General features: G+C 41.5%; 1 protein-coding gene across 1 annotated transcript; it reads right to left on the bottom strand.

The window, feature by feature from the left end:
* Positions 1–20,755: 20,755 nt before the first annotated feature.
* NSUN7 (NOP2/Sun RNA methyltransferase family member 7) lies at positions 20,756–60,624 on the bottom strand. The gene is made up of 11 exons (XM_018564449.1): positions 60,375–60,624; positions 50,927–50,985; positions 50,059–50,189; positions 42,162–42,314; positions 40,678–40,861; positions 35,871–36,081; positions 32,827–32,970; positions 31,208–31,309; positions 28,272–28,389; positions 24,634–24,757; positions 20,756–21,385 (listed from the first exon to the last, which is right to left on the bottom strand). Exons 1-11 carry the CDS (start codon positions 60,622–60,624, stop codon positions 20,756–20,758), a joined length of 2,106 nt encoding a protein of 701 aa, XP_018419951.1.
* Between the last annotated feature and the right edge of the window lie 11,465 nt (positions 60,625–72,089).

Raw genomic sequence — 72,089 nt, 5'->3', positions numbered from 1 at the left:
GTGTCCTGTCCGATGCTTCATTAGAAAAGAAAATAATCTCAAAGTATGTCTTCATAATTAATACATACAAAGTCTGCCTAGGTGTGTTGCAGATGCTGTGAATGTTCTCGGATCTAGTACAGTTATTTCAAGTCTATTTCCAATTTCAATACAATATAAAATATTTTCTAAAGTACCAGCATAGTTTACATTGCCATACTAATTAGGAATGTGAAGGACCCTTAGGAATTACCCTTTAAAGAGCCAGTCCAGCCAAATCTGATGTCTCATCTATGGATGCATACTGCCTGGCTGATTCACCCATCGGTTTCCTTGGATAGCTTGAATTTACTTCATAGAGTTCCCAGCGTTATGCTCTGTGCCATGGAGTCTTGTGCATCCTTTTGCATTACGTTATCTGTAATGTAAAAATTGAGACCCCCCCTCTCCATAGCAGCAGTAGGTTGGGGGAGTTGGGAACATCTGCACAGAAGCTTAACCTTCTGAATCTACAAAAAAATAAGATGCCACAACAATGTAATCATGCAAAATGAAATGGTTTTAGTTTACCTGACCCTTATTTCTTGCTTCCATTTTACGGCTGCAGTATGACTGTGGTATACCACAGCCTAACTGCAAAGTAATGAAAAGTGAGTTCTGCTAACACCTGTTACAGACACATCTAGATGAATGATAATACAGTAACATTCATAGCATTTCATAACTTCTCCTGGGAAGAGGTCTTTATTGTGTAGACCTGTACATGAAAATGATGTGCACACCTCGATAATTCTGCCATATTCCACTATCAGGTAGTGTGCACATCTACCCACTCTCTACTGTGCCCCACATTCATGTCACCACACACACCAAACATGGTAGAAGATGCAGTGATCTATGGGGAAATGCCAATCCTTTGCAGATATTTTGTTTTAAAAATAGCTTTGCATATTTTAACTTAAAAGATTATTTTGTAAAACAAATTGTAATTAAAAGTCACTTTTTTTTACGGCCAAAAAGTATGTATGTGGTGTGTATGTATGACTAAATGCCAATGTGTTAGTAAGAGTCCATTTATCTATGCATTCTTTGTATGCACTGGCTCTATAAACAGCCATGTTCACTATGCCTTGTATGTCCTGTGTTTTTTTTTTTTTATTATTCACATGTCACAAATATTTATTTGATTTATAAATGAATAGCTTACATTGCATTTTGTGCTAGTGCTTCTCATTCTCTGATTTCTTACAATGTTGTGGTTGTATAGTTATATAGTGTTTAGTAGCTGGAGTATAAATAAGGCCCAACCTGGAAATCTTGGGTTTGTGTTCTGTACGTACTAGTGTTGGTCTGGGTCCAAGACAAATTTGAGAGCAGGGAAGGACAATCCATGACATAGGTAGTGTGCGCTCAATACTATATGAAGACAAAGGCCAGGATTGTCAAAAGTTTACCTTGAAGAACATTTGAAGCTTGCACCTATTGTAATAGTTGTCCAGCATACAAGCATGGTAAATATTGAGCCCATTTATTAATAAGAACTATTCTGTCACATCTTCTACTGAAACCCTTGTTATCTTTTTTGAAGGAGAAACAACTTCCAATAGATTTTGTGTCATTAAAGTGGACCTTCTAAGTTAAATGGAAGGTCCACTATATCGCTACTCCCTTTCCCCCTTCCCAACACAAATGGCTCAAATGCTGGCAGAGTTTTTCTTTAATTGGTCTTGGGTGTCTAGGAAACAATATTTTCATTTGATAGTGTCTTAGACTTAGTACACAAGGACAAGAGATAGAGATAATACTGAGATCATCTAAATGTGATATTACACCTAACATACAGGCATACAGCTTAGTACACAATTGACTACATATCCAGTAGCCTGCCTCACCTGTCAATGGACATGTAAAAGGACTTGTAATCCTGTTCAACTTGTTCTGTGGTGGCAAATCAGTGCCAGATAGCTCAGTTGATCACTGCACGCCCTGAGACCTCTCTACTTACTACAGCTCAATTCAGCAATATAGGCTGGTCTAGGACCTCTCTCATACTGTGGGGAAGAAATTACGTCATCCTTCTGATCCCCTTTTCCTGTCTGGATGCTTCCAGACCTGAACAAACAGCTGCAAGCAATGCAGTAGAGTCTGATTTCCTTACAATCGTGTCTGATAGTTGCTATTCAGGGCATTACAGAAGACTGATATCAAAAGAGATTTGGGTAAAATTGTCAGTCGTATATAGAAATATATGTTATTAATTTTTAATGAACAGAACATACACTTGTATTAAAAGTTCAAAGTATTTTATTATATACCATTTTAATAAGATTCAATTAAAAGTTTCTACCAATGTCCATCTACTTTACATGAAGAAAACCATGCATATAAGTACACAATTCTATGAAACCCCCTCCGAGTCACCTATCTTTAAATATATCACTGATCAGTATGATTAAGTATTGTATATAAATGAAGAAATAAATGTGTGGTCAGTGATATGCTTAAGGATGGAGTACTCTGAGGTGGTTTAATAGATTAATCTATAGATGAATCTTAAAACTAAGCCCCCGGCAGACATATGAAAAAAAAATCTGTCCAGTCATGGCTCAATTGAAAATTACTTCTAATTTATTTATTTTCCTTGGGCCACTATACCATAAATCATTGTGTACAAAATTTTAAAGGCAATTTGTCAGACTTTTAAGGTACACAAACATATACATGTAAATTGTGTATTTACAGACCTGGTTTTCTCTACAGAAATCAGATGGACATCGGTAGAAATGGGAAAATGTACACTGCAATTTTTTTAATTTTATTTTATTGAAATTGTGTGTAATAAAATACTTCTTATTTTAAAAAGCATCTGAACAGGGACACCTGGTATTCCTGCCACAAGAATCCAAAGGTGCACTCTAGGCTGGAAGCATACTAGGAGAATATGGCGGCAATGGACTGATGAGGGGGATCGCAGAACTGTCAGCGCTGGAGACTAGTAGCCTAGTCAGCCATAATAGACAAATATTTTATTAATGCCGAATATTTATTAAGAAATCTGCAGAAATCTGTGTGTAACAGGAAAAAATATTTTTTGTTTGCTTTTTTATTCCAATGGTCACCAAGATAGCACCTGAAAGCCACTAGACATGTGGGCTGGCAAAAAATTTGGTTCGGTTCATTTCGTTTCCGATTTTTCAGTATTCTTGTCGATAAGTTAATTCATGTTTGGATTCTGTCAAATCCAAAATTTTCGTTAATTTCAGATTAGTTATATATTTGCAAACAAAATTTTAATTGCAGCAAAGTGACATTAGAAAAAAAAAATGACATTTTCTTTTTTAACTTTTGACAGTTCATTGAAACAATAAAAAACCTTCAGGCCTGGTAGGAATTTTAGGGGGGACCCCAATGGGAAAAAAATGTGTTGGATCCCCCCCTAAAATCCCTTACTAGACCCTTGATCCAAACTTCAGCCTGGCAGAGCAGGAAAGGGGGGGGGCAAGCGTGTGCCCCCCCGCACCATACCAGGCCACAGGCCATGTCAATGAGGACAAGGGCCTCTTCCCCACAATCCTGGCCCGGTGGTTCTGGGGGTCTGTGGGCAGGGGGGCTTATAGAATCTGGGTGCCCCCTTTCATAAAGGGGGCACTTAGATGCCACCCTCCCTCGTGAATGAGTAAGGGGTAGTTGTAACCCCTACTCACTCACCAATTAAATATTCAAAATGTAAATAAACATACAACTCCGTATACAAAGTATTGTCGACGGCCGCAGACCCGCGAAAGAAAAAATACCTGACGCTCGCCGACACGACCAATCCCGACGAACACCACCGCAAAATGACAGCTCTGACCCGAATGTCAACAAAGAGGCGGAAGGAGTCATGACAGCACAGGATTTGTTCCACCCATTTGTTGACATTCAGGAGCAGAGCTGCTAATCATAGTAGCTCAATTCTGCTCCCGAATGCTATTTGGGACAAAAGTAATTGATAGCTACCGTGTTTCCCCGAAAGTAAGACCTACCCCGAAAATAAGACACTGTCTTATTTTCGGGGAAACACGGTATGCTTCTGTTGGCTATTTTTTCTTTCCGTGAGTCTTCGGCCATCATCCATCTTAATTGACGCTGATCTACATTGCTGGACAAGGTGATTGACGTGTGATTTTTTTTTTTTAATAAAAGAATTGGCAAAAACCTTTGTTGTGTTTTTTGTTCAAATAAAGGGTGTTGTATACAAAGTTGTGTGTTTATATACCATTTTACTCTTTTACTGTTTGGTGAATGAGTTGGGGGTAACAACTACCCTTTACTCATTCACAAGGGGGGGTGGGGCGACTCCTGTAAGCTCCTCTGCCCACAGACCCCCACAAACACTGGGCCAGGGTTGTGGGGAAGAGGCCCCTAGTCCTCATCAACATGGTGACAAGGTGCTTTTCCAGGGGGTCCCCCCCGGCAAGCACCCTCCCATATTGAGGGCAAGTGACCTTGGTAGGGCATTTTCTTGGGGGGTGTTGGGTCCCCCATAAGATTCCTACCAGGACTAAAGGTTCTGGTATGAAGTGATGAATTGGAGGTGGGATTCCACGCTGTTTTTTTACATTTGAATTCATTATTGTTTTATTCCCAAATTCGGATGCATCCAAATTTCCGAAAATTTGTCTGAATTTCAATGCGGAAGGGAACGAATCGCAAATGTCTAAAAACCACATGCAGCCACTTGGCAACCATTTGTGCACCACTACTATATACTTACCATATCACTATATAACTGAACATAAACTGTAAATAAAATGTATAGAATTCCGCTATAAAAAAAAATCAGATACTTTTTCCCCAATGTCTTTTCAGAATGCTATTTAAATGCCATGTAAATGAAACCTTCAGTTCAAGAACTAAACACAATACATTTCCAATCCATTTCTAATCTAGAGAGGATCAATTTGTATTTCATTTCTAGGCAGCCGTGTTTGTAACATCAGCCTCAAGTCTCAACTATTTCCCTGCACGGCTGCAATGTCAGCTGTAATTGAAAAGTATAACATTTAGAAAGGGGGAAGCTATGAATTAGTGTTTTAATCAGGCAGGGGTATTAATGAAATGCTGTACAGGTCACACACGCTCTGCGAGGGGACTGCTGCCTTTCGGCTGCATTTGGCAAAAGCTTTTTAAATGAAACAGCGATGTTATACCTGGCCAGAGGTTATGGAGGTTAATACGAGAAACAAATTGCCTGCAATATCCACCAGGGGTTGTGTGCAAAGGAAAGGCCAGGAAGGAATAGGAATCAATTATTGATATTTCTGGGAGCACCTCACATATATGCTCAGAAGAAAATACAAATGATCCATGAAACCGAGGAAATAATAAAGGAGACAGCACCATAGTACATGCAGACATAATACACAATTTCACAGTCTAATTATTTAAAGGTTGCATTGTTATACTCCGTATACGGTTATTAGAAGAACCCATAAGTAACATAAGAAATAGAGTTAAAGTGATACCATTTATACTCTATTGCCAAAAGTATTGGGACACACCTCCAAATCATTGGATTCAGGTGTTCCAATCACCTCCATGGCCACAGGTGTATAAAATCAAGCACCTAGGCATGCAGACTTCTTCAAACATTTGTGAAAGAATGGGTCGCTCTCAGGAGCTCAGTGAATTCAAGCGTGGTACCGTGATAGGTTGCCACCTGTGCAATAAGTCCATCCGTGACATTTCCTTGCTACTAAATATTCCAGAGCGGGTCAGCGCATGCTGAATCGCACAGTGCGCAGAAGGCACCAACTGTCTGCAGAGTCAATAGCTACAGACCTCCAAACTTTGTGTGGCCTTCAGATTGGCACAACAGTGCATAGAGCGCTTCATGTAATGGGTTTCCATGGCCGAGCAGCTGCATCCCAGCCTTACATCACCAAGTGCAATGCAAAGCGTCGGATGCAGTGGTGTAAAGCACGCCACCACTGGACTCTAGAGAAGTGGAGACGTGTTCTCTGGAGTGACGAATCACGCTTCTCTGTCTGGCAATCCGATGGACGTGTCTGGGTTTGGCGGGTGCCAGGAGAACAGTACTTGCCTGACTGCATTGTGCCAAGTGTAAAGTTTGGTGGAGGGGGGATTATGGTGGGGGGTTGTTTTTCAGGGGCTGGGCTTGGCCCCTTAGTTCCAGTGAAGGGAACTCATAAGGCATCAGCATAACAACACATTTTGGACAATTTCATGCTCCCAACTTTGTGGGAACAGTTTGGGGATGGCCCCATCCTGTTCCAACATGACTACGCACCAGTGCACAAAGCAAGGTCCATAAAGACATGAATGAGCGAGTTTGGGGTGTAGGAACTTGACTGGCCTTTGGGATGAATTAGACTGGAGACTGCGAGCCAGGCCTTCTCGTCCAACATCAGTACCTGACCTCACACATTCGCTTCTGGAAGAATGGTCAAACATTCCCATAGACACACTCCTAAACCTTGTGGACGCCTTCCCAGAAGAGATGAAGCTGTTATAGCTGCAGAGGGTGGGCCAACTCAATATTGAACCCTACGGACTAAGACTGGGGTGCCATTGAAGTTCATATGCGTGTAAAGGTAGGCGTCCCAATACTTTTGGCAATATGGTGTATGTATTTACCAGTATTGATATATATCTGGATACAAAATATGTTAATGACTGGAGGAATGTTTTACATTTTTGCATACACGTTAAAATCTGAATTTGTGGCTAGAAAACTGCTTAAAACCCCCAAATAATTACGTTTTCTAAAAGAGTAATCGAGTAATACAAGTAATCGAGTGGCTCTACAGCCACAACAGCTTTCACATGCTTTGTGTTAACGTATCACGTTTACTTCAAATTGGCAAATAACAAGTCTCAATGCATGGAAACAGGAACCTGCACTATTTTTTGCAAAGCAGAGCACCACAATACACAGAACATATACTGTATAACAGAAATAAGAATAGGTAATTTTTTTCCTGATGCCCTCATTGGTTGGGTGCTAAGCAAAATGAATGACAATGCACATACAACATACCATGCATTACAGTGCACACAACACAGGAAGGATTGAATGGACCTACTTGAAAAGTAGATTGTAACCAGGGTAGTTGCGCTAGGATATATTTACAGAAATTAACCAGCTGCAGCAATATCTATCAACGTGATCAAGTGTAAGCCGGGGTGCTGCGCTTGGTTGTATGTGATCCACCTTTTAATTGGTCTTTAAGTTGTGTGAAAATATCACAAACTAAATACAGTGCCAGTGATCAAATCCTAATTGCGGCTGTATACTTAAAATACAAGTCGAAAAAAGGAAGGTAAATGTGTTCGTGAATAAAAATTAAATATTATTAAATATTAAGTTAACAATGTAAATATCGCAAAATATGTAATGTAAATATCGCAATTACACAATTTTCAACCAGATTTTATTCATTTATTATTCGCAATATAACTTGTTTTCACACGACAATATTTTATTTATTTACATATGCTACACATATTTTGCGATATTTACATTGTTAACTTAATATTTAATAATATTTAATTTTTATTCACGAACACATTTACCTTCCTTTTTTCGACTTGTATTTTCAGTATACAGCCGCAATTAGGATTTGATCACTGGCACTGTATTTAGTTTGTGATATTTTCACATTTCCACACAACTTAAAGACCAATTAAAAGGTGGATCAAACACAACCAAGCGCAGCACCCCGGCTTACACTACTTGAAAAGTAATTATGAGCTCTCTGTAATTCACAGTAATCAGATTTCACAGGGTTCCTCACATGTGGACTGGGTGGGTCAGCTTCCTGGCATCTATGCAGCTCTCTCTTTCTGGTGGGTGTATCACCAATCAAATTCAAACTTTAAATTTGCATCATCAGATTGTGAGTTCTTAGTCCTCAAACTGCGATACCGCCATTAGGCATGTGAGAAAAAGGAAGGAAGCTATGGTGAGTGTGTTTGGGAACACAATTCTTCTCTCATTGGCTGCTAGATCACTAGTTTACTAACCAACCAAAGTAGGGTGACCTTGTGCTCTATATCTCTGACTACATACAAGGTTTAATGTCATATTTTGAAATATAAAGCGGTATTGACATTCAATATAAAACCTCAAGTGGCCAGACCGTTTTTGCTATTTTTTATTTTTCCCTCATGTTTCACTATTTTCTGCTTACAGCTTTGTAAATTGGTAAAATATCCCCAGCCCCCCACCAACCATATATTTTCTCAAAGTACAAGGCTTGTGGAATACAAAATTGATGCAGTTTCAGGTAGGCAGGATATTCAGGTAGGCAGCTGACCCAATTTTTTGGGCACATACCATTGCTTAAACTAGATTATTTATCCAATGGAAGGCCCTTACCTGTTTGATTAGCTAAATCCAGGTGGTGCATTTTTTGTTTGCCAGGTATTATTATATTTGTTACATGTTCCCATTCACATTGCATAAGCTAAAAAAAAATAAAAATGCTTCTTGCAGTTTAAATTGCTTTTACCTGGGTTAGGGTTTCTTGGCTTCTTAAGAGTTAACATTTCTACTTGCTTTTCCTTCTTTTGTAATGTTAGGAGGGGTTGCGAGTGGTAAGGAATTTGCATTGTATGTTAATGAAGTTAATGAGACAAACACAATCCTTAACTTTCAGTCCTAAGTCTTACTATCACTGTGAAGGTGCTAAGAAAAACCTGGAATCAGCCATGTTGTCTGCTGCAACAAAACATCTAAAAGGTAAATATTTAAAAAAATATTATAAAATGTTTTTCAGCATGTGAATGGGAACATATAAACACATAGAGGGGTTTTCTCAAATTTCACTGCAAAAGGGAAATACACTTTAAAGTATAAAGACCAGTGGTTCTGGGGGTCTGCGGGCAGGGGGGCTTATAATCTGGGTGCCCCCTTGTATAACAGGGGCACTGGATGCTGCCCCCCCCCCCCTTGTGTATGAGTAAGGGGTAATTTTTACCTACTAATTTACCAAATAGTCAAATTGTAAATAAACACATAAACACACCACACTGTTACTGTATTTAATATTTAACACAATGGTCAAACACTCCTACTCACTCTGATGGTAACAAACTAGATCTTGTTTTCTCCCACCTATGCAATACTTGCAACCTCTCCAACGCCCCTTTCCCCCTCTCAGACCACAACCTTATCAGTTTCACCCTCACCCTGTCCCCAACACTGACTCCCCCTACACGTCACACTGTCACCCAGAGAAACCTTCGCCACCTCGACCCTTCTCTTCTCTACTCTGCTACTGACTACCTCTATGACAAAATCTCACCCCTGTCCTGCCCTGACCTGGCTATTTCTGTCTTCAACAGCTCACTTTCATCCTCCCTAGACAATTTGGCTCCCCTCACTACACGCAGACTTAGACCACGTCCACTACAACCGTGGCAAACAAAAGAAACCAGACATCTAAAAAGACATAGTCGCACTTTCGAACGACTGTGCTCAGCCCTCCCCCCATGCCAAGGTCCTAGGTGTCATCCTTGACTCGGACCTCACCTTTCTCCCCCACATCCAATCACTATCCAAATCCTGCCGCCTCTACCTTCGTAACATCTCCAAAATACGCTTCTTCCTCACCAAAGATACCACAAAATTGCTCATCAACTCCATTGTTATCTCTCGTCTTGACTATTGCAACTCCCTCCTCATTGGCCTACCTCTGCACAGGCTATCCCCCCTTCAGTCTATCATGAATGCAGCTGCCAGACTCATCCACCTAACCAACCGCTCAATGTCTGCAACCCCCCTCTGTCAATCCCTGCACCTGCTTCCTATAGCCCAAAGGATAAAATTCAAAATATTAACAACCGCGTACAAAGCCATCCACAACTCTGGCCCCGGCTATATCTCCAACCTGGTCTCAAAGTATTACCCTAACCGTCCCCTCCGCTCTTCACAAGACCTCCTGCTTTCCAGCTCCGTCATCAACTCCTCCCATGCTCGCCTCCAGGACTTCACTAGAGTGTCTCCCATTCTATGGAACTCTCTACCCCAACCTGTCCGTCTATCTCCCACACTGACTGCCTTTAGGCGATCCCTTAAGACTCATCTCTTCAGGGAAGCCTAGCCCACCTCAACCTAACCACTGAACAATCACTTTCTCAAACAATCATCCCCGCACAGCTACCTCCTCATGTATCACTTGCCCCTCCCTTTTAGATTGTAAGCCCTCATTACCATCTTGTCTTAAATTGTATTGTGACTGTAATGTCTTCCTTATATTGTAAAGCGCTGTGCAAACTATTGGAGCTATATAAATCCTGTATAATAATAATAATATTTAAAAAAACACAACACAGTTTTTGACAAGTCAATTTCCATAAGCCCCCCTGCCTGCAGACCCCCACAACCACTGGGCCAGGGTTGCGTGGAAGAGGTCCTTGTCCTCATTGACTTGGGGACAAGATACTTTTCCAGGGGTCCCCCCTGGCTAAGAGCCCCCCCCATGGTTAGTGCATGTGTCCTGGAATGGTGCAGGAGGGGGAGACCCCCCCACCTTTATTATTTTTTTCTTAAGGTGTGGGCTCTTACCCCTTACTCATTCACAAGGGGGGCAGCATCTGGGTTCCCCCTTTATTAAAGGGGGTACCCTGATGCAAATAAGCCCCCCTGCCTGCAAACCCCCACAACCACCGGGACAGGGTTGTGGCGGAAGAGGCCCTTGTCCTCATCGGCATGGGGACAAGGTGTTTTTCCAGGGGGACCCCTGGAAAGGCACCCTCCCAATGCAAAAGGCATGTGGCCTGGTATGGTGCAGGGATTTTTAAGGGGGACACCATTTTTGTTCTACATTTTTAAGGGGATGGGGTTCCTGGTAGGGCCTGGTATGACTTTAGGGGGGTAATCTCATGCACTTCTTTTTTTTTTTACTTTTTAACTTGGGGTCTCTCCTAACTTTCCTACCAGACCGTCTGGCATGGATTGGGAGTGGGACCCCACGCCGGGGTTTTTTTTCTTTCTTTTGTTTACATTTTTCTAAATTCTGCTTGCTACCTCGGAGGTGGTGGTTTTGTTTGGGAGTCCTTTAGTGCTGCAGACACTGTATGGTTAGGGAAAGTTATTTTTGCTTGCTGCTAGTACCAAAATCCCTGCACCAAAAATGTATTGCCTTTACAGTGTATTGTGTTGACAGCATGGTATATGTGCATTGCTAGGACCAGGGCTAGACCAATTCCTTACATTTTATGTTCCTCTGCTAGTCACTGCCATAAAGTAAACTGTACTTAGATTGCACATTTTGAGAAGGTTTTGGTTAGCCAACATCCCCTCCGCTCTTCACAAGACCTCCTGCTTTCCAGCTCCGTCATCAACTCCTCCCATGCTCGCCTCCAGGACTTCACTAGAGTGTCTCCCATTCTATGGAACTCTCTACCCCAACCTGTCCGTCTATCTCCCACACTGACTGCCTTTAGGCGATCCCTTAAGACTCATCTCTTCAGGGAAGCCTAGCCCACCTCAACCTAACCACTGAACAATCACTTTCTCAAACAATCATCCCCGCACAGCTACCTCCTCATGTATCACTTGCCCCTCCCTTTTAGATTGTAAGCCCTCATTACCATCTTGTCTTAAATTGTATTGTGACTGTAATGTCTTCCTTATATTGTAAAGCGCTGTGCAAACTATTGGAGCTATATAAATCCTGTATAATAATAATAATATTTAAAAAAACACAACACAGTTTTTGACAAGTCAATTTCCATAAGCCCCCCTGCCTGCAGACCCCCACAACCACTGGGCCAGGGTTGCGTGGAAGAGGTCCTTGTCCTCATTGACTTGGGGACAAGATACTTTTCCAGGGGTCCCCCCTGGCTAAGAGCCCCCCCCATGGTTAGTGCATGTGTCCTGGAATGGTGCAGGAGGGGGAGACCCCCCCACCTTTATTATTTTTTTCTTAAGGTGTGGGCTCTTACCCCTTACTCATTCACAAGGGGGGCAGCATCTGGGTTCCCCCTTTATTAAAGGGGGTACCCTGATGCAAATAAGCCCCCCTGCCTGCAAACCCCCACAACCACCGGGACAGGGTTGTGGCGGAAGAGGCCCTTGTCCTCATCGGCATGGGGACAAGGTGTTTTTCCAGGGGGACCCCTGGAAAGGCACCCTCCCAATGCAAAAGGCATGTGGCCTGGTATGGTGCAGGGATTTTTAAGGGGGACACCATTTTTGTTCTACATTTTTAAGGGGATGGGGTTCCTGGTAGGGCCTGGTATGACTTTAGGGGGGTAATCTCATGCACTTCTTTTTTTTTTTACTTTTTAACTTGGGGTCTCTCCTAACTTTCCTACCAGACCGTCTGGCATGGATTGGGAGTGGGACCCCACGCCGGGGTTTTTTTTCTTTCTTTTGTTTACATTTTTCTAAATTCTGCTTGCTACCTCGGAGGTGGTGGTTTTGTTTGGGAGTCCTTTAGTGCTGCAGACACTGTATGGTTAGGGAAAGTTATTTTTGCTTGCTGCTAGTACCAAAATCCCTGCACCAAAAATGTATTGCCTTTACAGTGTATTGTGTTGACAGCATGGTATATGTGCATTGCTAGGACCAGGGCTAGACCAATTCCTTACATTTTATGTTCCTCTGCTAGTCACTGCCATAAAGTAAACTGTACTTAGATTGCACATTTTGAGAAGGTTTTGGTTAGCCAACAGTCATTGCAAGCATCGCTTTTGGGATACAAGTGACTCAGATACAGTATGCCGTGTTCAACTGTTCATTCTGAAATAATGTAGATAATGATTATTGCCCGTACTACAGTATAGTGGAAGGAATAACCAGAGCCGGCTAAGATGTGGGCTATTAGCTGCAGTAATAAGATGCTGATTGCCTGTCTGCCTTGAGGAAAGGTTCTAATGAGACCAATAAATTAAACAGGCAAGAAATTGCACACATAGAATATCAACTAATTATATTCCATTTCCCCTTATTCTCACATTTCAGCAAAAATAAATAACGTAAAAGGAACCTCTCGTCACTGTAGAGTAATTGTATGGAAGTAAAGCAGAGAACGGAAATAAATGTTTAGATTATATGGCTTCTAATAAATGGGAGATAGAACAAAACGTATCTTGACTAAGTACAGGCTAACACAGTAAAAACAAAATTAAAAGAATAAGTGCACTTTTCAAAAATATGCAGCTTTAAACAGCTCTAAGTTTCTACAACCTAAGGGAGGAGTTTGGTTCTGTGGATAACCGGCCATTATTCATAATTAATGGGCTGGTCACAGATTCCAGTTTGCTGTCTTTATTGTCGCAAAGGTGCCGTCTCATCCAGAGGTATAGAGCTTCTCCCCCAGTAGACATTGTACTGGCCTCGGTAGGAAGGTCAGTTGTATGTTACTAAAGGTTTTTTTTAAGAGAAAAGGTATTGTGTTGTACCAGTGCTGTCCTCTTCTTCTTCTCCAATGTTGGGCAGTGGGTTCGGTTGTGGCCAAGACATTCCCTTGCCCCCTGCAGCTACACATCACAAAGAAGGTGGAGCATGCCTCATAATTGATTGGGCCCGACGAAGTGTTTGTCAGTGGCAGTTGTACACAGGCTTGAGTGAACTGGGTTTGCACCAAGGAAATGCACATCACTAGTTGGGACCACTCTATGCATCTTTACAATGCAAGCCCTGCTGTATTACTAGGCTCAACCCAGGGGGTATGCCATTGATAGCCTGGGCTCATGGTTGGATGATGCTGGGTGTCATTTAACCTGAAAAGTGAAGCAGCCACTAGTGTACAGATGGACATTTTTGCAGAGGAGAGTGCTGGGGGTAAGGTGAGCATTGCAGTGAAAGCTGTATTTTTTCTTTTGGCAAGTGTTGGCCATATTAGGCAATTTCAAAATCAGAAGCTGAAGTTGGGCTTTAAAGTGTAAAGTCCAACCAAAATGGTTTCTCTTAGTTTTCAAGGTTTTTACTGATATCTGGGACTCCGCTAGTGAGGTGTTTTTGCTATCCTACTGACATTTTACCAACAGCTAACTCTCCAACAGCAACACAGACAAAAAAATTAGAGTAGGGTAAGACTCGAACCTCCATCTCATTTTTATTTCTGAATATGTTGCTGTTGCAGAATTTTCCCTACTTACTAACCGTTGTCAGCAGGACACCAAGTGAGGGCATATCTCTCAAACTGAGCCCCAGCTAGCAATAGACATCAAAGGGGGCTTCTAATCCTTCTCCACTCCATCCAAACCTAGGAAAACCCTTTTTCTCTTGTACACTTTAAGTGTACTTTAATATTTAGCTGTTTGTCTGAAGTTCATCTTTAGGTTTGTATGCTTTTCTTGTTCTGTAGATGTGCCTGAGCCTCTATTCTCCTTCACCACCAAAAAAGTAATCTGAAATGATGCCGCGTCTGCATTTACTGGATGTGTATGAATTGGTGTTTGACTGCTGTGTATTGTAAGTGCCTTTGGGTGCAGGAACTATTGTCAGTAATTACACATTAAATGCTGTATAAAAATAAAAATGCTGACAGCATAAACATCATTTTGTGTCACAGTAAAAACATAAAAAACCTACTCACGCAACCTGGGCCTCCATCAGGGGGGTACGGCTGATACTGATGTCAGGGGCCCGGGCCGCGGCCCTTTGACAGGGAGGAGGTGGAGAAACCCGGGGCCCAGCAGTGACGGTCCTGCGGCAGGAGAGGCCCGGGCCCCAGCAGCAGCAGGTAAGGAGATGTGTGTTCAGGGAAAGGGACCTTGACCAGTCCACCTGAGATCCTGCAGAGCCCACCATAGAGAGTCTCAGATGAGCTGTGCAGGATCTGTTGTGCGCTCTGCAGGGTCATTCTCAGGTGGGCTCTGCGGGGTGTCAGATGGGCTCTGCGGGGCCTCAGGTGTCCAGTGCGTTACTAAGTTCAGTGCGTTACTAAGTCCAGTGCGTTACTAAGTCCAGAGTCCAAATAATATACTATTCTGCATTGCAGTATAGTGTATTGCTAGGATTTGTAGTCCCTCTACAGCCGATGCCATTCTGCATTAGAGTGTAAGCTCCTCTGTACAGAAACTAATGTTACTGGCTCAGTGTTCTCTGTACAGCCCTGTGGTATATGACAGAGCTATATAAATGTATAATAATAGTGTGAAACTGTGGGGGGACCATAAGTACCAGCATGCCATTGACAGCTGGGGGGGTGAGGCCTAGCCATGCAGGCTGTATGGGTGCCCCATGATTTCTAATGGCCGCCCTGCAGGCTACAGAGATCATTTGTGTATAGTACAGGCCTCTGAAATAGGCATTTCCTTGGAATGTCAATATATATTGGAGGCCAGGTATGGGCAGATTAGGGACAACAGAAAGAAGAAAGGCTTTTCTATTCTGCCAAACTGCAGCTGCTAAGTAGCAAATGAAGAAATCACATTATGAAATGATGAATATTGTCAAATCTTTCATTCACAATCCAAATGTGAAACACGACTTCCTACATACTTTTACCTTAAATACAAACAGTGAAGATGTACAGGAAAAAATATATAGAAATCTTTCATTGTTCAATGTGCTGACACCTGATGCATTTCTCATTAATTTATGACAAATCAGTGACTGTATTAACAAGAATATAAAGAAGGAGAATAATGTAAGCTAGAAATGATTCTGCTGCAAAGAACATTGCAGAATATTTAAGGATGAAAAGGGACAAATGAATACATAGCTCTTTGTTCATAATACATCATTCAATGTATTTGTATTTCAATTCAAGCAGTGTAAGCAGCAAGACTTTGACCTGGCAGTCCCTTTACAGCAGAGCTCAGACTAGGAGAGAATGAAGCAGTACAAGGAGCCAATCGCTTAGGCTGCAGTGCTCATGTGCTACGAAGGAGTATACCGACTGGGTGAGCGAGCAGTGACAGGGAGATATTCTAAACAGGTTGCTGCTTCTCTTTTACTGTCCAGTCACAGGTTGGAGGAGGAACAAGACCTGTCAGTGTTACTTAACTGCAGCAGAAAAAAAAAATCAGGTCTCCTGCCCTGTTAGGCAGGGTTGTGCTGTGCAGCAGAGCTGTGTAGAACTTGGAACATGATGGACAGAAATACAGGTAGAAAGAGAGACAACTCCAAACGGTAGTGGCAACAAAATTGAGGTGAAAAAGTCCCAGGAGAGATCTGACGGAGTATATTATTTTATAGTGCAAAGCTATAGATATGTTTAAATAAATAAATGTAGAAGAAAGAGTGTGATACCCGCATAGATAAGGTTGCAAGAAATCCCATTGGTGATATCGGGCAACTTAAGGTGCAAAAAAGGCGTGCAGGGAATATTTCTGTGCCCGCGCAGGATGGTTGCTCTCGATGCTCGTCAGGGTGGAGTTCGGATGATCCAAAGCTCGGCAGCTAGAGGGACTCGATGTGCACTGAAGAGATGAGACAAGAATGCTCCCCAAAAAACATAGGTGTAAGACAGCAGAGGGGCCCAGGTGGAAGAGATTAATGATCGCGACCATCATTTCATTTCTTCCACCAGGGCGCCTCCGTTGTCTCACACCTACGTTTTTTGGGGCATTCTTGTCTCATCTCTCCTGAAATACAGGTAGGGCAGGTAAAACAGCCCCCATGTACAGTATGTATTTCATCTAAGGACTCACCTGTTTGACTGGAGGTCAGCCTTATTGGGAAACGTTTGGTGAGAAAACAATCCCCTCCCAGTCAGATATACTGTGTATAGAGATTCCAGCTCACTGCAGATACTTACCTGCTTCTGTTCTGCAGAGATATAAGCCATTCCCGCACAAAGCTAAAAATGAAGAGTGAGAACGTCTTTCTTTGCTGCAATCTGAAAATGAGTCCTGGTGTTGAATATGAAACAATGCACCCTCGGCATCCCTTACAATATGCGGTATACCTTGTAGGTAGCCCACCGGAGAAGAAACTTACAGTGCAGTTCTAGCAATGTTATAATCCATGCATCAGGCATTTTGTTTTCTCAGGATGACCACATGTTCTGCAATAACAGAAAAATACTCATTATTCCAGCATTCCAATATTATCAGCTTTCCAGCTAACTTCTGTGAACTACAAAACTGAACGCTTCCCTCTATAAGGAGGATAAGGAGGGGGCTGTTTGTAGTCCAAATCATGCATGAAGCCTAGGTTGAAAATGCTGCTCTTTCAAAGGAAGAGACCTTTAAAGTGACATTAAACCCTCAGATTTTTTAACATAAACCAATACTGTAATGTGTGCCTTACTGTAATCCATGGTAGTTTCCCTTCTCTTTGATGCTCTTCCTTTTAAATCCTCATGTCTTTTCATGGTTAGGGAAGAACTTCCCTTTGCAGCTGAGTGCCTCTTCTTGTAGTGCTGGCTCAGGTTGCAAACGTACACACAGACACCAAAGGGTCTATTCACAAAAGGGTGAAGAGTTCGGAGAAGACAGGAGAAGGGAACAATCTAGGGCAGAATAGCCGATTTGGAAAAATTCTCCAATTCTGCTCACTTTCCAGTTCAGCTTTGTTGTCCTAGATTGTTCACTTCTCCTGCCTTCTCCAAACTCTTCACCCTTTTGTGAATAGACCCCTTGGTGTCTGTGTGTACGTTTGCAACCTGAGCCAGCACTACAAGAAGAGGCACTCAGCTGCAAAGGGAAGTTCTTCCCTAACCATGAAAAGACATGAGGATTTAAAAGGAAGAGCAGCAAAGAGAAGGGAAACGACCTTGGATTACAGTAAGGCACACATTACAGTATTGGTTTATGTTAAAAAATCTGAGGGTTTAATGTCACTTTAATCCTGACATCCACAACCTAAAAGCTGTTCAGCAGCCAACCCCATCCTTACTATCTGGGACTGTGTGAGTATTCCTCAGTAAAAGCCTTTCACCGCCTTCTGGGGACACAGGGATGCACCTATATCTGTGACACTGTTCATAGCCTGCAGTACACTGGAGCATGGACAAAAGGGTTACTGCACATATATTTTGTTCCACAATTCCCAGAAGAAAGGATGTGTAAATCAGACACTGATTTGTGCAGAGTTCAGTTGAATACATGGCTTCTTCTGGCCCAAGTTTACATCCAGAAATGCTGAGCCATGCATATGTCTATAAGAAGCTGCATTGTCTGTAGGTGGTTCTATATTTTTGGCAACTTCTTAAAGTAAATGTAAATTCAATAATTAAACTTCCATATAATCTTTAACATGTCAGTGTAATATAAAACTCATTTTCAATCTTTCTAACTAACGTTTTTTTCCTACAGGCTTCATTATACTAATAATTGGTGATCCTGCCATCAAGGAGGTCCTTGTTTAGGCACTTCCTGTTATAGAGGAACAATGTTCTGTCCTTGTCTCCCAATTACTGTCCTTGGTTGCCACCATGTCACACGCGTTTCCAATGGAGACTACTAGCAGTGGCAAGTTCTACTCTTATCGCCATCAGGAAGGTCGCCCTGAGCAATGACATGCAGCTGACACTGGAGTGTATGAACATACAGTACGAAGAGGCTGCAGTAGATCAGCAGCACTCAGATATGCTAACAAAGTGAAAAACAGAGTTTTTCAAATGACAAAAACATTTTTTTCTCGGTTACTGACTGTAATAATTTTGCAATTATAGAAGTTTTGATTTTTACTGTGACATTCCTTACTCACATGCTTGTTCTGGGTCTGAGAATGTATTGAGGCCAGAGACAGCTAGGCAATTAGCATTTTCAAAAAGAGTTCAGCAATAGCAGCCTTTATATTACTGTCAGTACAGATCACCTTTAAATCAGAACTCAGAGCAAGTGTTCTTAACCCTTGCAGTGGAGCTAACCCCACACTGCAAGGGTTAAATGCTTATTTTTGTCTGTTATTCTCACCTGAACCGCGGAGCCGGCTGGCTGCTACTTAGCTCCCCGAAGCCTGTCCCCTCCTTTGCTGCAACGAAGGTATGTCCCTCAGTGTCCTCACATCCTACACACCATATAGAATGTGATGACTCGAGGATCCTTATACCATGCAGCGGAGGGGGAGAGAGGCTGGAAGGACCTAGACAAAAACGAGTGTAGTGCAGGGGTAGCCCCACTGCAAGGGTTAAGAACATTTTTGCTCGGAGTTCTTCTTTAAACTAGTCCACCAAGTAAACTGCAATTTTTTTAAGTTATAACTATAAAATGTACATCCCCCCATCCCAATGCTGCTTTAAGGACTTTAAATGATGCCTCTTGATCCGATCATCTTCTTTCCTGTAGTTTTGCAGGAGTCCCTCCAGTGCTGGTGCCGGTCTCTGATCCAGCACTGACTGCTGTGTCTCCTGTGTCCCATGGTGTCTGTGCGCATGCACACTGCCGAGCTGCCTGCGTTGACTTACTCTGTGTCTCTCCTCTTCTCCTGGCCGAAGATCTCTACTGCGCATGCCCTCGCCCCAAGATCCTTCACGGCCGCTTGAGAATCTTCAGATCCTTGGACGACTGGTGGATGAATGGTGGAGACAGAGGTAAGTAATAACCTGCTTGGTAACTTTTTTTAATGTTTTTCTATTTGTCTACTGCTAGCTAGCAGTAGATATGTACAAAAAAGAAGGTTTCATTGTATTTTAAAGTTCATTGTAGTAAAACAGTTGCTGATAATTGATTATGTCATGAAACGCACACATTGTAATATTAGTACAAAGCAATAAACTTATTTCTAAATATATGTAAAATCTAGAAAAGATATTCAAAATAGTTTCCAACTGATTTGCTTACAATACATGTAGGCTGGCCATACACCAGTAGAATTGTGTTAGAAAATTCTCATCTTTAGGACATTCGTTTGTCTTTCTACTGCTTAGGTGGGTCTAATCGACATTTGATTTGGGCCACAGTGATAATGAAAATCGAAGGAGCAGGATGGAAAAATGTCCTCATTTCTTATCTGAAAGATGAAATTGTAACTGTGAATGTGATTTTCATTCAGGAAAGATCATTTGTATTGTAATGCGCATGTGCAAGGCTCAAAAAAAAAACCCCGTTTTGTTTAATACGTCTGGGATTCCATATTAGTAGCCGGTCTGGATGACATGTTTAAGGGCTTTCAAATGGAATTAGTGATGGTATCATTGAATGTTCTGAAAAACAATGTCAAACAAATGTTCCAATTAAATTCTAACTGTATATGGCCAGCTTTAGGCCTGGTTCACACCTGAACGTTTTGTAGCGCGTTCAACGCTCGACAAACGCTCTACAAAACGCTCAAACATCTAAATCCCATTGTATTCAATGGGTCTGGATCACACCTTGCCGTATTTCCGCCCGTCCGAACGCGATACAAAACGGCCTACGCCCAAAGAAGTACATGTACTTCTTTGGGGCGCTTTGGTCTCGCGTTTCCATTGGGATACAGCCAAGTAGCCCACGGAAACGCGAGTTTGTCGCACCGCGAATCGCGGTAAAAACACACGACGCGAACCGCACAACAAACGCGCATATTCAATACGCCTAGGTGTGAACCCAGCCTTAGGTTTTTCATTTTTATCCTACAAAGGTTCTTAGGTAGCAATAAAGCAAACATTAACAGTGTATCTCTGAAAATGACTGCACAGTAATTAGGTAATTTATTTATATCATAGATATACTGCTACTTCCTAGCAAGGTAGAACTCCCTGGCAAGATAAATGGATTGGTCTACTTAAAGCAGGTCAGAACAGTATGCAAACATCCATTGACCTAAATTAAATCCCAACTATAACACATTAAAAAAAACACCAGTTTATAATACATAACATATTTTAGTTACGAATGTTTGTAATAATGTTAAATAAAACCAGTAGAAGAAAAGAACAGTTGTTCAGTGCCAGGGCTTGGGATGCCAGACTGTGGTGAGTAATGTACTTTCCTTAGTCTTGCCGTTGAAAGATAGGGTTGGAATAAAGGGAGTTTGGGAACTGCTCCTGATTCCTGAGTGCCAGCGCTGGTGAATATAACGGACTGGATTGCGGATATTGACACCAGGTGGATAACTATATTGGAATGGAGCGTTTAATGGTGGCAGCATAATCGGAACTGGTTTCAATGGGATCATCTTCTCTTCTGGCTTTGGTCTGATGGCACTTGTCTGTCGATCTTTGGAGAACACAGAAAAGTTATTTGTATGTTTCATTGTTAGGGACACAGTAGGAATGCCGCTTTTCTTTGGTGCCTTCGTAAACTGCAAAGTGTTGGTGATTTTGTGGGTAGCACTTTGGTCATGTTGGACTTTTGGTGTTCTTGGGGTCATCAAGTTATTTTCATGGTTTATGAACTCATTGATCTTTGCTAGAGCGTTTGAAGTGACTGGGGTGGTCTTATGATTTTGTGATTTTGATTTCTTTTTGTCGTCCTTTCTTGGAGACTTTGCCACCCGAATGCCATTGAGCAGTCCCTTAGAAGCAGCGCGAGCCAAAACATCTTGAGGGGAGACAGACTGAGAAGGAGCTGTCTAGAATAGAAGCAGACAATGTAAAGTAAGTCACCTTGGTGATCAGACATAATAGTCACTTCTTAAATAGATTGAAGAGTGTGGCACATATTGCATCATGTTCTTTTATTTCACTGCAGCGAAGGTCACCACAGAACTTAAACATAAAGCAATATCAACAGTGTACCTCAGTCTCCTAACCCTAAAAGTATGACAGATTATATTTCAGAGAACCAGTTATGATCAAACTAATGCAAGACTCTGAATAAAAAGTCTAATGGCTGCTGCCTTGCCAGTGTCTTGATCTCACATGGCGTACAATCTGTAGCCGGGAACAGTGTTTGAAGTCAGACAAGGCAGCAATTGCCAGAAATCAGATGAAATCTCACCCTCTATGCAGAAGAATCAGACACAGACCAAATAAAGAGGCAAATGATTCATAAGAAAGTCTGCGCAGTTATAATAATTTAAGAACAGATATTGAGAATTTTTGCATGTTCCAGTCATGACTGGATCTCTTTAGGATCTCTAAAAAGTGAATACCTGTATTGCAAGTCAACCTTTAAAATGAATATGTTATTAACACTTTACATTCCACGGCACTGAGTAACCTGGCAGAGCCCCAAGATCATATATGTACACTTAGGGCCCATTCACACAATTGCACACAGTAGCACACGGTAACACCTCCACATTACCTCCGTGCACATTAACATACCAGGCACATTTTGATGCCATTAATCTTGCTATTACAGTAGCAGGCAACACTTCTGCACTGCAGTGCACCACAATGCATGTCATTTGTTGTGCTATACTGCTTTCACGTGTTGGCAGGAAATTAATATTGAATGGGCTGTGTTAATTCATTCCACAAAAATGCACATGTATAAATGCACCACAACGGCCTGGAGAAATGTGAAAATGCTCGACATCTTGATACTTTAAGGTTTACTGATTTAAATGCGAATATTTTTCCAAGCAATCCCGTATGATTTATTTTTCTTCATTTAATGGCTGACTAGTCTTTGTTCGGATCTGCGCCATATATAATGCATTATTTGCTAAAATTATAAACTTCTTAACAAGCAAAATGTACCAACTGAACCTGTCAGATGGACCTTCTGGGAAAATTGCCAATAGATGAGAAACTATTTTCTACAACATATATTAAAATACTCCTGTCAACATCTTAAATTATGCATTTCCTATATCGAGTCCTACTAGAGTAAACCAACTAAGAAAAAAAAAAAAATCATCTTCCCCTGCCAAATGGAATATTTACATTTCTGGGTCAGCTTATAAATATAAATGATAGACACCAGAGGATCAAAAAACATCAGTGCCTCCTTGTTATTTAGAACTAACTGGCAGTGACTAGAACAACCCTTCTGACTGCAGGCACGTTAGTACTGTATGGACGGTCCTTGTTACACTATTACCTTTATGGCAGCTACACATCTTTATGATTTTCTGTGGCCATTTGTAGCTACAGAGTTGCTGATATACTTGGCTACAACTCTTTTGTATGCAGCCACATATCACTAGTATAACATGGTCATGAGAAGCTGCATTGGATAACAGGAGGAGCTACTGAAACTGCTGATACTGTAACGGGCCCCAAATACTGTAAAACATAGTAGAACATACTACAGAATATGTGATGGGAACAACACTGCCTGATTGCAGAGCTACATACAGCTATGACTAAGAAGGGGTGTGTCCGAACTTTGCAGAGAGACTACTGCTTTACCAGGAGCAAGGTTCCTTCTCTGCAGTATCCTGACAAGTAACAGGCTTTTGTTCTGTGGCTACTTTCTAAAGAAAACACACTGTAAGATAATGTACACCTTGCATTTTGATGCATCTGGAATGTATTTAGCTGATTTAAAATGCATGTTTAATTGAGCTTTAAAGAAGAAATATGAGGTGAGTGCTTTTCACTCACCTCATAGTTCTAGCCGACCTGTGACAATGAGACTGTCACAGGTCGGCTCAGTAGATCGGGAAGTGAGGGAACACATACCGGCGTTTGCTCACTTCTCGATCCTGTCACGGCAGAGAGCCGTGACAGGGGAGGGGCTGGATTCCCCCCTCCCCGCTCCGATCCTCCAGCGCTGACTGGCGGAACGGACGGGGGAGGGGGCGGGTACAGCTGGATCTGCCTCTAGATAGGCAGAGCCAGCTGTCACTCACGCAGCTGGGCGGATCCAGACATAATTGTCGGGATCCATTTCAGCTGCGGCTTCTCAGTATACGGCGAGCTGTAGTTCGCCGTATACTGCGGGGTGACGGGAGGACGCTAGTTTGTGTCCTCCTGTTACCCTTAGGAGAACTATGGGGAAAAGCCCTAACCCCATAGTTCTCCTTTAACAGTATTGCAATCTCAGGATTTGCTATTGGTTTTAATGGTGCGAACCTTATCTTTTTCTTTCTGCATAGGAGAAGTTGCATGCCCCAGAGTACAGCACCCCCTTGTTTATTTTATACATTCACTGGTAACAGACAGGCCAGTACAGTACAGTATTACTGTATTCAATCCATTAGGGATGCACAGAATACCAGTGCAGACACTTGGCATTTTCATGAGAACTACCAAGGTTGCAGAGGTTGCAGCTCTGGCGCTCCACCACTGTCCTGAAATCATTAGTCTGTATTGTTTTAGAAAATGTATCAGTACTCGTACTTGTAAGTACTTGACAAGTACTAGTACTCATACTCGCAAAAAACTGGTATCTGTGCATCCCTTTATTTATATTTATATTAACAAAATCGTACATTAAAACAGAGATGTACAAATCCCAGGAGCTCCGTGTGCTCCTTACAAATGACAGCTGCCTCCTAATTTTTGCATTTTTCTCTAGTCTAGTCTTGGAGCGCAATGTACTCGTACTTGTACCGAGTACTGTATTTGGTATCTGTGCAACCCTACAATCCAGCATGGCTCCCAAGAAAGTGCAGAGCAAGCATGGTGGGAAAAAGAAAGCGTTAATGAAGGTGACAAGAATGTGCAGATCATTAACCAGTTGACATCCACGGTGTTAAACCCCCTTCCCATCCAGGCCATTTTTCAGTATTCAGCGCTGCGGTACTTTGACTGACATTTATTCCGTCATGCAGCGCTGTACTGAAATTAATTTTATACCATTTTTTAGGGACAGATAGAGCTTTCTTTTGGTGGTATTTAATCACCCCTGGGGTTTTTATTTTTTACTACATTAAGGAAAAATATGACCGAAATTTAAAAAAAAAAACCTTTACAGCATTCTCACCTCTCTCGTCATGACAGCAACAAAACAGCCATTGCAATTATCCGAAAGTTCCATTTTGAAGAATTTATCACAAGTGGATTCCATTTCTGCTGAAGGGCAAAGAGGAATAACAGGAGGGCTCAGCCTGCAAGAAATATCACTACTGGTAAAATAGAGGAATTGCATTGTAAAAAGATTATTGGGCATCTCTGAAATGCTTTAGACTCACAAAATACCAAATTAGCTTAGTGCCTGCTCTTCAGTAAACTTTGAAGCCAAAAATATATTTTCTTGGCAGCACTAGTGGTTTTTGGAAGTAGTTATACCTACCAACTAGGGATGAGGTTCAGCTATGCTTGATGATGAATTTGCAACAAATTTCCAGGATTCAAATTTGCCTCCAATAGGCAAATTTAAGGAAGATTCGCAGTGGTTGAGTTCTGGCACCCAACCATAGTGCCCTATGTATACTTAACCCAACCCTGGCCAACAGGCTCACAAAAGGCAATAATGTACAGTATCTCACAGAAGTGAGTACACCTCTCACATTTTTGTAAATATTTTATTATATCATTTCATGCGACGACACTGAAGAAATGACACTTTGCTACAATGTAAAGTAGTCAGTGTACAGCTTGTATATTGGTGTACATTTGCTGTCCCCTCAAAATAACTCGACACACAGCCATTAATGTCTAAACCGCTGGCAACAAAAGTGAGTAAACCCCTAAGTGAAAATGTCCAAATTGAGCCCAAACTGTCAATATTTTGAGTGGTCACTATTATTTTCCAGCATCTGCCTTAACCCTCTTGGGCATGGAGTTCACCAGAGCTTCACAGGTTGCCACTGGACTCCTCTTCCACTCCTCCATGACGACATCACGGAGCTGGTGGATGTTAGAGACCTTGCGCTCCTCCACCTTCCGTTTGAGGATGCCCCACAGATGCTTAATAGGGGTTAGGTCTGGAGACATGCTTGGTCAGTCCATCACCTTTACCCTCAGCTTCTTTAGCAAGGCAGTGGCCGTCTTGGAGGTTTATTTGGGGTCGTTAACATATTGGAATACTGTTCTGCGGCCCAGTCTCCGAAGGGAGGGGATCTTGCTCTGCTTCAGTATGTCACAGTACATGTTGGTGTTCATGGTTCCCTCAATGCACTGTAGCTCCCCAGTGCCGGCAGCACTCATGCAGCCCCAGAGCATGACACTCCCACCACCATGCTTGACTGTAGGCAAGACACACCTGTCTTTGTACTCCTCACCTGGTTGCTGCCACACACGCTTGACACCATCTGAACCAAATAAGTTTATCTCGGTCTCATCAGACCACAGCACATGGTTCCAGTAATCCATGTCCTTAGTCTGCTTGTCTTTAGCATACTGTTTGCGGGCTTTCTTGTGCATCATCTTTAGAAGAGGCTTCCTTCTGGGACGACAGCCATGCAGACCAATGTGATGCAGTGTGCAGCGTATGGTCTGAGCACTGACAGGCTGACCCCCCACCCCTTCAACCTCTGCAGCAATGCTGGCAGCACTCATACGTCTATTTCCTAAAGACAAACTCTGGATATGATGCTGAGCACGCGCACCCAACTTCTTTGCTCGACCATGGTGAGGTCTGTACTGAGTAGAACTTGTCCTGTTAAACCGCTGTATGGTCTTGGCCACCGTGCTGCAGCTCAGTTTTAGGGTCTTGGCAATCTTCTTATAGCCTAGGACATCTTTATGTAGAGCAACAATTCTTTTTTTCAGATCCTCAGAGAGTTCTTTGCCATGAGGTGCCATGTTGAACGTCCAGTGGCCAGTATGAGAGAGTGAGAGCAATAACACCAAATTTAACACACCTGCTCCACCATTCACACCTGAGACCTTGTAACACTAACGAGTCACATGACACCAGGGAGGGAAAATGGCTAATTCTGACCAATTTGGACATTTTCACTTAGGGGTGTACTCACTTTTGTTGCCAGTGGTTTAGACATTAATGGCTGTGTGTTGAGTTATTTTGAGGGGACAGCAAATGTACACTGATATACAAGCTGTACACTCACTACTTTACATTGTAGCAAAGTGTAATTTCTTCCATGTCGTCACATGAAATGATCTAATTAGATATTTAAAAAAATTTGAGGGGTGTACTCACTTCTGTGAGATACTGTGTGTGTGTGTGTGTGTGTGTGTGTGTATGTGTGTGTGTGAGAATAACCAAGCCCCTAACTATGAAAGGGTAGAATCAGAGCAGCCATAGTATAGTGTCAGTGTGCATGAGCTGCTGTGGGGAGAGATCGCTGATTAGGATTAGAGATTAGGATAAATTAGCAAACTATGCTTCAGCTTTGTGAATTGCAACTTGTCTTGTGTGCACCCCCTCCCTGAGTTTACAGATCTTCAGTTAACCCAAAAGTCTTTATTATAACTATCTGTGTCAACAAAAGTTTAATTGCTAGCTCTTCGAGTCGGGTTCTTTTTTGCTGCTGATCTGTCCATAACAACAAAAAATTCTATTTTTGATGTAAGGCTTTTCTTAATAAAACAAGGAAACAAACAACTGGCTTTTTTAAGGATTTATTTTCTGAAGGGATATCTTAGTTTTTAATTTTGTGTTTGGAGTGTGTCGCAGCAATCCATTTCTGCTGAAATTCTGTTCTGTAAGCTGCCTTTTTCTTCCCAGCATGCTCTTATACCTTCCATATAGCAAAGGAATTGTCTACAAACCAAATACATAGTTGTATGTCTACAGATATCTACAACAGTCCTGGGACATTCCAAGTTAAGGGTACTCCGCACTTTCAGTTTCCATGAGCAGTAACTAAAACCTGACTTGTGCTGGTTAAGGATTACCTTAAATGTTCTAACCCACAATGGAATGACAGAATCTGAATGGCTGATATAAAACGAAAGCAGAGACTTTTCTTTCCTTCTGGGTTTAAAAGCCAGCTCTGGTCTAGTAATAAATATAGCACATATGTGGATGCCAACTCTGTCTACCTGTATGGTTGTCCTTTGGTTCCTTCCATCTTCAATTGAAGGGCCTGGTTGATGACATTTTCATTCTCCTCTTGATACACTGAGCGTGTACAGTATACAATAGTATCCACTTTATTGACTGGAAGGAAAAGACAAAATAGAAGAGAGGACATTTTACTTTCATTAATGGAAGGCTGTGAAAAAGGCATCTGGTCAAGGTCCACCAGAAAATGAGTCCTATTTGTATAGATAACGGTAATAGACCCTGACAGATGGTGTCTTAAAGAGTCCTAGCTCTCTGATTATCAAGGAGGACAAGTTACCCCTCATTTTAAAGTGGACAGTTTCTTCCTTCATGCTGCCTTTTTCTTCCCAGCATGCTCTTATACCTTCCATATAGCAAAGGAATTGTCTACAAACCAAATACATAGTTGTATGTCTACAGATATCTACAACAGTCCTGGGACATTCCAAGTTAAGGGTACTCCGCACTTTCAGTTTCCATGAGCAGTAACTAAAACCTGACTTGTGCTGGTTAAGGATTACCTTAAATGTTCTAACCCACAATGGAATGACAGAATCTGAATGGCTGATATAAAACGAAAGCAGAGACTTTTCTTTCCTTCTGGGTTTAAAAGCCAGCTCTGGTCTAGTAATAAATATAGCACATATGTGGATGCCAACTCTGTCTACCTGTATGGTTGTCCTTTGGTTCCTTCCATCTTCAATTGAAGGGCCTGGTTGATGACATTTTCATTCTCCTCTTGATACACTGAGCGTGTACAGTATACAATAGTATCCACTTTATTGACTGGAAGGAAAAGACAAAATAGAAGAGAGGACATTTTACTTTCATTAATGGAAGGCTGTGAAAAAGGCATCTGGTCAAGGTCCACCAGAAAATGAGTCCTATTTGTATAGATAACGGTAATAGACCCTGACAGATGGTGTCTTAAAGAGTCCTAGCTCTCTGATTATCAAGGAGGACAAGTTACCCCTCATTTTAAAGTGGACAGTTTCTTCCTTAGGGTTAGGGTTAGGGTTAGGGCCTTTGTCCTAGCCTTTAAGAAACTCAATAGTCTAATGTACAGTATGTATCAAACTCATGCACACTAGCTTGTATAATTAACTCAGATGCCAACTTACCTGCTAGCATTTTTTTGGACTGTGAGAGGAAACTGGGGTAGCGAGAAAATCACTGTGAACCCAGGGAGAACATAAGACATAAAACTACAGTATGTCTATGTAGTGTCACTTGTGGGATTGGAATCCAGGACCCTGAGAAGCAAGAGTGTTCACCATTTTATCAACATTTAGTACATAAAAAACGATCTTAGGTTACTATAAAATCATTTTCTTGGGGTTACTGAGTGGGTACAGGGTAGACGTAATCTGAGACACTGGGTTATTCTGCTGCCTATAGGAGATTTGATACTGGCAAACAAAGCTGGGCAACAGACTAGTATAACCCCTCCCACTCCTATCATGTTCCAGTTTTGTGGAAAAGCAGACGTAGGAGCGGATTATAACAAGGACGTGCTGCAAACTGTGTTCCTTAATGAACTCCAGAGAAAAGGAATTTATAGCAAGTCAAAAATCCTGTTTTTATAATGGTTCATTAGGGACACAAGGTAGAAGTATTCTGATGCCCTTGGAAATCCAACAGCAGCTAAGGGGTGGGCAAGAAAGCAAACAAAATGCTAACAAACTTGCAGAAAAACAACAGTTGAACAGATGGGGCTCAAATGTGACTATTTGAGAAACAGAGCCTCTGCATGGGTACAGATAGGAGGCCTATTCTGGATATTAGGCATATAATATACTGTTGCATTGAGGGGCTCGTGGATAAGGCCATTGGCATAAGCTCCAGGTGTTGAAGGACTGAAGCATCAGTAAGGACAGAAACAGGATCCCTAGACATGGACATGGAAGCAATCACACACTGTAGGGCAGGAGCCGCTAGGGAGAATAATACCTTGGAAAAAGCTTCTAGTCTTTTATACACTGGATCTTCAAACAACAGGATGTCCTCCACAGGAACAGTCAGAGTCTTGTTAAGCCAGGAAATTACTGAATCCACTACGGGAATGGCCCATTTTTTTTTTTTTTTAGGAATGCCTCCTTAATAACATATTACTGAGCAAAGCATTTGGGAGGATCAAACACTTTACCTGGATTAGGCCAATCACCATACAAAACAGGTTGCAGTAGTGAGTGCACTGGAAAAGTTTTAACAGGTTGGGGACTTTTAAAAGAACCTAGGCTGGTAACTTAAGGGACAGCAAACGGAGGTTACTGCAGGTCTAGACATGTGCAGACTGTGTCAATGAGCACCAAAATGGTAGCCTTAAACTTAAGAGTTTTGTCAGCAGACTGAGTCTCCCCATGTACCAACTCATCCAAAAGAGATAGGGTAGATATTTTAACATCCTCAGCTGAATGTGCCCCTTAATAAACAAATAAGGCACATTATACTGCTATTTTCTTGAGGAAAATGATTCAAAATATAATTTAAATGTATTAAGCTGTATTAAAGGAGAACTATGAGGTGAGTGTTTTTCACTCATCCTCATAGCTCTAGCCGACCTGTGACAATAAAACTATAGCTCTAGCCGACCTGTGACAATTAAACTGTCACAGGTCGGTTCAGTAGATTAGGAAGTGAGCGAACACATACCGGCGTTCTCTCACTTTTCGATCCTGTCACGGCAGAGAGCCGTGACAGGGGAGGGACTAGATTCCCCCCGCCCCGCTCCCATCCTCCAGCGCTGACTGGCGGAACGGATGGGGGAGGGGGCGGGTACAGCTGGCTCTGCCTCTAGATAGGCAGAGCCAGCTGTCACTCACGCAGCTGGGCGGATCCAGACATACTTGTCGGGATGCGTTTCAGCTGCGGCGTATCAGTATACGCGGTATACTGAGCTTTGGCTAACGGGAGGACGCTAGTTTGTGTCCTCCCGTTACCCTTCGGAGAACTATGGGGAAAAGCCCTAACCCCATAGTTCTCCTTTTAAGGTTTACAAAAATAATCATGGTGCTGAGTCTACTTCTATCTTAAAGCAGCCTGGCTGCCAAAGTAAACCTGTGGGCATTTTAATTAGTTAAGGGACCTTGGCCAATTTCCCACTAAGATTGTCAAGCCCCAGCTTGACAGCCGGGTCCTGCTCTTTGCCACAGGAGCTCAGACAATGACTCTTGTGAAAATAATGCCTGCAAATAATCTCTGCAGACATCATTAATAGATATGTTGTTATAATTGTAACAAAATATTTTCACAATTTCTTTGATGTGAAGATCAAAGGACTTACATTTGAGCTTCACATAATGTCAGTTAAAGCAACCTCACGATCACAAAAGATCTGTTTAACTTCCTACTGGCCATTGAGGGTGCTTATTACACATTATGGCCAATAAGGAGCTGAGGAGTATAGGAAAAGACAGGATGCAACACAACCAGGTCAGATCTACAAGCTGTTAGCTGCAAGCAACATCCTGGATTCTCAAGATACCAGGGTACCCATCCCAGCGACATTTTATTGCATAAAGAATGCCTAGCACATGGAATATGCTTGTTGTAATCTTGCGCGATCCAGACCGCAGAAAGCGGTCTTAGAGTATTGATCACCTACATTTCATAGCATGGTTCATCTCAGACAGCTGCTGTTTGGCCAGATCATTCAGTCTCTCAGCTGACACAGCTCCTTGAGAGAGATCCTGGAGCAGAGAGGTGTCTGTACAAAAGAAGAAATGCACTCACTTATTTTACAGGAACATTAAACACAAATGTACATAAAAGCATCTTTCGATGTATTTGTGTTTTTCATGTGATCCTTACTGCATGGTTAGGATGTATAGAATTATGCAATGACACACTTTAGTATTAAGCTCTCAATACTAGGGAGGAGGAGGGGGGAGCAGAGAGCTGGGGAGTGTCTTGCCTTGCTTTGCCTGTGTGTTTGTGGAGATACACACAGCTTACTAGCACAGACAAGGGTGGCTCCATAAGAGTCACCCTAAAACAGGATATCAGGGCCAGTGCTCAGGGGACCAGCTGATTCTGCAGGAAGCTAAAACTTTGAAACATCAAGAAGCATCCACTGTAAGTGATTTAATCAGCATTTAAAAACTTTTGACATCAATATCACTTTAAAAGTAATCGGTCACAGAGGAAATATGTAAGTGAGAAGTCTTAAAGTGCCCATACACCTTACAATTATCGTTCAATTTTATTTGTCCCGTCATCGCACCCTCGTTCAATTTCTGCACGAATAGCCCATCATGCACAGACCCATGTAGATTTTGATAATCGTCCATCAGCACTACTACCTGGCCGTAAATTCGTTGATCGTATGCACATGTGCAGTGTTCATGCTGCGATTTTTTTTCTTACAAAAACGCCACTAATCTATCGATTTTCATACGATTCAAGAAAAATGTTCTAGCCTGCCCGATAGACGAACTTCGCCCAGTTGTACAGTAATTGTGGTCATTGACCTCCCATCAACTGGCCGATTATCGGACGAAAAACCGATTGCATTCATTTTTCGAACGATAATTGTAAGGTGTATGGGCACCTGGTAAGATTCTAAACATATACTGACTTTCTAAAAGGCTGTATTATGGGATAGGACATGCCTTTTCTACCCATAGCCCAGGTTTGCAAGTTCTTGCCTTATATAGAAAGACTGCATACCACCTAAATCCTAGGCAAAGATTATGTGGTCTCTGTTACCAATGCCAATGCTACCGAGAAGCATTGTGTACGATTCATGATATTAAAGTCAGCAGAAAATATATTGTATTCTGTTAATAGGCCATATGAGGTAGGATAACAAGGCACAACTGTTGTGCAGCAGTTCTTAGCAGGTAGCAGATCATGCATATGTAATGAACAAATATTGCTACCCCACGTATGTAAATAATTAAATCCTCCACAGAGAAACAAGATGTTAATGTGCCAAATTAACTATCATATTTATGGAAAAGTTTTTTTTTTATATTTACAGTATGTGAAATTATGCATAAGGTTATTTATAACACAATATAAAAGGTTATTTATAACACAATATAAAAAAGACAATAATTCTCTATAATAACTGTAACAGGGGTATTAACAATGGTCAGTTTCCTCAGGAGGGAAGTTGTACTGTCACCAAGTTCACACTGACCATGAATGTTACCAAAGAAGCCACCAAGGGCTCCTAGTTATTGCCTCAGTAGTCACAAACAACACTATAGTGATTATTACCTCCATGTTCATTTAGAATTAACTCCACGGGGTTGCTGACTCCTGATCCAGAGCACTGAGGAAGCAGTAGAATGAGCCTGGCCTTTTGTAATCTTGGATCACCAGGGTCAATGTCAGTGAAACTCTCTTTAAGCATCTTAATATCTATAAATTAAATGAATGAGGTCAGTTAAAAGTCAATGGTATGATGACCCGAGTAAAATGAAGCAAAAATAACAATATGTAAAGAAAGTTTATGGAAAAAAATCATACATTCCCTTTTAAAGCTAAACTCCAGGGAAACACGTACATACACCTGAAATACATATAGAGAGTTGTTTTACCTACCAAAGGATCTGATTTTCGGTTCATCAAGTCCTGAGATTTACACAGCCCTGCCAGATTGGCGCCCTAAGTAGGCGCCTATCTGGCAGGTTAAGTACTAAGTTACCTTGACTTTTATTTACTACTGTAGTACAGTTAGCTAGCTTTCCTGTCCCTAGCATATGACTGGACAGTTGTGAGCACATGTAAACTGCAGCACACCTGATTGGCCCATAGTGCTGTCCTTCTCCTAGTCTCGGGTCTACGGTCCATTGGATTACCAGAGGCTTATACAAGTCAGATTTAGGTACTTACACAAGTTGCATTTAAAAGTAAATGTCATTTTTTGTACTTAACTGAATCCAATAGTGTTTTTTTTTAATCTACCTGGAGTGGACTTGTTTCAGATCCCTTTGTGGAGCAAGTTTCCACCCTCCCTGTAATTAACAAAGATACAGTTCTTGACAGAGGCCCTTTCATGTTACTTATTCTTTTATTTGATAGAGGTTTTAGAATTTATCTAGGGAAAAGTTTTACCCTAATCCTTAATATTTAATATAGAACTAGTCATAGCTGGACTAAGTCACGGAGTGAAAGTGAACAGATGCTCGTGGCCCTTCGAGCACCAGGGAACTCACAAGCAAGCAAGAAAAAAATAGAATTTAAATTGCCTCATGGTTGTTTTATTCAGCTGATATGTAAAAATAGAAATAAGCAATGCATCGGCTGTTTAAAGGGGCCAACTTACCTTTTAGAACAAATAGCACATCTGCCACCTAGAACACACTGACATGCTAAGACAACAAATTGTACGCCTAGTACAGATCTGCTCATCCATCGATTAGAAATTGAAAGTGTATTTCCATTTCTCCAGCCATATTGGGATAGCACCTACTTTATATTTGTTATATGTTCCCATTTGTGAAAAATATTTAAAAATTATTATTGCTCTTTTTCTAAAATCTCCAAAAGTAGAGTTTGTCTATTCCCTGTAATTTGAAGGAAGGGGGTTGAGCAGGGTGGGCAGATAATGATTACCAAAATTAACCCTGTCTGTACTGTCGTTGTAAACTAGATTTAAGCAATGTCTATCCTAACCAAGGGTTAAAGATCTAGAAGCATTGTATGTTAATGAGGGAATGCAGTGTGTTCCACTTTGTCTTGGAAATAGGCTCATTCAGAATAGCTTGCAGTCTGGCCAAAGGCCTCCTCCAAAGAAATAGCTAAAAAGTAAGACATTTTTCATATTAATTTTTTTTAGTAGGGATGTCACAATACCACTTTTTCAAGACAAGTACTTCCCCTCATGTACTTGCCGATACCAATTACCGATACGTTTTCTTAAAGGGACAGGTGACATTAAAAAAAAAAGAAAAATAGACTAATGATTTTAGGCCAATTTCTTTATGATTATGAAGAACTTTAATTTAAGACTGTTTTAGAACAATAAAACATTTAACCTATTCATGTTTTCAACCACGATCATGTGGAACCGCACAGGCGGTATTGTGGCAGGAAACCATGCGATCTGATTGTTAGGTGACAGGTACTCTTTATAGACCCTGTCACCTCCAACACAGGAGTTCTAGCACAGCACTGTTAGAACTCCTGTGACAAGAACGAGCAACGGCCGGGAACAGAGGCTGAGGGAGGTGATAGAGCCTGTCACAGTTTCATGTGTCCGGCTCTGTCACCACTCCACGCTGCCCCGCCGTCACCGATCCACGCCCCCAGTCACCGCTCCCCGCCCCCTGCTCTCGCTTGCCCGGCTCACGGAACTACATGTCCCGGGCGTCGGGCGATACGAATTCAACACCGATGCGCAAGCATCGGCGTTATGCATCGGGGCATTTTCACAAGTACTAGTACTTGTGAAAATGCCTTGCATCGGTCCCGATACCGATGCTACCGTCGGTATCGGGACATCCCTAATTTTTAGGTATCCTGCTGGAATAAGAACACATACCAAACATAGTGGGGTTTTCTCAAATTTGACTGCAAAAGTCGAAATACACTTTGGGGGCAAACAGCTGTGTGAACATTATGGCCACTAGGTGCAGCAAAGCAGCATAAGAATTTCCTATGCTCCTCATTTCCACCTAGTGGCCATAATGCACTGCGAATCTCATTTGCTTAGCTGATCAGTGGCCAAACAGTTTGTAAATCACCCCTTTTCAGTCTTTACTATGCATTTCATTTACACATGTATAAAATGGGGAAACTGGCTAAACCATCTGGGGTAGCTTAAAGGAGAGGTATTGGGTAAAATGTACCCTTCTCAATACTTAGAGCTGGCGTGTGACACTGCAGATGTCAAATGTCGGTTCAATAGATTGAGAGCTGAGTGATCACAAACAACTGATCGTTCACCTCACGGTCTTCTCCCTGAAGAAGGCAGTGACTGTCTACCACCGCTCCCCGCAGGGATTCTCCTCTCCCTCGGGCACAGCTGGCTTTAGAGAGGCAGAGCCAGCAGTCAATAAAGCAACAGAGTAGATCCCGACAATATTGTCAGGAATTTTCCTGGTTGCAGCGTGGCTCTGCACTGTCAGCATATAGAGGGCAGTAGCCTGCTATATGCTGAGTTTGGGTCACAGGAGTAAATTACTAAATACTTTAGTTCTCTTTTAAATTCATTTAATGTATGCTTGCTGCAAATATACATCATGCAGTGTTAGTGTAGCATATGTATCTGCCATAATAAAGTCTTATTTCAGGAACTGTACATGCAGAAGACATACTTTTACATTCCATGTTCACGAAGAGCTCCTGCAGTTCTTCATCTCTTGATTCAGACTTAACCCCACATACATAAATACTGCACATGGACTGGTTGGTCAGCACAGAGAGATGGGCGATGGTAAAGCCTGAATGAGAGTTGACCACAATGATATCACTGTCCATGTCGTGCAAAGCTTTCACAGAATGCGCTGCAACACTGTGTGACTTGTCCTATAGAGGAAGCAAAAATATGGTTATAGAATCATTTATCATGACTTTCTTAAGCCCTGTAGTTCTAGGATTTTCCTGCAGCTCTGAGTGTATTTGTACTCATAGTGCTACCTGGCACAGGGTACAAATGTGTCCTCCAAGGAAACATGAATTATCTCTTGGAAATACAATTGTCAGTACTAAGGGAGCATCCTATCAGAATTAAGCATACCTTTAACTATATCTGACATCTTGTTTTTAAAGCTTTGCACTGATATTTTTTTCCACAGCAGAAGCCAGACTTTATTTTGTTTACTGGGGGAATTGCAAAAAATGGAGCAGACAGAATTTGGAGTAGCTGTGCACAGTAACCAATCAGCTTTTCTCTTCAGTTTGCTGAATTAAGCTTAGAAAATGAAAGATGAAGCTTGGTTGCCATGCACAGCTGCTCCAGTTTTTAGTAAATTTTCCTCTATGTGTTTTAGCTTGTATTGCATTGGGCCTGCGCTGAGCAAGGCAGCTCAATGGACATGGTGTTAATGGGCCCAGAAGGTGTATGCGGCACTAAGAAAAGTGGATGAATAGAGATAGATAGATAGATATGGATGGATAGGTAAATAGATGATAGATGGATAGGTAGATAGATAGCTATTCAAATGTATAAAGTCTGTGATTCTTCATATTGGGATATATTTAAACATGGAAATGTTTATTTGTTCATTATGTAAAGTAACCATTGAAACAATAAATGAATATACAAGAGAAGACATGCAAGAGGCTACAGACAATTCTGCACAATAATAACTCCCCCAACATATCTCTGTAGGAGACCAAGGATCCGACCAAATCCCCCCAATCAAGTCTGCAACGCAGCCCAATAGACATGGTGTTAATGGGCCCTGAAGGTGTATGCGGCACTAAGAAAAGTGTCAGTGAGCTTGGACACTTGTGTTCTTCAGAGAGATCTATTATCTCTCCGGAGACCATCATACCCTATGCTAAAAGTGTATGTGGGCCCTCAGAAGGCCCAAGGCCCTTGATAGACATGATAGACAGTAGGGATGCACAGATACTTTTCGAGTACCAGTGCCGATACTTGGCATTTTCATGGGAACTACCAGGGTTGCAGAGGTTGCCGCTGTGACCTGGCTCTGGCGCTCCACCACTGTCCTGAAATCATTAGTCTGTATTGATTTAGAAAAACGGTCACATGACAATAAACAAAAATGTATCAGTACTCGTACTTGTAAGTACTCGGCAAGTACCAGTACTCGTACTTGCAAAACTGGTATCTGTGCATCCCTTTATTTATATTTATAAAAACAAAATCGTACAATAAAACAGAGATGCATAAATCCCAGGAGCTTCGTGTGCTCCTTACAAATGACAGCTGCCTCCTAATTTTTTAATTTTTCTCTAGTCTAGTCTTGGAGCTCAAAAGTATCGGTACATGTATTCGTACTTGTACCGAGTACTGTACTTGGTATCAGTGCAACCCTAATAGGACAGCCAAAAAGACAGATAGATGGATAGATAGATAGATAGATAGATAGATAGATAGATAGATAGATAGATAGATAGATAGATAGATAGATATTCAGATGTATAAAGTCTGTGATTCTTGATATTGGGATATTTTAAAAACATGGAAATGTTTACTTGTTCATTATGTAAAGTAACCATTGAAGCAATCAATGAATATACAAGAGAAGACATGAAAGAGGCTACAGACAATTCTGCACAATAATAACTCCCCCCACATATCTCTGTATGGGATACGACAAAATCCCACCCAATTAAGTCAACACGCCAGGTGGGAGGAAACAGATCTATTAATAATAAAACCAAACTAGTGAAGAATCTGTTACATCTGTTATGTAGGACCATTACTCATACTCATTCTGCAGCTCCTACATCTTTTTTCTTTATGGGAAAATGGTTTGCTAGTACTATGCACTCAGCCTAGAAGATCAAATAATATTATGGATCTGCCAACTGTTTTACATACACATTCCCATGGTTTTTAATAAAATGTAATGTGTATCTAAAGCCAAAACGTTTTTTAGTGTTGGATACAGCAGGGAATGGTTAGAATCCCTTGAACGTTTTTTAAAACTGTGTGCCTCCACTGGGGAGAAAAAAGTGCATCTAACCCTAAAAACAAAAATATTACATATTATAGCTTACAAGTCCATATATGTGATGGGTTCATTTTGTCCCTTTATATTCACCTAGTGATCTGGCCAGTAATAAATTTCCTGTCCTAGGGGGATGACGCTCACTCACCATACTGTATCTATAGAGAAACAGTGTTTTCATCCTAAAACAGGAAAGGTGTTAGGACTACGGAACACCCCTCTTCTCCATAACACGGAGGGTGTGAACTTTTTAAATATATATTTAATAGACCAAAAAAAAACTAAATAATAGTTAATTGTTAGAGTTTACATACCCTTTATGTTTGTCCTGGTGACCTTTACCACCCTGTCAAAAAGTGATGGAAATTCCATATTTTAAAAGTGGTCACTAGAACAAAAGCTGAAGGGAAATCCAACTGTTTAACAGTTGTTTTTCCATTTCTTGGACAGGAAGTAAAGAGAAAAACCTTGCTAATGACATGTAGACAATTAAACCAAATGAGATTCAAGAAGGACTTTAAATTCAGCAATGCAACTGACAAAAATACCCACATTATTTATCAATACATCAAATAAATAAATATAATAAAACTGTTTGGTGTGCCTAGCATCTTACTCCTGTAGGTGACAGTATAACCCATAAGTTTGAGATCAAGATCTCAGATGTGTCCTTCAAAGAAGAGAAATTACATGTTTGTTCTTGGATTTAGTTATCCTTTAAGTCAAGGAAGGATCTAACCCCCAAAAGTGGGTGGTCAAGTAGTTTAAAGTTTCCTCTCACTACCAACTATATTTCTTTAAGACTTTTAGGACCTGGGAGCAATGGCAATAGCTACTTGTTTGCCACAATAAGCCTTTTTAATTTTTTTAAATGGCACATTCCTTGGGGAAATATTTTGCCAATTTATAAAAGGCATTGAATAAATGCCAGCAGTAACATGCAGGCAGTAAAAAGGGGTCTGTAACTTTGCTCCCAAGACATAAACCTAAGAAACTTTTGGACGATTTCTTAAGGGACCGTAATATACAGGGGTACAGGTAATATACAGGGGTACAGGTACTCCTAGAATGAGATCCTAATAGGTTGGACTTGATGGACTAATGTCTTTATTCAACCTCAAATACTATGTAATATCTCTGCAGACAATCCAGTACATGGTCCACACATAACTTGTGTCTTTATGATGGTTTCCATGGTGACTTATTGTACTCCTACACTATTGCTGCCCATGCAGCACTCAAAGTAAAAAACGCTTGCAGAAAGGCAATATATTTCACGTTGACATTGTCCTTCTAGGGATTAAAAGATCAAGCTCCCAAACTGGGAAGCTTCTGTTTCCAGTGATAAACAGCCTGACATAAACATGTTGCTGGGCAACCCTCTGACTGATGCACTGATATTGTGCCTCTGCGTTCACAGGCCTTCCAAGTCTGCGGAGAGTGGACAATAGACTAGTAAATCACATGCACTCTTCTGGGATCTCTGCAGCTTTTATGTGCGGTTTCCTAAACTTGAGGACAAAAATGCTTCCAAGACAAATATCACTGTCTGGCAGCCGAGTAGGAATGACGCATGGCCATTAAGGTTGCCTAATCAATCGTTTTATGGTTGCTAATTGTCTAGCTGCACTTATGCACTTGTACTTGTTTGTAATCCTTCTTTATAAAACACCAGAATAACTATTTTCAACATAATCACCTATGTACCTAATACACTCATCTCTTGTGGAGTTAAAATCCATTGTGTCAAAACCACAATTAGAGTCTGTGTTGGGGAAGACGTAAAGGGCCCTTCCTTGGGGTTGTAGCTCTCAAGGGGAGACCTGGAAACCTTAAACTCCCCATAGGGAATACTACAGATGTCCTGAATACCCACATGAAAACTAGGTATGGAGAGTATTTTTTAAAGTGTATGTATAGTCATTTTTATTCTTGTTCTGGGTAGGGTGGGGAAGAGTTAGAACCCTTGTCAAGTGTGTATTGCTGTCTATGCCCCACAGGGGAAATTCAACCCTCTATTTGTCCTGTTGGCTTTTGTCATCAAAACAAAATGATGAGGAAAAAAATAAACATAATACAGACAGCAGATGCCCCCACCCTGCTAATCACATTTGGCATACGTAATTCAGATACCAGATGCCCCCACCCTTCTAATCACAATAGTCATACGTAATTCAGATACCAGATGCCCCCACCCTTCTAATCACAATAGTCATTCGTAATTAAGATACCAAATGCCCCCACCCTGCTAATAACAATAGGCATACGTAATTCAGATACCAGATGTACACTGTGCTGTTGGCCAAGTTCTCCCTGATCCCCACTGCATGTTGAGAAGGACAAATATACTATACTTCCCTTTCCTGCCTGACGTTGTAGGGGATTATATATATATATATATACACACACACAACACACACATATAATCTTTTTATGCTTTTACAATTCTACACCGACAGTATGATGAAGATCTGCATACCTGTAATACAACTTTATAATCAATGAACATTTCCATGCTGCTCAGTTCTTCTCTGAGATGAGTTGGAAACACAAGCAAATCCTGGCAATGCTCATCCAGGCAATACTTATAACCATCCAGCTCTGAAGGAGATTCCACCTGAGTGAATCCTTCTTTTTTCATCATGTTTAAAACCTCTGTAAGGCTAATAACAGAAATACAGTACACATTATTAAAAACATCTCTGAATACGGAAACAGATATAAATATATCAGCAAAAACATTTCATTTTCAAGAATCTCTTCAATGCAAATAACTTGTAGTGGACTATTGTTCTATAGTTTATGGCAGTAATAACTAAAAAGAAGACCTAATGTGTTCATTAGAGGGTGTGCATCCACAGCTGCAGATTTATATAGCTCCATGCTAACTTGTATCTGGAATCAGGTACAAGTCATCCCTTGACAACAGATTCCACAGCCATTTGCAGGTAGGCCCCTTTCAGACAGGTCTTAACAGGTCCGCCTGTCAGTTTTTCAGGTGGGTCTGATCAGAAGACAGTGTTAGTCTATAGGCAGCTGGATCTAAACAGAGTGTGTCTGTTTACATCTGATTACCACAAACTGCATCTAGGTCTGGGGAAAAAAAGGGACATATTATCGTTTTGGCAGACTTGATCATGAATGATCTGCGGTAATATAATGTCTGTTTACATCCGACTCCCCATAAACCTAACATGGGTCTGTTAAGTTCAGTATTTTGCTCCATTGTATGATGGAGGGAAAAACAAGGACAGATGCGAGTATCACATCAGTGACATCCCTTCCATACTCCTCTGATCAGCATGGGACCCATGCTCAGATCCCCTGTTGATCAGCACTGATAGGTGTCTGTGTGAAAGGAGCCCTAGACAACCAATAAATAAAAATGACAAAACCTTATGGAGAATGATGTAAAGGGAAGACTTGTGACTGTTTCCAGAGACAAAACATGATCAATCTTTTATTTTCAGTTTTATCTGAAACTTTAGGTATGAAAAAAACATGTCAAAGCTGAATTCTGGAGCTACATAGTGAATATGCCAACTATGAACAGGCAAATTTACAAAATGCTGAAGCAATAATGCTAGAGGATTTGTTTTCCTGCATACAGATCATTGTATTGTAGGCATAACAAGGTAAGTAAAAACCATGTTGTACCAGGATGCCATTGCTAGTAAAGTGTGAGCAGTCTATTAATACTGCTTTAGTGTGATGTATCTTTTTAGTTTGCTATTACATAATATTTAATTAGAAAAAAAGCTTATAAAAAAGAAAGATAAACATGAAATTAAACTTTCAATTAAAATTTGGCAATGAAGTTTGGAAAAGCATGGCATTATAGAAGACTCGCCAACACTAGACAGAGTGCGAATATCACTTGACTCTATCATGGTTATGTATTCTTGTCACTCCATGGCCAGTCAAATAAGACACAAACAGGTCTACAGGAAAGCCTCATCATACCTGACTTTGGTTTTATTGATCCATGCATAGAGGGGCACTGTTGAAGCTCTTTGTTCCTGTTTCCGTACGGTCTCTGGCAATATATAGTCAATGGTTGGAGCTGCATACTTAATTCGACATTTTGCAAGGGCAGCAGCCAGTTTGGTTTTATAGCTAAATGAAGTAACATAAAGCAGTGAATATATTAAAATCTCTTGAAATGTAATCTTACTAAACACAAGCCTGCTGATCCTTATGCTTAAACTAACCCAAATTGAATAATTTACAAGATACTGAAAGAGTACAAGAAAAAAATGTTGTAAACAAGGAAGTTATATGTGGTAGATACTTCATTTGGCTTCTCAAGAGTTTTGTGTAATTTGGAAGTAATCTTTGCAGGCTACCATTAAAGCATAAGGATACAGAACTGTGTAAGAGTTAGTTATGACTTTTTTTTTCTATCATGACCTTCTTGTCAACTGCTTCAATCTCTGTCTTCTATAGTCGCAATGGAAATATACAAATATGAAGCTCTGAGGCTTAAAATCACTTTGGTCACTTTAGAAGTGCTAATCCGGCAGGGGATGTATAAATCAGACACCTAGAGGTGTCGGTTTACATGCTCTCATGTCCCCCAGAGCCTGAGGCCCCGGGCGCCCGCACCGCCTGCACCGGCGGTAGTTCCGCCACTACTCATGCCTTGTAAAGCTCTATGGGAGTCCTAAAATTAGGGTGCTCTAAAATGTATATAACGTGGTCTTGTGCTTGTGCTATCCCTTCCCCACTGCTGGCCCATAGCTATGAAGAGTGGCCAGATTCCAGAGCCGTCAGGATGCTCTATAAGACACATAAGCAAACTGATCTCTTGGTGCAGGAATGAACTTAAAGCAGAACTCCAGTATCAGCAAAATTGTCTAAATACAAGAGGCATGTGTATTGTTACTTGAATGTTGGTGTGCTTTGTGTATATCTTCCATATCTGTGCAGTAATCCTGTGTGAAAATTTGCATATGTGCAGGAGCTTCCTGTAATAAAGACCAGTCACTACAGCCCTCTTGTCTTGTATCTGCCCCTCCTGTACTTTTCTGCAGATAGCCTATAGTGGGTGGAGCTGTTGGGCCCCTCAGCACAGTGATCATGTTGCTACTATTTGCATTTCATGCGCACAGAGTGGATTTATATTCTTTGCGGTTATTGAGCAATAGAACTAATTTATGTTTCTTGTACCCAGAGTTTATCTTTAACATCACCCCTTAAAAATACACAAAAGCTTCAAATAAAAACCACAGAGCCTACTTACTCACACCTTTGCAACATATTAGAGGCTATAAAGGAACAGGTACACTTTAAGAAAGTATCGTAAAATGCCTATGATTCACTGAGACGACGAGTGCATTTGGTTGGCTCAGACAACTGAAAACCTTGAGAAAGGGCATTAAATTCATCTGAATGAAGGGCAAGTTGAGGGGTACATAATCTCTGCAAATTCATACAGAGTGCTGTTTTTTTAATGTGGTACATGCAAATGACTGTCCTCGAGAAAGATGATTCTCTTCTTCCTTCTGGCTTATTAAACATATTATTGGGACAGCAATAGCTATGAATGACACCCAATGCATTCAATAAAAAGCTTTATCTGAACATTATTGTGCTTTGATTATATTTAGCTGTCCACATTATAGATTTCACTTTCACAGCGATTTTATGGCATTTCTTCTACTGGGTAGATGTTTATTACATCCATTAACAATATATATGACTATGGTTCATAAGGGACGCCCACTAGAATAAGTTCTAGCAGAATTAACACAGGGATCCAGGGACATAAACACCAGATGAGCATGTGAAAACTGGAGTTTTAGTTTATGGTCAAATATTACAGAAAGTAATGGGATGAGAAAATTAAAGAGATAATAGGAAACTAAGACTTGCAATGATGATCTTCCTTAAGGAGCCCTAACAATAAGAAACAAAGTATGAAGAATTTGTTCTTTCAAACAAAAATTCTAGGCAGACAATAAAAGAATTCAGTGAACTGCTAATAACCTGCGGCATTTATAAAATGTTTAAATGATTTTAGTGCAACGGGGTTTTCACAGTGCTGCCGCCTCTTGCCATTAAAGCTGAGTCATCTAAAAGACGGGCACAAGAAAGGCCACTATGCTAGTGTATTAGCAATAAAATAAAATGTTTGTATTTACTGTAACATGTCTTCTTGAAGTCCTCTGAAGGACACAGGAATGTTAGAAATTGTTAATCAGTTGGGTTATGCTGCCATCTACAGGAGGTTGAGACACTGGCAAACAAAAAAAAAGTGAAGCCAGCCCCATATAACTCCACCTCCAACCATTATGCTTCAGTTTTGCAAGCCAGCAGTGGAAATCATTGGATTCAGATGTTCCAATCACCTCCACGGTCACAGGTGTATAAAATCAAGCACCTAGGCATGCAGACTGCTTCTACAAACATGTGTGAAAGAATGGGTCGCTCTCAGGAGCTCAGTGAATTCATGCGTGGTATCGTGATAGGTTGCCACCTGTGCAATAAGTCCATCCCTGAAATGTCCTTGCTACTAAATATTCCACGGTCAACTGTTAGTGGTATTATAACAAAGTGGAAGCAACTGGGAACAACAGCAACTCAACCACGAAGTGGTAGGCCACGTAAAATGACAGAGCGGGGTCAGCACATGCTGAAGCGCACAGTGCGCAGAAGTCGCCAACTGTCTGCAGAGTCAATAGCTACAGACCTCCAAACTTTGTGTGGCCTTCAGATTGGCACAACAACAGTGCATAGAGAGCATCATGGAATGGGTATCCATGGCAGAGCAGCTGTATCCCAGCCTTACATCACCAAGTGCAATGCAAAGCATTGGATGCAGTGGATGCACGCCGCCACTGGACTCTAGAGAAGTAGAGATGTGTTCTCTGGAGTGACGAATCACGCTTCCCTGTCTGGCAATCTGATGGACGTGTCTGGGTTTGGCGGTTGCCAGGAGAACGGTACTTGCCTGACTGCATTGTGCCAAGTGTAAAGTTTGGTGGAGGGGGGATTATGGTGTGGGGTTATTTCTCAGGGGTTGGGCTTGGCCCCTTAGTTCCAGTGAAGGGAACTCTTAAGGCATCAGCATACCAAGACATTTTGGACAATTTCATGCTCCCAACTTTGTGGGAACAGTTTGGGGATGACCCCTTCCTGTTCCAACATGACTGCGCACCAGTGCACAAAGCAAGGTCTATAAAGACATGGATGAGTGATTTTGGGGTGGAGGAACTTGACTGACCTCCACAGAGTTCTGACCTCAACCCAATAGAACACCTTTGGGATGAATTAGAGCGGAGACTGCGAGCCCGGCCTTCTTGTCCAACATCAGTACCTGACCTCACATGCGCTTCTGGAAGAATGGTCAAACATTCCCATAGACACACTCCTAAACCTTGTGGACACCTTCCCTGAAGAGTTGAAGCTGTTATAACTGCAAAGGGTGGGCCAACTCAATATTGAACCCTACGGACTAAGATTGGGATTCCATTAAAGTTCATGTGCGTGTAAAGGCAGGTGTCCCACTACTTTTGGCAATATAGTGTATGTCACAGCATAAAATCTAAAAGGAGAGAAGGGAAAATAAACCCATCATCTGGGAAAAATAGAAGGGTACTAACCGAAATGTTTTTTAATGAGAGTGTGAGGTGATCAACAACACCTATGTAAAACAGTAGGTAGGGATAAGGATATATTATAATGCAAACTAGCATACAAGAACATCAGGGCGAGAAGGATGAATAGTAGTCCTTTCAACCAAGACCCATAGGTGTTTCAAGGATGTGGTAGCCACACTGCCTAACAAGTTATTAAACATGTGATTCTAGGAATAATCCACTGAGAAGCGAGGGGTAGGAATCCTAGTACTAGAAATACTCACCTGATAGAGAATAGAGGATAGGAAGGGGAATGGAATTTAAAGAGACTTCCTCAGAAGACTGCAGCTTAGTCATAGAAGAAGAACTATCTTCCATTAATAAGTTGCCCTGAAGGCTTACACTATCCCACTTAGTAAAAATCTGCAGCAGGACAGTGTGTCCTACCACCTGACCCTCCAGAGAAGTATAGGACCTTCGATCGATGGATACTTCCTTGCAAGAAAGAAATTAACTTATGTGCAAAATCCTCACTTGAGAAGAGGGGGACCTGAAACACAATATCTTGACTTTTCAAAAGACAGGGGGGTCACGATTGACACACTCAACACTGTCCAGCAGAAGTTTACAAGTATTTTCAAAGATAAAGACCTTGAAGCCTCCAGATGAAATCCAGCAGAGGTCAGATCAAAAGACTGTGATTTTGTCTGAGACATGTTTTAAACCGAGATTTCTGTTCCAAAAACTTCAGGACACGAGGGTGTGCCGATGTAATTTGCGGTATCTGCATTTAGGGATTTGATCCATAGTGACATGGTTTTACAAAAAAATATCACCAACATAGGATAGAGATTTACTCAAGCTGACTTAAACTGAGACCTTAGTAGGATATCCCACTGTCTGTCAGTGAAATCCCTTAGGGCAAAGACATTGTCAACTTTTTTAGTGGCAGGCTTGTCAAGGTGAATGACTGGAGTTTTCACAGTGAGCAGAGACCACTTCATAATAAATTCCCTTTCAAATGGAAAAAGCTCCTTCACAATGTTAGGAAAGAGCTATGATTCCATAGGTTGCTACCAGTCCTCATAGAGGAATGTTATATAATAGTGTATTGGGAAGGTCTTCACAGCTATATAAGCTTTAAAACATCCTATGTCTGAAACAGCAGGCTGATCCTCCAACTGCAGGGTAGAATGTACTGCATCAATCAGATTAGCAAGAACTCCTTGTAAATCTGAATCATATAAAATTTGCTAAAATACAGTCACTTCAGGAGTAGACTGTGAGGAATCTAAATCAAAGATATTAATACGTGTCCCAGGCACACTTAGGCGTGGAGGTCCAGTACGGTCTGAATTAGATTCTGATGTGAATGACACTAAGGCGAGACCTGCCTCTTCAGTATCCTCTAGTACTTCTGGACCCTGCCTATGACACTAACCCTTACATACACACTAGTGCCTTTTCCCGACATTCCCAGGAGGATACCTTCACTGAACAGGATCAGTGTAGTTTACACACTTCATGGTAACCCCAGGGTCCTATAATCTGCACTCGTGGTGAAACTTTGTACCCTACCTCAGGTATATCGAATCTTTTTCCATCCACTTCTTCAAGGGTTTTTGGAATTTTTAGGGAATTCTTTTTTACATGGTTTTCATTACACTTTTCTCTGCATTAGAAAACCTGGAATTTGGGTAGGCACCAAGCTGGTACCTTGGATCAAGAAGTCCTGCTAATTATTTGCAGCATTAGAGCCAGGGTGGAAATGATCCCTTTCCTCCATTCTGAGTGGATTGTCTTCCACATAACAGACTTGTTCCCAAGCCAATAAGGGATTCTTTTGTGGGTCAGTTTTCTTATCTGACCTCTGCTGGGCATCATCTGGAGGTTGCAAGATCTTCACCTCTGAAAAAAATTGCAAACTTTCTCTGTAACTGACCGGTTCATCTACTCTCTATGTTGGACAGTGTTAAGCGAGTCATTCATGAACACAGTGCTTTTCCATTTTGGAGTTAAAGTATGCTTATGGAACCCCATCGCATTTGTTGATCTTCACTTTATACATCGCAAAAAAGTCATGTATTTCTCTGGAGTGTCAACAGGCAAGACACTCTGTTACCCTGCTGCCGATCATTTCTAAGTAGGATAGTGTAAGTCTGGTGGAACATAGATCCTCTTCTGTGACCAAACTGCAGTCTTCTGAGGAAGTCTTGCATTTCTTCCTCTCCCTATTCTCTATCAGGCAAATATTCCTAGTGTTAGTACTAGGATTCCTACCCCTGCCTCCTCTATGGAGGATTCTGGCCCTTTCAGGGCTAGGGTTTAGGATTCCTAGAATATCATATATTTAATAACTGGTCAAGTAGGTTTGCATTGTGGCTATCTCACCCCTTAATCACCTATGGATGTGAGTTGGAAGGACTTCTCATCCTTCTGGTCCTGTTGTCCTTGTATGCCAGTTTGTGGTCTTGCATATTCTCACCCCTGCCTACCCTTTTTATATTTGTTGCTGATTACCCACAATCTCCTTTAAAAGGATTCAGGGTTATTACCCTTCTATTTTTCCCAGCTTAAGGGTTTATTTTCACTCTCTCTGTTTGGATTTCCCACTGAGAGGGACCATGTATGTCCATTTATAGATTACTTGTTTATCAGGTAACTTCTTTTTTACTTTTGGACCTCCCTTTTCCAGAAGTGAAGAGTTTAGAGTGTTCTATCAAAGCCTCTGGCTGTTGACTGGTTGGTATTTGTTCTGGACATACCTTGTCTGTCCAAGCTTCCTTTCCCTTAGGAAAGGGTTAGGCCTTTACTCTAGAAAACCACCTTAGCTGGTTAACTTTTCCTGCTGTTCAGGTAGTTGTTGTTCCACCTGTTCATCATCATTGCTAAGGTAGGCCCATCATTTTTTCTGGTAGTACTTTCTCCTTACTTACTGATAACCTGTCTCAGCCTGGAGCACTAGGTTGATCTTTGTGGGTTGTGACAATTTTATATATTTGGTTGGCCCTGTGTTGTCTAGCCTTCGTTCAGGGTTGAACCCTTTAGAAACTCTTTGTAGTATGATCCACATGATTATGCTAGCAGAAGGAGAATTGCCTCATATTGCATGTGCAGATGTGACTGACATCTGATGTCCATTCAGTGCAGATTTTTCCCTGCACGCTACAGGCTTTTTTAACAACGGCAGTTTGTAAGTACCATTCTTGCTTGCTAACATTTTCCACTTAATAAAGACTTCTACACTAGAGAGGCGCACTGTTTTTTCTGTTTCATGTATGCTAGACCTTCAGATACCCTCACTGTTTCAAGTGCTGCCTACCTGCGAGAAGTTATGATGCTTACACCCCTTTGGAGGATAAACTTTTGCGCCAGTAACTTTGTTGTTTGAATATTCTGCTATCAGGAGAACCTAGGCTAGGGAAAGTACAGGCTTGTTTAATACACTACACAACAGGCAATTTGAACAAGCCCAAAGGTCACATCAACAACAAGGCTTGAGGAAGCACAGGAAAGTTGTAATCTCGTTTTATCCATCTGTTTCTCATGTGCATGTATAGCAGCCATACAAGCAAGTGCATAGAAATAGTTTGTTTATGTAGGCTTGGAATGACAGATCCAATAATACTTGTGTATACAGTGATGCAGGTGGAATGCCAAGTGGCAGATGAAAGGATGACTTTTATCACAGAGTAAATATCACTCTCATTCCTCATGACTTTGGAAACATTTGTCACACAGAAAGTCAACAGTGCTTTGATGAGCAGAGGAAAACAGTGCTTGATAGAAGTACTACGCTGGTGCAATACTCATATTTGCCAAATCTATACTAGATAACATAGTCACCTTACTTATCTTAAAGGAAGCTGGGGCTAGGGAAAGGAACTTGAGCTCAAACACAGGAACCAGATTTTTAAAACATGACATTTAGTGCAGTCATGGCTAAATCTGTTTGCTGTGGAAGTTCTTAGCACAATGTGAACTTTGGGATCATATGGGTGACAACAGGAGCATGACCAGCACCATGGCTACTGCAGATCTAAATAAAGGCTAAGACAAATAAGGCTTAAACAAATAAAAACTACCACTGACAAACATTTAATACAGTTTCTAACAATGATTCTTCAGTTTAATAAATATAAAAATGGCAGAGTTTGAATCAAGAAGACATACATGATTCCTAAAATGCTTCAGATAATAAAAATCGCTTTCTAGTTCTTTCTATGGGAGTGCAGCCCTATTTCTTCCAGGACATGTTCTGTGCTATAAAAATGACTTACCTATTCAAAAATGTTTCTACTTCCCGTACGTCTTCTACCACCGCATCATTGTTTGATATGTATCGTGGCTGAAACTTGCGGTCTTGGAAATCATACAACATCACCACTACTAAACTGATCATTTCATCTGGCTAAAGTAACACAGAGAAAACAGAGAGAGATGTCAGCTACAAAAACATATCCGTCAGAAAAATACTTATCCTGTCATGCAGAGCAATAATACAAACACAAAACTCACTGACAGAGACATATAGCAGAAATAATTGTATGGCAATATTTTGTTACAGTATCTAAGTTTAGATACAAGGAACATTTCAGCCCAAACCTCCCTATCCACCTCTGGAGCATATCCCAACATTATTTTTTTTTTTCTACCTTGTTCCTGCAGCAAGAAACAGCTTTTTTTTTTTTTTACTCGCTGTGACATCATGAGGCCAGGCTTGTAAAAATCTTGGAGGGCAGCTGCTGGGAGCAGCAAGGCTCCCCCTGCCAGTTTCTATTGATGTAGGCATGCCCCCAAAATTATATCTCTCAAGAGTCCTTTCTCTGCACTCCTGGAAGTCATGGTTGTTGCATTATTTTGCTGGATAAGAAGTCAATGTATGCATGCAAAGAGAAACAGAAAGTGTGCCTGAGATACGTAGAGTTCGGTACTCCAGCAGGGAACTTAGGATAGGTTGAGAAAAATGCATAGGATATCAGAGAAGTAGAGGCAGCATCATTAGCCTATAACAGGAAGTTAGAAGCTTACTGAATGCCTGGCATAATAATAATAATATTATTATTATTTTGTACATGTAGCAGTTTTAAAAGCATAAAACACATAACAGGTTTACCACTTCTTTGTTTATTGTCAACAAGGACTCACTAGTGGTTGTGAGAGGTAGAAACCACTGACCAGCAAAATAGTCTCAAGTAGATCTTGATCTGTAAAAAAACATAAGAATATAAATAGAAGATCATTAAGAAACAGGAATTTGCATGTTTGTAGTGCAGATATAGCTAAAGAAGTAAACACAGTTAATGTATCTATTATACTTGAGAAAAAGCTACAAAAGTACAATAATAGTAAGGCCTGGTTCACACCTGGGTGTTTTACAGCGCTGATCTACGCGCTGTAAAACGCCCAATAACTAAAATCCCATTATTTCCTATGGGCATGGTTCCCACCTGGGTATATTTCCGCGCGTAGGAAAGCGCTGAAAAACGCCCTACGCCCAAAGAAGTACAGGAGCTTCTTTGGGGCGTATTTTCTGAGCGTATCCATTAGGATACAGCTGGATAGCCCTCCCCTCATAAACGTGTTTATTGCACGTTTCATTGACCGCAAATCGCGGTAAAAACACGCGTCAAACGTGCATATTACAAATTACCAAGTGTGAACCCAGTCTAAATCATGAGGAAGATTAGAGAGGCAGCTAGACAAAATGATGGCTCAATAGCTGCCAAATCTAGAAATAGTGACAGAAAACCACTCTGACATGCCCTATCAGCTTAATAAATGCCCACCTTTCTCCAGAAATGGAAGGAAGATTAAACCAGATGCTTACACAGGAACAAGGGGCTATATGGTATACTTTGCTCACGGGTCCTCCATTTCCAGTACACTTCAGGAGTCAGGGTACAAATTAATGACCAGATGGTAGAAGGTCCATACGCTACTTCACAAAATCTATCCCTCTGTATTGCCCACATGTTGGAGATGCAATCAGGAAAGGGGAACCTTAATCCACATTTCTGTCTTGTCCTCTTTTATAAACCCACTGGAATGAGGTGAAGAAACTGATTACGAAACCAACAGGTATGAAACTCAATGGGGATCTGGCCGCTCCTCTTTACCTTAATCCACTCTCTTGAATACAATATAAAAATGTCTTTATTATCCACCTCTTCTGCAAAATGTAAAGACACTTGTCCGCCCACAATCGGCCAATGGATCAAAGCAATATACGAAATTTCAGAATGGAGAACCTCCCCTACTCCTCAAGAAAAATACAGCAAGTCCAGTTTCCTTGACTTATTTTTTACAGATATTCCAAGAATACAGGTCTTTTATTTTAGGATTAAGTGGCCTCTGTCCCTGGACCTTTAACTACCAACTACCTTTAACTACCAAATACAGATTAAGCTCTCACTTCCTCACTCTGACCTCAACCTCATCCCCCTCCCCATTTCTTTTCCCTTTTCTCTTTTTCCTCCCCATCTTCTTCACTTCCCCTCCTCTACCATCACCCAACCTATCCCTTCCCGCCCTCTCCTTTCACACAACACTTCCTTTCCGTTACCTGACTCCACCTTCCTTCCACTTTTCCTCTTGTTTCCATCAACCTCCCTCCCCTTAACTCCCTCCTTGATATTAAATACTAAAGGCCTCTTTTTAGGACCAAGGCACACACAGCACCACACTGACTGAGCCATTGGATATTAAAGAGTCTGACACATATTTTCCAGGGACCTCTTTAGTGTCGGCATCTTCCCACTTTTTGGATTGTTAAGTGAATAGAATGAAATGCAAAGGTTACATGTTTTAGGTAGACAATTATATGATATTTTCCTATGGAACACACATGTACTGTACTCCAGACAAAATGTTAAATATTATTATTTGTATAGTGTATACACATGAAGGCACATCCACTTTTGGACAAAATCTTTGGCCCTGTACAGTTCAAAGCCCTGCCACAAAGTGGGCACAAGAAGATTATTACTAATATCAAATCTTCGTGTAAGGGAAACAAGAGTAAGTGCTCTGTTAAATATGAGACAATATAAGTGCTGAAATTACATTGTTACATGTTTCATTGGAAAATCTCTTCCATTGATATTGTGCACATTGTTCATAATTTATGTGCTGTGTATGGCTATGTTTTTGGACTTGTTTGTCGTGTTCTCAGTATTTAGCTGTACTTGTTGTATAGTAAATGTCAAGTTGTCCTTACTGAAAACTTTTTGTGCAAAGACATTGAAGCTGTAATTGCTATTCCTCATTCACCAAAGGCTACTTGTTTCCTGGCTTTCATGTTTATCTTTTTGCTTCAATATTTTGCATCCCAAATAAGGGTGTCCACCTTTACTCTGACTTTACAGATGTGCATACTTGTCCCACATTAGGGACTCATAGCTTACTGAACCAAGATGTTCAGTGTCACACAACTAGCATCTTTAAAAGGGGAGTAGCAATGGCAACCCCACGTGTCTCTCATAAAAGGTGTGCCATAAAGTAAACACTGGCTAGGAAACCGGGAGCAATGTGTGGTTTCTGGGTTGGTTTGCTGGTTCTAATATGCCTCCTCCCACCTCCCATGACTTTCCATCCTCCATGTCCATCACTGAGAAGGTTAACCTTACTAGCCAGTAGTGAGGAATGTGAACATGAGGTGTAAGTGACTACAGAGACTAGTTGCTATTTGCATCACAGGGCAGGTCAGTTGTTTGGTGTTCAAGGACTTGCAGGATATGAGAAGTGGTATGTAGGCAACTAAAGGTCCCTGCTATTCAATGCAAGTCACAGACTGCTCAATGTTTCTGTGTACGTCCTTTAAATACTACCCAATTATCTCAGTCTCCTTGCTTAAGAAAATTACATAATGCATAGCAATGTTAATTAAAGGAGAACTATGGGGTCAGTGTTTTTCCCCATAGTTCTCCTTAGGGTAACGGGAGGACACAAACTAGCGTCCTCCCGTCACCCTAAGCTCAGTATACCGCACCTGGAGCGGATCACGACTTAAATGACGGGATCCGCCCAGCTGCGTGAGTGACAGCTGGCTCTGCCTATCTAGAGGCAGAGCCAGCTGTACCCGCCCCCTCCCCCGTCCGTTCTGCCAGTCAGCGCTGGCAGATCGGAGCGGGGAGAGGGGAATCCAGCCCCTCCCCTGTCACGGCAGAGAGCCGTGACAGGATCGAGAGGTGAGGGAACTCGGTATGTTTTCCCTCACCTCCCGATCTACTGAGCCGACCTGTGACAGTCTCATTGTCACAGGTCGGTTTAGAACTATGACGTGAGTGGAAATCACTCATGTCATAGTTCTCCTTTAAGCTTGTGTCCAGTGGTAGTTTTTGTTTTCATCTAGTGCAGTTTGTTTTGGAAATACATTCTGCATTATCAGTATTTGCAAAGTCTTATCGATAGAAGACAATGCTGATCAAACATACATGTGCTGGTGAGCTAGCAACAAGAACTCTTACAAGCAGCAAATCACCACTTGAAAATTCCTGTTGAATAATGTTCTCACGTATGTAAAAGGAAGTAAGGCAAAGAGTTCTCTATGGCTTGGCATTTATACATATCTGGGAGGTTTCGAAGTTACCGCAGGAATATGCAATAGTGTTAATTTTGACAGCAAATTTCAATTTAGTTTTATTCATAGTCTTTTGAGTAAAATGCCATTTAGTTTTAGTCATATTTTAGTCATCTGAATTGTTTTAGTCTAGTTTTAGTTGCCTAAATATCATAAGATTTTAGTCGACTAAATCTACAGAAGATTTAGTATACTAAAATCTAGTGGGTTTAGTTAACCACTTGCCGTCCACCCGTTGTGAAAAAACGGATGGATGGCAAACTCACATTGGCGGGTTGCTGTAAATAGATGGCTTTTTTTTTCCTGCTCTCGCGCGCGCCCCCTAGCGCGCACAGGCAGAAAAAAACAGTCCGTTGTGAGGAGCCGTTACCGGCTGTTTGACATACAAACGATCGGCGGCTCTATAGCCGCCGATCACTTGTATGTTGTGGCTGCACGCCCCCCCTCCCCCTCTTCGGGTCCTGCCGCCGCTGCCCCAGCCCCCTCACCTTCAATCCCCTGATCCGCTACCCCATCTGTGGCCCGGGACCGGCTCGGGAGGGTGTCAGGAGGTAAGATGGGAGGGAGTTCAGCATCTTCCTCCTTGCTGATCTCCCTCCGTAGGTGAATGACCTGTCAGTCATCTGGCTGCTATAGCCAGAGAGAAGAGGCTGATGAAGCAGATCTTTGCTTCATCAGCTTATTTGGGGGTCCCCAGGTGACATTAGGGGTCTTAGAGACCCCTAATGTCTTCATAAAGAGGACCTGTCAGTGTGCCTTTGCTATTATATAGGGGGATTGTTATCCCCCTATGTGATAGCAATAACATTAAGTGTAAAGAAAAATAAAAAAAGTTAAACAAAAAAATAAGTCACATGTAAAAAACAAAACCCCAAAAATGTTTACGTCCGCCACCCCCACGTTTACGCACATATAAACGTAAACACGTGTCAGATGCGCCAGCGCGCGAAAACGACAATTGCGCTTCACATATTACATATCGCCGCAAAAGTCAGGGTGAGAGCAATAATTTTAGGGCCATCACTCACTGATAACACTAAACTGATGAGCGGTAAAAGCTTTTAAAGCGTCGCCTATGGCCAATTTTGGGTATTGCAGTTTTTTGAGGTTTCACGGGCGCGCGCAATTTTAAGGCTTGACATGTTTGGTGTCTTTTTACCCGACATAACACCGTCTTTTATATTTTACCAAAAAATTGTGAAATAATAAATGTTTTATAATTTAATATAGGGGAAACGTTTTTTGTTTTTTTTTGGTAATTTTTCCTTGTCTGTCCCCCCAAAAAATGGTATAAAATTAATTTCAGTACAGCATTGCATTACGGAATAAATGTCACTCAAAGTACCGCAGCGCTGAATACTGAAAAATGGCCGGGACAGGAAGGGTGTTTAACACCACGGACTTCAAGTGGTTAAAGAGTAATTGAAGAATATCTCTAGAATTCCCAATCTCATTATATTCTCCTGGAGTAAACATCTGTTAACCTGTTATTACGTATGGTATTAGGGTTTGAACATGCAATACAGACACAGATTTAACTGTTGTAATATATAACATGTCTTTATTTATCTTAAAATTAGATTAAACCAAGTCTTATAAAGAAACAATAATATTGAGTATTTTCAGCAAAGGACCAGTAATTAGATATGTGTTAATTAAAACAACTTGCATATGACATTTTTCAATCTTGCAAGCAGAAGTGCAACTCTAAAATATTAAAATGAAAAACTATATTGGCTGTAAAGCCATTGCACATATTACCTATTAGCCGTCCATTCAGGATGGAACTGAGATTAGTTCTGATTGGACCTCCTTCTAAATTGTCTCTCCCTAACATTTTAGTCTAGTTGTAGTTAGTCGACTAAAATGTCAATATATTTTCCTTATAGTTTTAGTCTTCATAACTTAGTTTTTATTTAGTTTTAGTCACTGGAAAAGTGTTGAGGAAAACTGACGAAAATTATTAGGCTATGAAATTAACACTGATATGCAAGTATCTCTAGATATACATACAACAGTTTTTTTTGTTAAACCCTTTAATGTATAATCACAAGCTTCGCTTTACATCAAAAGCCCACCCTTCACATCAGAAGCCCTCTTCACATCAACAGCTCCTTCTTCACATCAGGAGGATTTCAAAGCACCCCTGAGGCAGCCAGGCGTGCCTGGCACCCTGGTTGAGCAAAGCTGCTCTAGAACTTGCAGATTAGAATTGCATACTGCTTTTGAATTAGTTATCTGCCAGGACACCCAGATCCTTCTTTATCATTGATTCAATCAGTGAACTTCGTTTACTCCACCTAGATTGTATGATTAATGTATGTTTTAGTCTCCAAATGTATAACCTGACAAATATCAACATTAAAGCCCATTTGTCATGTAGTTGCCCAATCAACAGTGAATCTATGTCAAGTCAACTTTTAAGTTAGATCTTGCAATGATATTCCACTTTTTTGCTTTGAGACATCTGTAAACAAAGAAATTACACTTTTAATAAAACTTTTTTTTTTCTAATTTATCTTCCATTATAAAACCTGGTTTAAATACTTCTCCAACCTTCCTATAAACCTCAATCCTAGCACGTCACACCCCTTTCTGCATTTCTAGACTTTTATGAATGAATAAAATTGAGCAGAAGAATGAAATTGAGCAGAAGAAGGTGGAGTGCAGGAAAAGTAAAAGACATTGAGGGGGATTTATCAAAACTGGTGCACACAAAATCTGGAGTAGCTGTGCATGCCAACCAATCAGCTTCTCTCTTCAGTTTGTTCAGTTAAGATTTGAAAATGTGAGAGAGAAACTGATTGGTCGCCATGCATATCTGCTCCAGATTTTCTCTGCTCTAGATTTGATAAATTCCCCCCATTAATTTGATTATCCTTATAAAGCTTATTTTGTAATTGATTTTTTCAAAGCAATCAAGTGCAGTCACGGTGCAGCCTGACAAACAGATGTATATTCATATTATTTAATACTGTGATTGCAATATAGCTCAATAAGTACCAATGAAAATACACTTTGGGGAACAGCTAAAAGACAGTAACATATTAACGGACTTTGACGTGCACTCCCCTAATTCAGACCTTGCCTTCCTCCCAGTGATATAGGTTAACACACCTGAGTCCCTCTGCAAAACATGAGCCAGGGTTTCTGAGGTCCATTTCTATATCAACCAAACTAAGCTTAACACCCACAACACCTATAAAATCTAATAAAGCTAAGCATTAACTCCTGTACCTAAAGGTACCATCCTTCATAACCCCTCTAAAGCTACCTACCCCAACTCCTATAACACTCTTATACATACACAAAATGCCCCCTCCCTTCCATAAGAAGTGCATTAGTTTCACATATCTTTAAGATCATGGCGATGAGAGGGAGTCCTACATGATCATCGGAAACAGGGGCAGAGGTGCAACTTTTGCTATTCTTGTTCTGCTCCACTATTGCTCCTAGCCCCTGTTCCCTACAACAACATTTAAAATAAAATACAATACCACCTATAGTTGCAAGTGCCACTTTTACACTGTTTATGAAATCTAGTGAATACACAGTCAGATGTCATAGACAAAAATGGCAAATAGATATTGCGACCATTATGATATATTGCACATCCAGCTGCAATCAGTGGATTTAAAAACAGACTTAGACAGACTTAAACATACTCAAAAAAAGAGTATCTCTTAGCTCGTCAAGACACAGAGTGTAAAAGTGGCATCAATCACTGGTATGTTATATTTTGAAGGTTAATGGGGAGGGTGGGCAGAGAACCAGATTTAATTTTTGCATTGAGATTATGTTTTGTAGTCAGTTTGGATGTAGCAAGTACACAGCAAATTCTTCTTCATGTAAATACACTTCTAATGGAAGAACCATTGTATGAAACATGAATTGCACAGAGCCGAGGTCAACTGAGAACATCTTTTGTCCCAGAAGAAAGGCAAGGAACAGTGTTAAATTTCAAAGGTTTCAATACCATGTTTTAGGATTTTATACGAGGCTGCTCAAAGTAAACAGCAATCAGTTTCATTAACTGTGTAAATACGATAAATTTTCCAGAACTATACTTGTTTCACAATCTATACTGTCAGTTCTATTTGAACATACAGCTCTTTGTTGTGGTTTCTTGGGGTGTTCTTGACATATCAGAAGTATGAACCTTCCCAAATGTGTTTAAGGACCAGCGTCACACAAGTAAACAAGTATATATTTAGAAGAAGGCATCAGACCGTCCACAGTGATCAATTAAAGGAGAACTATGGGGTTAAGGCTGTAGCTCGCGGTATATTGAGATGCTAAGATGCCGCAGCTGAAGCGGATCCCGACAATTATGCCGGGATCCGCCCAGCTGCGTGACTGACAGCTGGCTCTGCCTATCTAGAGGCAGAGCCAGCTGTACCCGTCCCCTCCCCCGTCCGTTCCGCCAGTCAGCGCTGGCGGATCGGAGCGGGGAGGGGGGAATCCAGCCCCTCCCCTGTCACGGCAGAGAGCCGTGACAGGATCGAGAAGTGAGCGAACGCCGGTATGTGTTCGCTCACTTCCCGATCTACTGAGCCGACCTGTGACAGTCTCATTGTCACAGGTCGGCTAGAACTATGAGGTGAGTGAAAAGCACTCACCTCATAGTTCTCCTTTAAGGAAACCTGTAATGAGAATATTTTTGGGCTGCCATTGTTAAAATAAGCTTTTAAAAATGGTAGTTGCCCAAATGTCAACATACAATTGTACATGACTTATTTTAGGTCACATGTATCACATCAAAAAACTGGAACTCAGTTACTTAATATTTGATCAAAGGGGACTGGCAGCTGGAACCAACAGGTAGGAGAACCTATTGCAATATTCAGCGGCTCCTTCGGGGGTGAGCGCTACATAAGCCTGAGCTCTGGACATTAACTTGAACTTAACCACAAAAAAACTTAACCCTGAATTGTACACAGACCCTTACATCTAAACCTTACCTCTACTTAACCCCTAACAATAATCCATTAAAGAGCTTGTCTAAATACAAAAATGGGCATTGCCACTGCTGACTTATTTTGAAGATACAAGCTGTGTAACCATCATCCTCATCCTGTCATGACTTGGTGGGTCATTATTGGACTGGAAGCAGGGCCTGCAGTAAATATCTTGGTTTTTTTTTTAGTATATAGTTATATTTTTAGATGCAGGGATGGGGAGTGCTAATAGATAGGATTAAGTTGCTTTTAAATAATAGATCTTCTTTAACCCATTAATGCTGAAACTTTGTCTAACCCCTAAACCTAAACTTCAAATCAGATATAATTCTATCACTTGAGATAACAAACATGACACCAATACTAGTGCTGATAATATTTTCATGCCAAAAATGTCCTGCACCTCGGCAAATCGATGCTGTACGTGAACTACAAACATTCTCCAGCTCCCATACAACAAGGCAAATTATCAGCACATAAAAACCTTTACAAAAATGTCTGTAACAAATGCAAATGAACAGAACAAAATCCATAAAGGCCCATTAACATCTATGCATTGCATTAATGCATGCCAACACATGAACGCCAACACATGAACCACTGTGCTTTGTGGTGCTATTCATTTTGAAAGGCACCTTAATGCATTAGTACAACCCACCCACATTGCAGAACGCCACAACACACAGATGGGAATTTATCAAAACTGGAGCAGACAGAATCTGGAGCAGCTGTGCATGGTAACTAATCAGCTTCCCTCTTATTTTTTAATCTTAACTATACAAACTGAAGAGAGAAGCTGATTGGTTGCCATGCACAGCTGCTCCAGATTCTGTCTGCTCCAGTTTTGATAAATTTCCCTCACAGTATCATGCATTGTGATATGCTGCATCAAAAAAATAGGGCATGGTACGTTTTAAAAGGCTGCATTAAGCACATTAACTTGAGGGATAACACTTTTTATGCAGTGCATACATCTGGGTCCAAAACGTTTATGTGCTGCAAGTTTTCCTATGCTCATTATAATTATGTAGAATGTTTGTTGAATGACTTTACTCACATTTCAGAGCATTGAAAGCTAGCTCATAGGACCAGCGTTGAAATCGTTCATCTTTAAAGGCTGGCAAAGGCATCCCAGAGTCACTGCCATAGCTGACCAGGATTTTATCAGGAGGTTTCTCTCGATGAATATGTTGGAATATTCTGGCAGCATTGAAGAATATCTGGTCAGGGTAATTTACTTTTTCTGTCGGCCAGGATGAACTATCCCCTACAAAGTCTACAGTGCTCACATCCGACAGTGGCTTCATGGAGGAGTGACGTTTGCTGTTGGGCTCCAGATTTCTTCAAATGCTCAATGTTTCTGTGATCAGTAGAATACACAAAGCCTACAACACAAGATTACAAACCTTATATTTACTTAGCACAAAAACTTTACATCCAAAATAAATGACACAAAGGTCAAACATTTGTTCACCAAATGGAATACATTTTTCATAACCATAACAATACTGTACATTTCAAAAGGTATGATGTGTAGAAAATAGATCAAACAGAAAACATCTGCATATCAACAAAAACAGTATATTTTTTTTGTTAAAACAAAAACCCAGAGGTTTGAAGGTGCATGGTCTGCAGAACTTTGTGGTGACATTTTTGCAATATGGACACTTACTGTGCTGCTAAGGGTTTCTTTATACAATACAAAAATCAAATAAAATCTGTAGGAAAAAAAATGATGGACCTGAGAATTGAAACATTCTTAACACACTGTAAATTAGGTTTTAAAATAAGCCTTCACTGACCTTTATAGCTGCAGACACTGTAAAGCAATACAAAGTTCACAGCAGGTCATTCTCTCAGCAGCTCAGTTCCCCCAGTTCCTCTTCCCAGATTTCCTGCTCTGGGTTGGTCATTAGAGTTTAGAAGGCTGCTGAGAGGGGGAGCAGGGTGAGATGGACTTGAATGACTTCACTGGTTCTACAGAGAAATTTGAGGTCTAATTGCTCCACAGTGCCTGTGGCCACAGAAGTAAGTAAGGCATTGTTTAAGAACGTATTTATTACTTTTTAAAAGTATGCAAATACTTAAATATTATTAGCTACACATTCAAAGTAGGTCTGCAACAAATGATTATTTTCATATTTGATTAGTTAGCCGATTATTTTTTTAATTAATTGATTAGTCGGATAGAACAAATTAAATAAACACCATCCTTATGTAAAATAAAATACACAAATACAGTGTTACAAACATAAAGTTTACTTCAGAATGAAACTGCATGCTCAATTCTTTGCAATTGCACTGCACTGGAACGCAAGGCATTGCGGTACCGTGTGTTCCAGTGGGGGCGATCACACTGTGGGTGGGAGGCGTGTTTGGGTTGCCACTGAAATGAATGGCACTGCAAAGCACCTACTGCAGCAGAATTTGTCAGGCCGAAACCGAAAACTATTTTTTCCACCTTTTAGATTCCGCAGATGGCTGCTGAATGTAAATACACCAGGTGTAATAGCAGGCTGGCTATATCACCCGCCCACTGCTTGCTGTGCCGTCCTCCCAGCATGTAGGAGAGAGCTAGGGGATGTTTCCGATCACCTGAATGGATGCGTAATCCATCCATTAAAGATTTAACTCCCTGTGTCCTGTGATGTACGATCAAGAAAAGTGTTATGTTTCTATGTTTTTCAATGAACATTGAATGCATGTCTCTGCTTTTATGTGAGCAGTCTGTGTATACCTGAGTTTTAGTCCCATTTCACACAGGAGCCTTTAGTTCCGATCAGCAGGGAATCTGTGCTTGGATCCCCTGCTGATCGGAATGGATGTCACCATTGTGACATCCGCATCCATCCAGTTTTTTGTCTCCATCTTGCGAGAGAGTTTTTTCCTCCATCGCAAACTCAAATTACCAGACCTATGCTGGTCTATGGGGAGTCGGATGTAAACAGAAATGTGTCCGTTTACACCAGATTACCCCCAATGCGCCACAATCATGTCTGCCAAAACTAACTCTGTTCCGTGTGTTTTTCCAGACCTGGCCGGAGTCGGGGGATAATTGGATGTAAATGGACAACACGTCCATTTACATCCAGGTGCTCATAGACTAACTCTGGGCTTCCGGTCAGATCTGCCTGAAAAACTGACGGGCTGACCTGATCAGACCTCCCATGTGAAAGGGGCCTTACTATGATGAATTTTCGGTAGGTCTCTCGGCTTTGCTATGGCCAGTCAATGTGGGTCTGTTTTAACCAGACTGATTAAACCAAGCCTCAGCTTTACTGAGTATACTCAATGTAATGCCTCTGTTTTAATGTGACTAATCAGCATACGCCTCTACTAGATTATTAATAATTTAACTATCTATTTCTTACTACAACTAGTCAATGTGTTTCGCTGTATTTTGAAGCCCAATCAATGTATGTCTCTGTTTAACAAAAAAACAGATGAGGCATCCCTCTAATGTATCAATAGAAATCAATGCCTGTCTCTGCTTTAGTATAATTTGTCAATGTGTGACTCTGCTTTATTATGGCCCATTGAACATATGTCTACAGCCGTATTTTGTAAAGAGCAGGTAATATATGTTTGAGCTTTACTATGACCAGTTAATATGTGTCTTTAAGCTTTCAAGGTCGGTTTTAGTACGGTCAATTAAGGCATAAGTAAAATAGAAGAAGAACCTGAATGGCTCCTAGTGCTGCCCTCCCTCTCCCAGTTCTATTGTGCAAAGGATTACCAAAGGCGGATATTAGGACAGAGGTACCTATGGTAGTTGTATGTAAAACATAATTATTTTTTAAGCAGAACTCTAGACAGAAAAAACAAACAAACAAAACATTAATAGGCCATTAAAATATAAAATAAGCCTAAACAGAGGCAGGGGGGAGACATCTATTTTCTGCCACATGCAATGCTGTTTTAACACCTCTGTCTGGGCGGCCTAATAAAACCTGCTAGCTCCAATCATGCCAATTCACTCAACACCTTACCTCCATGAGGTCTCTGGCCCCATACTGCTTATGATTAACAGGTTATGTGGATTGGACCAACAGTCACCATATTTATTCCCAGATAATTTTTGTACAAGTTATTGTGAATTGAAAAAGTGAGCAAGTCCAGTTACCATGATTTATTTTTTACAGATATACCATGCCCTGGATAAATAAGAACCTTCACGATCATTTAAAGCTGTGTCCTGCAGTACCAATTTTTTACAACAAGATGTTCTCAGTCCCACAGTTAGCATCATTTTAACCCATTTCCTCTGAGCGCAGGTTGTCATGGACCCATCCCAGCCTGTAACTGGACAGTGAAAGGGGAAGCAGCACAGTGATGAGCTTATTTGTCAGTCACTCTGCTTTCTCTTGCTATCAGCATGTTCTTTACCAGCATATGAACAGATTGGTATTGTGGTGCTTTTTCCTCTCCCAGTCTGAAGTCTGCTGTAAAGGCACTATAAGAAGCTGATACCAAGTCAAATCCAGGTAACTACTGCTTGCAGTTAATTATGTATTAATAATGATTACAGAGCTGAATTACTTTGTGTTTTATATCGGCCCATATGTCATATTTAAAGGATTATACAACTGCACTGAATTGTGCTTTTTATATTGGCTTGGAGCTCAGATTTAGACTTGATAATCAGTCTGGTGTCAAATCTTTATGCAGAAAAATCTTTCTCAAGGTGTTCAGCACAGTTTATACTTAAAAGGGCTGCAGATAGGTCACAAAGATTTACTGTTCATCCTGACTTAGCTGCTTCATTTTCAGCTCGGTAGTCACAGCTGTGAATGGGATTTTGATGAAACTAAAGGCCCGTAATGCATACATTTTTAATTTGATCAGATAGAGGAGGATATAATGGGATGACAGAAAACAGGATTAAAATATAATTTTCCTCAGCTCTATAATCTTTAAGAGGACATTATACAGAAGAAAACGCTGACCACATATGGCTCTCAATCAAAAGGAAACACTGTCCATTCCCAAATATATATGACCTGCATGGTCATGGAATAACTCGTTATTTTAAAATATCACAGAGTTTTATAGGAGGGTATACAAATAATAGACTCGTCATAGCCAACTACTTATTTTGTATATCCCTTCTTAATGGAAGTATAATGCTTTTGTACAAATTTTCCATTTATTGTGGTCAGGGCTAAAACATAAACTTAAAAAAAAAAATGTTTAGGCAGGTAAATATAAAATATTGTACAGTGTATCAATATTATGTAGTCTGCTACCTGGCCAGCAGTTAGAACTGCTTTTCACATCCACCCAGTCTGCCTACCTTACAAGAACTGGAGTGGATCCTCAGCCTGGGGTCCAGTGTGGGCTGCTGTGCTGTGACGGAGCTCCCTCCATATGTGCATTGCTTGTACAGCTCCTTTGCGTGCCCTGCAGAGGTGCTGGGAGCCAGAATGTGATGTCACTGGTCCAGGCACCTCTATAGCACACTGAGGGAGCTGTAAGCAATGCACGTATGGATGGAGCTCTCTCGTGGCCATACCCCCATCCCATCTCAAGCTGACACTCTGCGCCGGGCAGCATATTTTGAATGGCTGCTTGGCACGACAACTGATATTGCTGTGCTAGCAGGAGGTAGAGGAGCCTCTCACCTAGAAAAGCAGAAGGCATGCGGCGACCCACTGAACACGGGCTTGCAACCCACTTTTGGGTCCCGACCCACCAGTTGACAAACAAGGCACTACACCGTACCTATTGTATAAGGGACATATTTCTTGGAGGAGCCTAAGTGATCATTAGTCAATAAAAGCTCAGCTTTAAATAAAAAGTACCAAAAATGTTCTCCAGTTTTCCTGTTGCTGGCTGAGAGTGGGTAAATAAATGATCTATGAACTTCCAGTTCTATTGCTGTGATTGTTATCCCTTACATATTTATTTTGCCTATCCATCTTTTCACTATAGTTATTTATTTTATTCCCACATTTAGCCATCAATAAGATGAAATTGTGACCTGTGTCCTCAATTGAAGCTATTATGTCTGATGAATTTCTGTCTGGCTGCACCACACTCTCCACTCCTGAGTTCTTACAATCTGTTACACTGTGATAACGCATTACAGAAGAGCTCATATGGTAATTTTCTATCACAGCTAAGCAGAGGGTAGCAACTGTGATTAGAACGAATGTCAGCAATATGGCTCATGTCACTTCTGTATCCTCCGAAAATAACTTTGTTTAGAAATTGTGGGGGGAGACGGAAAAAGTTAAATGTGTTAAAACACTGCTAAAATGATAAAGTTAGAATGTTCATATCAAATGCAAAACAGGAATAACCAGGATTATTTATAGCAGTGGTAGTTATACAGGGCCTTGAAGCTACGGTGGGCAATTCATTTTCTCAGGGACCAGGTGTTGCTGCAACTTGGGGTGACACTTTGTAGAAGATGATATGGAGTAGCAGCATGAGCAGCAGATACAGCAGTCTGGAGGAAGACTCCGAGGAGTTTTACTTCACCGGTAAAACTTCATCTAAGAGGAGTCCATGGAAGCAAGCCCAGGGCTAGCATGTGAGTTTGTCTATATGGAGTCCGTCTACTCCTCCTGTGTGCCCGCACACCTCTGCTATCATACTGAGGGGCCAAATCGGACCTTCTGTTGTATGTGCAGCACTACTGAGTTGCATTACTGGAGCCAGCAGTGCTGGAGATTATTGATGAGCTGACATGGACATTGTCCACTAAACTCTTCAACAATACAGACACATGCAGACTTGTAGGATTGCTACCTGACCCGTATTCCCTGTATCCCCTGGCTGTCTCTCCTTCTCTCTCATGTGTATTCTCCCAAAAAAAAAAATTGCAGTGCAGCGCTCGAGTGTTCCAGTTTCACTTGAAGAAAAGGTGGCAACCCTATTATTAACATACAATGCTTCTAAGTCTGTAATTGGGATGCACCGATAGCAGTTTTTCAGTATCCAGTAAGAGTACCAATATTTCTTTCTCTGTATTTGCCGACATCGAATACCGATACCGGAAGTCCCATTAAAGGAGAACTATGAGGTGAGTGATATTCACTCAACCTCATAGTTCGAGCCGACGTGTGACAATGAAACTGTCACACGCCGGCTCAATAGATCGGGAAGTGAGCAAACACATACCGTCGCTCGCTCACTTCTCGCTCATGTCCCTGCAGAGAGCCGTGACTGTCACTCACGGCTCCCTGCAGGGTTTCCTCTCCTCCCCTGTCCGATCCTCCACCGCTGACTGGCGGATCAGATGGGGGAGGGAGCGGGTACAGCTGGCTCTGCCTCTAGATAGGCAGAGCCAGCTGTCACTCACGCAGCTGGGTAGATCTCGACAGTAATGTCGGGATCCGTCCCGACTGCGGCGGTCTCAGTATACCGCGAGCTGTAGCTTACGATACACTGAGCTTTGGGTCACCTGAGGACGCTAGTTTATGTCCTCCCGTGACCCTGAGGAGAACTATGGGGAAAAAACACTTACCCCATAGTTCTCCTTTAAGGAAGCTGGGCAGCGTGTAATGACTCGCTGCCCAACTTCCTGATTAGCTGACTCCATGCTCCAGGCTCACCAGGTGACGAGGAAGCATGGAGCTGGCTTTCTGGCCAATCAGGAAGCTGGGGAGGGGGTAATGACTCACCGCCCGACTTCCTGATTGGCCAGCTTCCCGATCAGGAAGACGGGCGGCGAGTCATTACACGTGACGAGGGAGCATGGAGCCGGCTTCCCGGCTAATCGGGAAGTTGGGCAGTGAGTATCGGGATAAGTATCGGATAAGTACTCACCCAAATACTTTGTATCAGCAACGATATTAGTATCCGTATCGGTGCATCCCTACTCTGTAAGTCTGTCCGTTAAGACAATGTTCAAATCTATTTTACAACTGATAATGAAATCTGCCAGCGCAGTACAGACAGGGTTAATTAGAGTAAAAATAATTTCTCATGGCCCCTCATTAAATAGAGGGAAGCTAAGTAGGATTTTTAAGCACTTTAAAATATAAGCAGCAATTTTGATTTTCTTTAAAGGAGAACTATGGGTTAAGGCTTTTCCCCATAGTTCTCCTTAGAGTAATGGGAGGACACAAACTAGCGTCCTCCCGTCACCCTAAGCTCAGTATACCGCGAGCTAATGCTGGCGGTATACTGAGACGCCGCAGCTGAAGCGGATCCCGACAATTATGTCTGGATCCGCCCAGCTGCGTGAGTGCCAGCTGTACCCGCCCCCTCCCCCGTCCGATCCGCCAGTCAGCGCTGGCAGATCGGAGGGGGGAATCCAGCCCCTCCCCTGTCACGGCAGAGAGCTGTGACAGGATCGAGAAGTGAGCGAACGCCGGTATGTGTTCGCTCACCTCCCGATCTACTGAGCCGACCTGTGACAGTCTCATTGTCGCAGGTCGGCTAGAACTATGAGGTGAGTGAGAAGCACTCACCTCATAGTTCTCCTTTAAGGCATGCAATGTGAATGAGAACATGTAACAAACAAAAAGTAGGTGTCATCCCAATTTTGGCTGCAAAAGGGGAGATACAATTTAAGTGCGGCCCCTGACATTTCTACTTTTTTGTAGACCTGTTAGCGTTTTCTTTGCTGAGTTGACCAGCCCTATTTGGTCTTGCCGTACAATTTGTTTCTTGAAGTTAATTAAAGGACACAGGTCCCAACTCTCTTTTTTTATGATCTGCTCCTACGTGTTGCACTTCTACAAAACTGAAGTATTGGTTGAAGCGAAAATATACTCAAAAAATGAAGGGGTTATACTTGGCTGGCCAATGGCTTTTTTATTTGCTAGTGTCCAATTCCTCCTAAAGGCAGCACTATAACCCGCTCATTCATGTTAGAATGAGTGAAGGCAGCACGGCCTCACCTCATTGAATAGGTAAAATTCACTTTGCAAAGTGAGCACAATCTACTCGATATATCAACCTCATCGTAAAATTATTTTATAACGGCATTCAGCCCACAAACATGCATGTTACTTATTTATGTGCATTATCTTACTGTACCCATAGACAATCCTTTCACACAAAGGTATTTTGAAATGCTGTTTGTCATCATACATCGATATAGAAAAAAAATGGTCGCATCTCTAGGATACTGAAGTCAGTATGTTCTATAGTTCTGTATTTATGTTGAAACCTAAATAAAAACAAATTGAACATAGGATACTGAAGTCAGCTGAAAAAGTTGCTGAAGCATGTGGGATTTTTTTTGTACTAAACAGCATTTATTGCAGCTTACATTTAGTCTATTAGGTACCTTTCACACAATAAATGAGGTGTTGTCTTCACTACAACTAAAGAGGCCTATGTCATTTATGTCACGGTAGGACATCCATTCTACTCTCAAATGTAGAGTCTGTTAGCTAGTTGGAGGGATTAGACTGTTTCTTAGATTTACCTTTGTTGTTGACTCTCCTTGCCCTGACCTTACTTGTACTTTGCCTGCTCCAGCCATACTTAAAGTGACATTAAAGGATACATTTCTCCCCCCCCCCCATGTTAATGTCAGCACTTACCTTAAATTATGTCTCTTAATCCGATCTTCTTCTTTCCCCATGTTTTCATCTGTCCCTCCAGCGGTGCGGCGGCTCTCCGATCCAGCGCCGACTTCTCTCTGCTTACAGGCACTTCCGATCCAGCGGTGTCTGCATGCGGGTGCACGCGTCCATAGGCTTACCTTGCGTCTCTGCTCGTCTCCCGGCAGAGAATCCGAACTGCGCATGCGCCCGCCCCGAGATCCTTTGCGGCCGCACGAACAGTTCCGGACTCTCGCCGCGGGTGCGCGCAGTGATAATAAGGTCAGTCTAAACCGCTGTTTAAGCTTTTTTTTTTACTTTTTGCCTATATCTACTGCTTGTCAGCAGTAGATATAGGCAACAAAACGGGAGGCTTTAGAACCCCTTTAAGTTACTATGCGATTGCTCTCTGTACTGGTTCTGACACTTTGGTTTGGTTATCCCAGGCATCAACCTCTAGCTATGCTTCTGACTATCCTTTTGTCTTGTTCTCTGGCACTGTCTACACCTGTCTGCATTTAGCCCCTGTCTTATTATTGATGTCCCATCTAGTCTCTAAATTACTTGCCTACCTGCTAGCCACTGTGTGCCCCCTGTGGGAATAAGACCACCTTACCCAGGTCCATAATCCAGTACTTGGGGCACCCGATTACCAATGCAATCCATAATAGAAGTCACCAGCACTCGATATGTGCAACAAGTAAAGCACTTTTTATTAAATTGTCACATGCGTCATACAGCCAATGTTTCGGGGCCACACAGGCTCCCTTCTTCTGGGCGACATAGTGACCACTTGGTAAAGCACTTTTTATTAAATTGTCACATGAGTCCTACCGCCAATGTTTCGGGGCCACCCAGGCTCCCTTCTTCTGGGCGACATAGTGACCACTTGCCACTGCCAGAAAATAAGGTGTTGCTTACAGAACAGAATATTGCACTAATATATTATGTTGCAGTTGTTTCTTATGTATAACAGCAATTGCGCTACCCTAAGGAGAACTATGGGGAAAAGCCCTGACCCCATAGTTCTCCTTTAAGATTTAATGTGCTTGCAGTTCTTCTTTAAGTGTGCTGTATGAATACAAATACCAACTGCTATCAAGCAATACCCTATTAGTGATTATCACACTAACAATTACTCAATCATTGAAGAATACTATTAGGCAATCTGTTAGTGCTGAGACAACACTATTGCTAAGAAACACCCATTCAGGTCAGTATGAGCTTTAGAACATTCAACTAAACCATGACTAGATTATAAGATCAATGTATGACAAGAATCAAGACACTTATTTTATTGTATTTAGGGGAGAGGTCAGGCTGGAACTGCTTAGGATGGAGATTTTTTGAATAAGAAGTTGTGGAAAGTGAAGCCTGTGCAAAGCCAGTAATCCCTCTATCAACAGCATGAACGTTACTGGGGAAGCACTTTGTACTGGATGTCTCTGTCATTTTGAAAAGATTTCTTACAAGGGCAGCTATATATTAAATGATTGGGTAATAAATCCTACACAACAGGGACATAGTAATGTCTTCCTTACATTGTAAGGCATTATATAAATCCTGTATAATAATAATAATAATAGTGTCCACAATAGGCTGATACAAGATTAATGAGCTGAGCATGGTAACATTTGTGTTGGAGGCAGGGATGTGTGGTGAGGTCAGTGGAAGCTGAAGCACCCCCCAGCCCGCCCCTGCGCCCCGACAGCCTGTGAGATAGGAGGGGAAACCGCTTTGCCTGTGGGGTGTAGAAGGAGGGAGGGAGAAGACAGGGAGGAGCCTCCTTGTCCCTCACTTGCTTGTCACTGATGACGCATCTAGATAAATGCCATCAGTTATTTTTTTCTCTTTCTTTTTTTTTATTGGACGGTTTGGACCACTGGTGCTTTGCTATTGGTCCAAACCAATTCAGAGGCTTGTTGTAGCTCTGACCTCACTGTGTTAGGTCACACACTGCAGTGGGGAAGCCTGCTGCTCTGCAATCTAACATAGCTGTCAAAAGCCTGATGAAATGCCGCATTTGATTTTCAGGCAGCGCTCTGTCCGTGATAGGTTACACAGTGGGGAGGCTTTCTCTGCTGTGCAACCTGTTAGAAGCTCCTGAATGGAGCTTTTTCTTCCATAATGACAGGTGAGGCTCTTTCTGGTTGGAGGTCAGTGATCCTCAAAGGCAGTGGCGTCACAAGGGGGGTGCACCTGGGTGACACCATTGGAGGGGTGACACCAAAATGACTGACAGTCATTTTGGTGTCACCCTCCTCTGAAAAGTTGGGCGCTCGGTCATGGACCGAACGCCCGACAGTATCAGGAGAGAGAGGAGGGGACCCGGCGGCATACCTTATCCCGCCGGTTGACTGTCCCCTCCTTTCCAAGATGGCCGCCGGCAGGTGTCATCTGTATTCCATTGGGGATATTTCCCTTTACTTCCTGTCTGATATACACACCAGGAAGTGACAGGAAATCCCTCCAAAGAGAAGGAAATCCCTGGTGTTCAGCAGGGTCACAGTGTCCCCTTTGGAAGATTTCACATCTATTCCTGTTCTGATGACAACCCAAAATTTGGGATTTTCTTTCACTTTCACTGATAACGATCACCAGGACAAACAGAGGGTGAATCTCTCCAACAGGGACATAGACAGCAATAAAAACCTGGCAGATGTTCTAATCCATCTCCACTCCATACAAAAATAATTTAAAAAAAGTTTTGGCTTCAGTTGCACTTTTGTTTCTATAAGGAGGACTATGCCTTTAAGCGACACCCTTTGTTGACTAACACAAGTTACTAGAGATGCAATCTTCTGAGACACTTTACATTTTATTTCCAGGTGTTATACCTAATGAAGAAACCAAACTTGTTTGGAAAACTTGCCTCTTTTATAACTGAAGCTTGCAATAAAGGGAATTATTTCAAGTGGCCCTTTGACTTATTCAAGGAAATAAATCTGAAGTGCCCAGCAAAAGAAGAAGAGCAATACTCACTTTTCCAAATGGGTGTCTTGAAATTTTGCTTCCTTGCAGAGTTCTGAGCGCTGCTGTTAAAGTGACATTAAAGTCAAAAAAATGTTTCCCTCCCCCCCCTGTTAATGTCAGCACTTACCTTAAATGATGTCTCTTAATCCGATCTTCCTCTTCTTTCCTGATGTTTTCATCTGTCCCTCCAGCGGTGCGGCATCTCTCCGATCCAGCGCTGACTCCTCTGTCCTTGCTGGCACTTCCTGTCCCACGGTGTCTGTATGCGGGTGCACGCGTCCATAGACTTAACTTGC

The sequence above is a fragment of the Nanorana parkeri genome, unplaced genomic scaffold, assembly GCF_000935625.1.
Source record: "Nanorana parkeri isolate BGI_ZX_2015 unplaced genomic scaffold, ASM93562v1 scaffold24, whole genome shotgun sequence".
Lineage (NCBI taxonomy): Eukaryota > Metazoa > Chordata > Amphibia > Anura > Dicroglossidae > Nanorana > Nanorana parkeri.
The sequence above is the reverse complement of the archived record's forward strand: the minus strand, read 5'-3'. Positions and strand labels throughout refer to the sequence as shown.

Coding starts and splice junctions, on each gene's coding strand:
- NSUN7 (XM_018564449.1), bottom strand. CDS start 60,624: ATGAAGCCACTGTCGGATGTGAGCACTGTAGACTTTGTAGGGGATAGT. Junction 50,986..60,374: donor AGCTTTCAATGCTCTGAAAT/GTGAGTAAAGTC, acceptor GTTTTTTTACAG/ATCAAGATCTACTTGAGACT. Junction 50,190..50,926: donor TCTACCTCTCACAACCACTA/GTGAGTCCTTGT, acceptor GTGTTACTTTAG/CCAGATGAAATGATCAGTTT.